General features: G+C 45.8%; 1 protein-coding gene across 6 annotated transcripts; it reads left to right on the forward strand.

Moving 5' to 3' along the window:
• The first annotated feature begins 3994 nt into the window (after positions 1–3994).
• On the forward strand, positions 3995–58971 carry Dnajb6 (DnaJ heat shock protein family (Hsp40) member B6). 6 transcript variants are annotated; one of them, XM_059257791.1, is made up of 10 exons: positions 3995–4126; positions 17858–17948; positions 21339–21448; positions 22796–22858; positions 23698–23808; positions 34601–34732; positions 37196–37337; positions 38294–38364; positions 53617–53907; positions 57613–58971. In XM_059257791.1, the coding sequence occupies exons 2-10, from the start codon at positions 17884–17886 to the stop codon at positions 57693–57695; spliced, it is 1068 nt and encodes a 355-aa protein (XP_059113774.1). In that variant the 5' UTR covers positions 3995–4126; positions 17858–17883; the 3' UTR covers positions 57696–58971. The 6 variants fall into 6 exon arrangements, with proteins under 6 accessions (XP_059113774.1, XP_059113775.1, XP_059113777.1 ...); XM_059257792.1 differs by having other exon boundaries at positions 34604–34732; XM_059257794.1 differs by lacking the exon at positions 53617–53907.
• Positions 58972–70915: the final 11944 nt, after the last annotated feature.

Here is a 70915-nt window from a genome sequence, read left to right on the forward strand (position 1 = left end):
ACCTCTCAGTACTGGGATTGAAGACTTGCATGCCTGGTAATTTGTTTTTTTAATAGCTCATTGGTAAAGCACTGGCTTAGCATTCATAAGTCCCTGCTTTCCATTCCCAGGGAGTATGCACACACACTGAGTTTGAGACTAGTCTTTGTCTGGTTTTTCTGTATGTCAAATGAAATTAAGAAGAGAAATTTGGCAGATTACAGATCACAAACATGTAAGGTTGTAAGTCAGTCTCTCTTTTGACTAATTCAGAAACATGCAACTCTAACACTCCTTTACCATACTCAGCCTGCCTCTCTTCTAAGCATGTTTTCCCTTTCTCCGTGTAGCTCTGGCTGTCCTGGAACTCTCTATAGACCAGGCTGCTCTTGAACTCACAGAGATCTGCCTGCCTCTGCCTCCAGAGTGCTGGGATTAAAGGCCTGCACCTGTGCCACCATGCCTGACAATTTACTCTTTCTCTCAAGTTTCCCTCCCTTCCCTATGACTGCTTGTTGGCCACATGTCTGACCCCTATGCCAGCTTTTAAATGGCAGCATTTTCCCCCTTTTCTCCTCCATTCTCTTCTGCTGAGCAGCAGCTAAGGTTTTACAACTTGCTTGCTCTGGGATTTTTTTCTTTTAAATAAAAAAAAATCTATTTTATGAATGTGTTGCTCATATGTATGTGTATGCACTAAGTGCATGCCTGTTGCCTGTGGGATCCTCTGGAACTAGAGCTATGGGTAGTTATGGATCTCTCATTGTAGATGCTGAGTGGTACTATATCTGATTTAGGATAATGAATGCATTCATTTGCAACTTGGACAAATTGGAAAGACTCACATTTTCTCTTGTCCTTTTCTGTGGCAGTGTTATAATGCTATAGAAAAGATGAACTAGAAGCCAGAAACTAACTATCCACGTGCTGCTGCTCTGTGAGATAATATCATCCAGGGAGGCAAGTTCTTCTGGTCTTTCCCTCCCTCTGGCATGGGTCCTGCGGAAATTGTAATTCCTTGGGTATCTATTGCTCCAAGTCTGACAGCTGAAGAAAAGGGCACATGGGTTTCTCTGAATATTTCCTTCCCTATGAGGGCATCTGCCTAGGCTACTAAACGGCACCCCTCAGACAGCAAGATCTTGAGGAAGAGACACTAGCACCACCACTAGTTCCCGTTGTCTAAAACGAGGACATGGTAGTGGAGAAGGACGTACAAAAACGCTGCTTTTACCCTCCCTCTGAGGGCTGTAGAACTGACTTGTCAAATTCAAAATTACAATGATCTTTTCTTTTCGAGGCATCCCAAGTTTTCCTTGAATTCCTGACTCTTCTGCCTCCCCCTCGGTCATGGGTACGAGTCACCACATTATAATAGTTTACCCCCCATTTCTTTTATTTATTTACTTGTATTTATTTATTTGAGACAGGGTCTCTCCATGTAGCTCTGGAATACACTATGTAGACCAAGCTGGCCTCAAATTCAGAGATCTACCCTCTTCTGCCTCCTGAGTGTTGGGATTAAAGGTGTGGGCTACCATTACTGGCTATACTTATTTTTGAGATGGGGTCTCAACTCTGTAGCCTAGGTTGATCTTTGTGGTAATCCTTCTTGTGGTAATCTTCCTGCTTCAGTCGCCTAATCACCCAGTCTCTAAAGCACAGCATGGTTTAACAATCTTAATTTTATTTATTTATTTAATTTCTGAGACAGAGACTAATTCACACAGCTCAGATCACTGTGAACTCTAGGTAATCTTCCAGAATGCTGGATTATAGGTGTGTGCTGTCACACCCAAGCTCAATCCTAACTAACTTTGTTTTCATTTCTAGGATCAGGCAAGGCTTCCTGTGGTTTGTTTGATGGGCTGATCAAGCCAAGGCCCAGGAAGAAATTAAAAAAAGAAGCCATGGGCCTTTCACAGTTACTTTCCTAGCATAACAGGCTTGGGAGATCCTGAAAAGGAAAAACAACCTACAGGTAACCGTGAGGTTACTCTCTAAATGTAACGATTAAGACAGTGGTAACTTCATTAGCATGTCAATTGAAACTGGGGAATTTTTTCAGGAAGAGCAGTTTCTTAGGGTTACTATTGTTGTGATGAAACGCCATGACAAAGCAACTTGGGGTGTGTGTGGGGGCATTATTTGGCTTACACTTCCACATCACTGTTCAACATAGAGGAAAATCAGGGCTGGAATCTGGAGGCAGGAGCTGATGCAGAGGCCATGGAGGATTGCTGCTTCCTGGCTTGCTCAGGGTCCTTTCTTATGGAACACAGGACCAACGGCCTAGGGGTGTCCCTATCTAGAAAGGGCTGGGTCGTCTCACATCAATCACTAATTAAGAAAATGCCTGGGGCCCGAGAGATGACTCAGTGGTTAAGAACATTGGTGTTCTTCTAGAGGACTTATGTTCGATTCTCAGCACTCACATGGCCGCTTGCAACTGTCTGTAACCTCAGTTCCAGAGCATCTGACACCCTCACATAGACATACTTTCGGGCAAAACACCAATCAATGTTCATAAAATAAAAATAAATAAAAAAAAATGCCCTACAGGTTTACCTACAGCCAAATTATTTTCTCAGCTGAGGCTCCCTCTTTCTGCTGACTCTAGCTTGTGTCAATTTCATATAACACTAGCCAGCACAAACAGGTAACAGTTCAGTTTCTGTTTAACTTTTGATCTCAGTGATTCCATTTCGAATTTTAGCCCAGCCTGTTTCCCCAGCGAAAAAGCTTCATCTATAAAAAACGACCTGTTGTAATTTTTATCTAACAAGTCTATTAAATAGATGGGCAGTAGGCACATTAACAAAATAAAAGTATATACAATATTGTGCTCACGAGGGCACTACTTGAACGATGTTCAGAACTCTTGTTATCTTTAGAAGCTTATATACCTTCCCTGCAGGTGAGATTGGGAGAGGATGTGGGCAACTGGGAGGAATCAGAGCACTGGGCCCTCAGAGTCAGGGCAGACTGAGTGTGATGTTGACCCTAGTCCCGAAGGTCAGCTGTTTAATTTTGGAGGTCCAGTCTTTAGGCAGATGAGCTGGGCTTGGGAAAGCCCCACTGGAACTACTGTTTCTCATTACTTAGTAGAAGAAATTTTGCAAAATGCCTTCTGTCCAGAGTAAACTGGGCCTGGTGGAGATTTGTAATGCAAAACCTGTAACCCCGTTACTTCGGAGTCTCGAGCTGGAAAGTTCAAAGTCAGAGGTGGAAACTCAGTGGCACCCCGTCTAAAAATAAGAGGGCGGGGATAGGGCTCTAGGGTACAATGCTTGTTTAGCATGTGCGGGGTCTTGCAGTCAATGTCTAGCATTGGGGAAAAAAAAATAATTCTCGAAAAACCAAAACCAACCAACCAAAAAGAACAAAGAGAAAAAATTCTGTGTGGTGAGAAGGTGGTTGAAAATCAGACACTGAATTTTACTCGGCATTCCATGCTGGTAATGATGGAGCCTCTCAAGCTCCAAATAAGTGATGACGGTTGGGATCGGGGCACAAAGGAGGATCTCCTAAGTCGGGACTGCTTGTCGACCTGGCCGACCTCGAGTGTGCTAGCCTTTCTTCCAAACCTCGGGACTACAACTCTCCACGTCCATAGGGCGTGTGAGTCACACTAAGCTATCTGATCGCTATCTCCGAACTTTATGGGTCAGTTTCCACCATCAGAGGCTTAAGCGTCCTTCCTCCCTGTCTCTGCTTCCGGGCAACCGCAGGCCCCTAGGTCAGTCAGTCAGGGTCGCCCATAAGTCGCCGCCAGCTTCGGAGGCCTCCAGGCCCAGGACTAGCGCAGGGTGGCACTCCCCGCTCTATTCTGCCGCTTTCGCCTACAGAGACTCCACTGAGTCCCATCGGCTAGGCTGGTGGAATCCTCCCAACGCGAAGCCGGCGCTGCGGAATCCACGCGAACCAGAGCGGGCAACTGCTACTGCGCACGCGTGGCTTCAGGGCCGGGCGGAAGTCGCCGCCGCCGCGCCGCCACCGCATGACGCACTTCCTGTTTGTTGTTGGAGAAAAGGAGAGAAAGGAAAGCGCGAGGAGACGCCGCCACCGCCACCAGCGCAGCTGTCCCAGAGCCGCGAGGAGACCAGCCGCCCGACTTCCCCCCGCCTCGCCGGCCGCCGCGTCCTCGGTGAGGGACTTGCGGACTGGGGCGGAGAGCACGGTTGGCGGTGGCGGGGGAGGAGGGCCGGCGGCTGGGTGCGGATAGGGTGACCTGCTCGGCGCCTGGGACACGGGCGCAGGGAAGCCCGGCCGACAGTGGGGTCGGGACTGCTCGCCAGGGCCGAGCGGGTTCCAGTCCAAGCTGTGGTCTAGAGTCTGGTCCTGAGGCCTAAGTTGTTCCTGGCCCGGCCCGGGTCTAGACTGGGTCCGTGGAAAGCGTCTGCCGTGCCGGCTCAGGCCTAGCCCGGGGCTTAGCTGGGGTCCGCTCCCCTGCCTCCCTGGTCTGCAGTGGCGGTTGGGCCCGGCACGCGCGAGGTCCGCCACAGAGCCACAAGAGTCGGCGAGACCGGTGTCACCCTGTCCTGGCATCCTCAGTGCATTCTGCAAGCAAGGGGTCAGGTGGCATGCGAAGAGCAGGACTCTATGGGAGGCGCGATCACCGGGCCAGGCTGCCTAGGGGGCCGGGTGGGAGGGCCAAGGAGGTTTCCAAGTTTCTCCTGGGACTGTTGGGAAGTTTGCTAGGCAACCTGCCTTGCTCAGTTTACTTCCCAAACCCGTTTGCTGTTTGTTAGCCTTGAAGGGTGCTTTGCTTTGTTTGGGTTTATGTAACTAAAGTTTATGTAACTGAAGTTTACATTAATTCTCTTCGGTCTTAATTCTCTTCGGTCGTGTCGACAAGAGAACTCTAAACTGCAAGCCATAAGATTGTCTTGAAAAAAATTTTCGTGATTTTATTTTACAGAATGGGTTGTTAGAAGTTTTAAAAGCTTGGTTACCGAAGTTGTGTGTGCACTGCGAAAGGGGATGGAGGGGATGGTCCCGCCTTTTCAGGCACGCCCAAGCCGGTGGGGAGTGTAGGCCTAGGGCACCCACTTTGTTTTTATTAATGTCTTTAGTTGAACCATAGATTTGTGGTCAGGTTTTATGGTTAGTAAGTCCACTGTATCCCCGTCTTTGTAGGCCCTATAATCTAGGGAATTGAACTCCGGACTTTCTGCTTGCTAGGCAAGTGATAGCTACATTAAGGCACCTGCTTTAATAGGAAAAGGAGGGAACGGTCCTAAAGAAAATGCATCCTGGATGTTTGAACTTAGTCTGTTGTTGAAGTAAACCTCACACCAGACTTAGAGATATCTGAAAGGAATTGAGCGCATCTGTTACCGGACTCCCTTATTCTCTGGGATGTCACCACCACAGGGAGAATTGCCCTCCGGTGTGTGACTACTACGGCTGTCAGTGATCAGTGCAGACACAGATCACTGAACTGCACGTGGAGCTTTGGAATTGAGGAAAAATACGAGATTTGGGAAGAAATGCTGCCTTCGTGTAGGTATGCGTGATTGGATAGAAAGGAAAACAAAAAGTTTGTAAAGTAAGTTTCGTCTTCCATTCGCTGTTTGGCACAGGCAGACTTCTGAAAATTTGGCTTCTCATGTGTCTGTATTTTGAAGGAGAAGTTGGCCTTGTATTTTGAGACAGGAGTTCTGTGTAGCCTTGGCTGTCCTGGAACTCGGCAGTGTATGAATTCTGAGATTTGCCTGCCTCTGCCTCCCCAGTGCTGGAATTAAAGGTTTGCCCCACCACACCCGACTAAGTTGGCTTTTAAAATACTTTTATTTGTGTGTGCATATGAAAAGTGTGTTCTGGCACACTAATGGGAATCCTCCATCCATGATCTCTTCTTTGCTAGTACTAACTCTCTGCATTTATATAGCTTACAGTACTGGATCTGAATTTGTTTTTTGGACTTTAGGGTCTTACTGTGTAGCCCTGGAACTCAGTGATCAGTATGACTGCCTTTCAAGTGCTGGGCTTAAGCTACCATACCCTTCTCCCCGCTTTATTTTCTTTTGGCTACAGGTTTCACTTTTTAGCTGTAGTTGGCTTAGTACTTGGTATGTAGATGAGGATGGTCTGGCCTTCACAGATCCACCTGTCTGCTTCCAGAGTGCTGGGGACTACAGTAGTGTTTCACCATGCTTGGCCCAGAGTACAACTTTTGGAGTCACTTCTCTCCTTTCATGGGTTCCTGGGGTGGAACTTAAGTTGTCAGACTTGTGAGACTGAATTATTTGGCCAGCAGGCCCAGCTCCATATCCTGAGAAGTTGGCTTTTTTTGGTTGGTTGGTTTGGTGTTTTTTTTGAGAAGGGATTCTTTGTGTAATAGTCCTGGCTGTCCTGGAACTAACTCTGTAGACCAAGGCTAGCCTCAGACTCACAGACATCCCACTTCCTCTGGGAGAAGTTGGCTTTTGAAGTTGGTTTTGTGCAGTGGAAGATGGAATCAGATCACTGAGTTTAGAGTGGAGCATTTTCGTGGCACACACCTTTCATTGAGCACTGGGAGGCAGAGCCAGGTGGAGCTCTGTAAGTTCAAGGCCTGGTTTACAGATGGAGTTTAGGACTTCCAGGGATACACAGAGAAGCTATCTTGGCAAAAAGAAAGAAATAATTGCTTGAGGCAGGGACAGGCCAGTCTCCTGAGTTTGAGGTCAGTCAGGCCTATATAGAGTGAGACCTTGTCTCAAAAAACAAAAACACAAAAAAACCAAACCCAAAACTGCCTTTAATCATAGCACTCGGGAGGCAGAGTAGAGTGGATTTCTGAGTTCCAGGGCTATCCTGGTCTACAGAGTTGAGTTCTAGGCTAGCCAGAGCCACACAGAGAAACCCTATCTCTAAGAATCGAAACAAACAATTTTTTTCTTATTGATTATGTGTGAGATATTTGGGTTAAGGACAAATAGTATACTGGGGTGGTGAATATTCTTTTATACTTTGAAGACTGAATTAGGAATTTCTCTGAATAGTGGCTGCACTATTCAGTCCTAGCTGTCCTGAAAATCGATTTGTGGACCAGTCTGACCTCTAACTCACAGAGATGCCCCTACCTCTGCCTCCCAAGTGCTGGGATTAAAGGTGTGCGCCACCACTGCCCTACTTGTAGCTCCACTTTTTAAGCAGTCCTGTTAGTATTAAGTGGTAGTACAATTTCCCTGTATAAACCAGCAGCATTGTGTCCATAACAACTTGCAGAACCCAGATTAGGGCTAGACTAGTCTAGTCTAGCACATCCTGAGAGTTTTGAAGAAGGCACTTCATTACCACTGTCCAGTAGATACCTGGTATGACAGAAGTGTTTTTTTTTTGTTGTTTTTTTGTTTTTTTGTTTTTTTGTTTTTTTGTTTTTGGAGACAGGGTTTCTCTGTGTAGTTTTGCGCCTTTCCTGGAACTCACTCTGTAGCCCAGGCTGGCCTTGAATTCACAGAGATCCGCCTGGTTCTGCCTCCCGAGTGCTGGGATTAAAGGTGTGCGCCACTACTGCCCGGCTTGACAGGGTGTCTTTTACATTAAAAAAAAAACAAACTTTAAAATTTATTTATTTTTATTTTATGTGCATTGGTGTCTTGCTGTGAGTGTTGGGTCCCTGAAACTGGAGTTACAGACAGTTGAGCTGTCATGTGGGTGCTGAGAATTGAACTCAGGTCCTCTGGAAGAGTAGTCAGTGCTCTTTAACCACTGAGCCATCTCTCCAGCCCATCTTTTACATTGTTTAATGCTTAAGGATGCTCAAACATTCTTAGACCACTTCTGATGCCTTCCCAAAGAGCAGGAAGGCAAGTGACTATAACAGAATCAGCCTTTTTACTTCATTTTATTTAACACCTTTGTTTTAGATAGAGGGTCTCAGGTACTTCAGGCTGGTCTGGAACTCATTCTGTAGCCAAGAATGACCTTGAATTCCTCCGGCCTCCACCTCTCAAAACAGCTGGGATACAGGTATGTATCACTATGTCCAGCTTTGCAGGATTCTTAAAAACTGACTTTGCAATGGTCCTATCCTATGTTAAGCCTGGTTAAATTCACCCAGGACACCATCTGGTGGTGAAGGGCCTGCAATTGCAGATGTTGAGTGTGTAGGAGGGATTAATGGTGAATTAATGTTATACTTCCTTTCTCACATACAGAATTTAAGAGAGAGAGTTTAACCTTGGGAATAAAACCAAGGTCCACGGGCTGTGTACTGTGGGTCTGTGATACCAGTATTCAAGAGGGTGTAAGGCAGGAGAATTTTAGGTAAAGGCCATCTTGGTCTATATAGTGAAATCCTATTTCATTAAGAAGAGAACAAGGAAAAACATGAGGTTAGTGAGGAGGAGGAGGAGCTGGTGCAAAGAATGTGACAGAAATAAATAATATCGTGCTAGTGAGAGGATTCAGCAAGGTAAAGCATACACTGCCTGAGGACTAGAGTTTGATCCCTGGGGCCCACAGAAGGGTGGAAGGAGAGAATTAATTCCTTAAAGTTTTCTTTTGGACGCCATGTGTGCCCCTCCCCCAGTAAGATCCAGTAGGAGGGAGAAATGGGCCATTTTCTTCTGAGGCCACACCATCACACACAGGGTTGTATGCTTTGATTTCTGAGTGCTCCCCAGGCACTGCTTAAAACTGTTCAAATCCCTTAATAAACTGCAACTCTGCTTAAAAAAAAAAGGGGGTGGGGGAGAACTGAACACCTGGAGACTGACTTACTAGGTAAGTCAGCTAGCAGGAATGCTTTCTTTCTTTTTACTCTTTTTTTCTTTTTTCTTTTGGTGTTTTGAAATGGGGTTTCTCTATGTAGCCCTGGCTGTCCTGGAACTCTCTCTGTAGACCAGGCTGGCCTTCAATTCACAGATCCACCTGTCTTTGTCTCCAGAGTGCTGGAATTAAAGCCACTGCCTGGCTAGGACAGACAGGGTCTCTCTAGTCCTGGCTGTCGTGGTTGAACAGAATAGCTTCAAACTCACAGACATCCTCCAGTCTCTGCCTCCCGTGCACCACCATGCCTGGCTTAGGAATTTTGTTGTATTAGATTATGCTATGAATATAAGGTGTTTTGCCAAACTTTAGATAGTTAAGGAAGATCACACTTGACTACTTCCATATTGCTCTCCTACCTGAGAATGCAAAATGCTAAAAATACTTTTATCTCCTAGGGTCACGGTGTTCATCCAAGAGGTTTCAGTTATATCTATTTCTAAAGCTATTTAGCTATAGCCTGGTTTTCTCTTAAAGTGACTTTCTAAATCCAAGTCATAAGGACCCTATGGGCATTCTGAATAAACAAAGACTGTGGCTTCTGACTTCAACACTGCTGAACTGTATTGTATTAAAATACTCGAGTATTTTAGGAATGTTGAGCCTTCAGAAGGGTGGTTTCCTGACGAGGCATGCCATGTTTATCCCCTGTAAAGTTTTTACCTTTTTTTGGGGGGGGGGGAGGGGAATGATACATTGGACATTTAAAATGAGGACCTGAAAAATGTTGCGTGTGGGTGTGTGCCTGTGCTTGTGTAGGCCAGAGGTAGCTGTTGGGTGTCCCCATTGCTTTCAACTTTTTCTTTTTTCTTTCTTTTTTTTTTTTTTTTGATAAAAGTCTCCCATGGAATTGGGCTCACCAGTTGGCTATGCTAGCTGGGCATTGTGCCACACAGATTTGCCTGTGTCTATCTCCAGGTCTGCCATACTGGCTAAATAAATGTGTGTGTGCTAGGGATCTGAACTCGGTTCTAACTGCCTGCTTGGCAGGCACTTTAATGACCTAGCAATCTGCCTCTACCACACCCTACCTCTCAACCCAGGATTTTTTTCCCAGTGGGAAGTTTTGAGACAGGGTCTCACTAAGTTGTTCAGACTGATCTTAAAACAGGCAGTGGGACCGGGACCTGTCCTTAGTGCATGAGCTGGCTGTTTGGAACCTGGGGCTTATACAGGGACACTTCCCTCAGCCTGGGAGGAGGGGACTGGGAAAAATAAAAAATAAAAAACTTGTTCCTAAACCTCTTGAATAGCTGCAATTACACACTTGTCAGGCTGAGAGTTACTGTTTTTGTCAATGTTTCCGTGGCTTGGAAATCCACCCCTGCCTCAGCCTCCTAGGTGCTAGCTTCTTGTAGGCCTGCCTTACCTGGCTTGGGCTTCATATTTGCCCCTGCTATTATTCTGTCAAGCAAATAGTATTGCGTTAAGTTTGTGTGATGCCACAACATAATTTGAACTCTGCTTGTGATTTTTAATTATTATTTTTTCTGAAAATGTAATACTGGCTGGCCTGTAGTTGAATATGTATAGTATACTAGTCTAACTTTGAACACATACTTGCCTGCCAAGTGCCTAGATTAAAGGTGTCTGCCACCATACCTAGTAAAACTTACTAAACATGTTTTTCTCTTTTTTGTTTTTGGAGATTAAAGATGCCTGCCACCATACCTAGTAAAACTTACTAAGCATTTTTTTTTTCTTCTTTTTTGTTTTTGGAGACAGGGTCTCTATGAAGCCCTGGCTGGGCTGGGACTTATTATGTAGACTATGCTAGCCTTAAACTTAAAAACACCTCCTCCTGCTTCCAGAATTCTGGGATTAAAGATGTTTACCACCACACCTGGCCTACTTTGCTCTTTGTTAAAAGATAGGGTGGTGGTGGAGCACCCCTTTAGACACAGCACTTGGGAGGCAGAGGCAGACAGATAGATCTTTGTGAGTTCGAGGCTAGCCTGGTCTACAGAGGGAGTTCCAGGACAGCCAGGACTACACATTGAAACCCTGTCTGGAAAAACCAGAAACAAGAGAAGGAGGAAAAAAAAGATAGCTGAGAGTCTTTAGTGGCTATGGCCTGGAATTACGATCCTCCTTTTCAGTATTGATCTTTGTTGTAGGAAAGGAAGAAGGCTAGTTTTGTTAGTGACCTGGGCGAGACTTTCTTTTCTTTTCTTTTTGGAGACAAGGTTTCTTTGTGTAACAGCCGTAGCTGGCCTGGAACTCACTTTGTAAATCAGTCTGGCCTCTAACTCACAGAGATCTGCCTGTTTCTGCCTCCCAAGTGCTGTAATTAAAGACTTGTGCCACCACCGCCCAGCTGCAAGACTTATTTCTTGACAACCCCCCCCCCCCACGCTCTAGTACCAGCATTTTCTGAGATGCTAGATGGAAAGACCTTTGATATAGGGCCTCCCTCATGTTCAGTAATAAAGTCTGTCCTGTATGGTAAAAGCTTAGTAGGTGGATGGCTAAAATTTGGGACAGAGTTTATGAAACTATGTACCTTTGAGGCCCTTGACTCCTGAAATTATGTGTATCCTACCAGAAAGGGACATGTATTGCTGACACATACCTGTTGGGCATACAGGCTTTATCCTTTAAGAAAATGAGGCAGGGCTGGAGTGATGGCTCAGCGGTTAAGAGCAGTGACTGCTCTTCCAGAGGTCCTGAGTTCAATTCCCAGCATCTAAATGACAGCTCACAACTATCTGTAACTCCAGCTCCAGGGGATCTGGCACCTTTACACCAATGTGAATAAAAAAAGAAACAAAAAACAGGGGTGGGGTGGGGACTGGAGAGATGACTCAGCAGTTAAGAGCATTGACTGCTCTTCCAGAGGACCTGGGTTCAATTCCCAGCAACCACATGGTAGCTCACAACCACCTATAACAGGATCTAATTCCCTCTTCTAGCATGCAGAGCTCTTAATACATAAAATATAAACAAAATATTTTAAAAAACAGGGTAAGAATGGAGTGTGGTGGTACACACACTGTGAAGCCCAGCTCTCAGACAGGCAGGTGTATCTGTCAGTTGATTGTAGAGTGTCTTTTCAGAAGCTCTGCAATACTGTGAGAGTAGAAATTAGTAAGGGGCAGCTTTCCTGGAAATTTTCTCTAAAGGAACCTCATGACTTAGCAAAAATTGCCTTAGATTTGGTTGTTGAATTGGTAGAGTGTTTGCCTACCATGTTTAAGTCATGGTTGCCATCACCAACACTCTTAAATGACTTGAGGGCATTTCTCTGATGATTAAGGATGTTGAGCATGTCTTTAAATGTCTTTCAGCCATTTGTGATTCTTTTGAGAATTCTCTGTTTAGCTCTTTAGCCCATTTTTTAATTGGATTGTTCAGTATTTTGATGTCTAGTTTCTTGAGTTCTTTATATACTTGGAGATCAGTCCTCTGTCAGATGTGGGCTTGGTGAAGGTCTTTTCCCATTCTGTAGGCTGTCTTTTTGTTGTGCCCTACACAAGCTTCTCAGTTTCAAGAGGTCCCAGGGTTATTTTAAACAGTAATATTTTCTCAGTGGTAGTGCTGACTGCTCTCTGGCATATGGGAGGTCCAAGTTGAATGCCACTCCCCCAACACAATGAGAGTTGAGGGGACTTTGACCTTTTTCCTTTTCTCTCCCCCACCCCCCTTTTAATTTTTTGAGACAGGGTTTCTCTTTTTAGCTCTGGATATCCTGGAACTAGCACTCTTGAACTCAAGAGATCCACCTGCCTCTGCCCCCATAGTGCTGGGATTAAAGCAGTTTGCCACCATGCCTGGCTGAGTTTTGACTTTTGATTGTCAGATACCTGACAGTACATTGGGAATGGGCTTCTGGTGGGTGTTCTGGATTCAAATAGGATAAAATTTGTTCCTTGTTAATGTCTAGTGTATATTTGGGTGCTGGATAACATTTTAGTATTTTACTGATTTGTTGTGGCTAGCTAGTCTAAATTCATCCTAAGTGGCTAAGCAGCTTTGAGTTGTTGACATTGTAGAATAATACGTATAATAGTATTGGTCATGAGTGCTTGTTTGAAGTGTGCTTTGGCAGGCTGACATCAGTGTAATATCATCTTGGAGAATTGAACCAGCCTGTGGGTCCTCCTTAGGACAGGTTCCTTGCGCTTTCCCTGGCACTCCAGTGGCAGTCTTTCCTCAGTAGTCCTGCTCTTCATTTCTGTTTGTTTGCACGTGCTCGCCCTTTGTTCATTGTTGCTTGCTTTTCTGATCTTAGTTCAGTTTTTTGCTGCATGCAGTCATCTCAGTAGAAGCACTGTCAACTGAAACCCGCCCCCCCCCCCTACTTAGTGGCCCCTGCTGGGCATTCCTGTATTGAAAGAGTAAAAACCAGAAGACAGAGCCAAAGCTTGGTTTTTAGTAATCGCAGCAGAAAAGGTCAACAGTTAGTTGGAAAAAGGACAAAGGATAGATAAGCAGCTCATAGTAATCAAAGCTGTAGGGTTTTTTCCCCCTTCCAGACTTTATGGACACAAGCTTGCCATACATATAATCATGCATGCAAAGCATGTATGCTTGTCCGGGCTTGTGCATTTTGGGCAGGTGCTTTGCCTCAGAGCCACATCCTCTGTAGATGGTACTAGCATGTAAAGGTGCTTAACTACCAGGGCAGAAGATCCAGCCTTTTCTTTTGTCATTTTGACATAGAGGCCAAAGTAGCACAGGATAAGCTTGAAGTCCTTACCCAGGTTTCTCCTCTGGAGTGGATGAGATTAAAGGCCTGCCTTCATTTTTGGCAGTACTAGAGATCGAACCCAGGCCCTCTGGTATGACAGAATAGCCCTCTACTCACTAAGTGACACATGAAAAAAGATGGAGTAGGGACAGAATTGTTTCTGAAGCTGATAGTAAGGTCAAAATGAAAAGAAGTTCCACCTCTGGCTGTTGAGCTAAAGTAGTGTTTAGGTAGAACCCAGAGCCGTGAATATTTAGCCAAACAACCTTCTAGTCAAGTACTCTGCCACTAGGGCAGTGACACCCCCCTCCCCCAGTTCAGAATCATTTGTTTATATATTCATATTTATATATTTGATAGCCTTGTTCTTCAGATCCCGTTTCTCTCCCTCAGTACTGGTCATGAATTGCTAGGAACTGAACCCAGGGCTTTGTTCAAGCATCTGCCATCCAAACTCCATCTTCATCCCAAAGTCTTGAATATCTGCCATAGTGAATATCTGCCATAGTGAATATCTGCCATAGTGAATATCTGCCATAGTGAATATCTGCCATAGTCAAGCAAGGAGCTAGGATTATAGGTCTGTACCGCTAGTCCCTGCTGTGATGGAGAAGTTCTACAATCTAACCACAAAGACTTTCTTCCTTAGCAGTGCACCTGCCTCAGGCTGCCACCCCACTGTCTCTTGGGGCCACCCTCCCCAACTAGGAAGGTTCGTTCTTGGGGTGCTGCTGTCTTCAGGGGACTTTCAGCAATGTCCTTTTTTGAGTGTGTGTGGGGGAGGAGATGGTCTCACTGTGCACCTCTGGCTGCTGCTAGGATCATGCTTAGCTTCTAGCAGTGTCTTAAATGGTCACAATTTGGATATGTGGGTGCTTTGGTTGGTACCCGAAGAGTAGAGGTCAGATACCCACTAAACCTAAAAGTACGAGGAGCAGACAAGACACCTGATCCACATCCACAGAGAGGCTAAGGACAGGAGGAAAGGGCATGAATATCTTGACTCATTTGTTAGATATTTCTCAGGAGACCCTTGTTTTGGCTTATTTTTGGTGGTTCCAGGCAAATATTCTTCCAGCAAGTTGGATACCTCCAATAGGAATATGACAGGTACCAAGAGAAATTGTTAGATTAGGAAAATGATTAATTTTGAGATAAGATCTCACCATCTAGTGCTGGCTGGCTTAGATCTGCAGCCTCTGCCTCCCCAGTACTGGAGTTAAAGGTGTGTCCCACTATGCCTGCTTTTTAAAAAACTTGGCTGACTTGTAATTCACAAGCGTTTACAGTATGAGTTGGTTGTGCTGTCCTAGTAGAAATATTCGCCAGCAGGAAGAAAAATCTCTGTTTTGGTCATCTCTCCATCACTTTTTTGAGGCAGACTCTCACTATCTAGCCTTGGATAGCTTAGAACTTGTTATGTAGACCAGGCTGACTTAAAAACTCAAGAGATCCTGCCCAATTGTAGTGGTGCACATCTTTAATCTCCGCGCTAGGGAGGCAGGGGCAGGGGTAGGTGGATCTCTGTGAGTTCGAGGCCAGCCTGGTCTACAGTGAGTTTCCAGGACAGCCAGGGCTACACAGAGAAAAAAGCAAAAAACAAAAAACCAAAAACAGAACAGAACAAAACAAATAAACCGAAACCCCCCAAGAGATCCCCAGAGGGAGGTTAAAGGTGTGCACCACCACACACCCCAACTACAGTTTACATTTTTGGTAGGGCAAATGTACCTTTGAGTGTTTGTTTGCTAGTACTGATGTTTGTTTAGAATTGGAAGGTAGTTTTAAAGTTAAGTGTTGGCAGGCAGTGGTGGCAAACACCTTTAGTTCTAGCACACAACAGGCAGAGGCAGACAGAGTTTGAGGCCAGTCTGGTCTGCAGATCGATTTCCAGTACAGCCAGGGCTACACAGAGAAACCGTGACTTGAAAAAACCAAAACCAAAACCAAACCAAAAGATGTTTTTTTCCATTTGTTCGTTTTCTGAGACAGGGTCACCACATGTGTCTCTGGTTGGCCAGAAACCTATCTTTCAGACCATGCCCTAAATCCCTGATCCTCCTACCACACCTGACTTGCTGTAAGTTGGGAGAGCTCTTAAACATTCTTCGGTGGTGTGCTCTGGCTTCTTTTTGTAACTCCTTCCTGCTCTTAACTGACACTAGTCAGTACAATTAGTGATTGTTCTCTTAATTTCACAGTTGACTTAGAGTCCCTTGTGGCTGGTATTGCTTAGTACATTATACTTGGGAGTCTTTGTCTTCATCGAGCAGAGGGTGGTCCAGAGGCTCCAGCAGGAGTAAGGGTTGCAGACCATGCAGAAGAGAGGGGAGCTGGAGATGTTTGGAAGAATGATAGGTATTACTTGTGAATAATTTCTTTGCTTATATGGTGGGTGTAACAACATGGGTGAGTTAATCAAGGTAGTTTGCTAAAGAAAGACCTGCTGTGCGGTGTGGAGAGGCTCAAGAGTTAAGTCTTCTTGCTCTATTTGAGACAACCCGCTCAGCGTCCAAGTGGCTATTTTGCACAGTCATGTGCCTGTTTACTGGGGTTAGGCTTCCATTTGGGACTGGGGGTGTTCTGTAAGGAGAGAAAGATGGTGAGAGGAGACTTTGAACTCCCTTCAGTGAGGAAGTTGGCAGACCTGAGAAGACAGGAAAGAGATTTGGAAGTCAGGAGAGCTCTCAAATTACGAGTGGTACTGGGAGGCTTAGGTTCTGAGTTCCTGAGCTTACAGGGTGATTTCAAATGATAGGTAGAAGTGGAAATAAGTGAATTAAGGCTGTGGAGAAATAGTTAACTGGCATTGACCATTTCAAGGGGTTTGGTGGTTGACAAATTGGCAACTCTAGCCCAGTGTCAGAGTTTTCCAGATTGTTTTAACTCAAGGGGTACTCTTTATTTAAGATGAACAGCATTTGTTGGGCAATGGTGGTGTACAGCTTTAGTCCTAGCACTTAGGCAGAGGCAGGGGGATCTCTGAGATGGAGGCCGACCTCCAAAAGCTACACAGAGAAACCCTGTCTCAGCGTCTCCCTCCCCCCCAAATGCTTCTTCAAATCCTTTGCAGCTACAACTCTGGATCACTTAATGAGGTAGGGAGGAAGAGGTGTTGGTTTTCGTGCTCCTTTTGTTTACTCATGAGCCCTTTTGGTTTCTGGTAGACAGTTGTGCGGTTGGGTTGTGTGGGAGTTGATTGCCACTTCAGCCACCAAGTTTGGTTGGTTTGGCAGGACCAGCTGAACTTACTCTGCTCGGTATCCTTATGTCTGTGTCAGTGTAACTTCTGGTGGGAAGGAAGGAAGCCTTTTATAATTGGATGCTCACTCCTCTGTTTTGTAATTTACTGGATTTAATACCCATCCCCAACCCTACCCTCCACTCTTGCTTTTCTGAGACAAGGTCACTTTGCAGCCCTGGCTATCCTGGAACACACTGTGTAGACTAGACTGGCCTGGAACTCAAAGAAAGATCTGCCTCCCAAGATCTGGGATCAAAAAATCTGCACATTGACACCAGGTCTACTTAATCTTTTGTGAACATTTCCTTGAAAATATTACCACCCACAAGCATTCTTGTTTCTCTTTCTGAGATATTCCACACCTTTCACTTCTTAGGGCATCTGTACTTGTGCATTCCCTCACATGCACACACAAATATTTTTGCAACAGCTTTTAATTTTATATATATATATATATATATATATATATATAATTTTGTTTTGTTTTGTTTTTCGAGACAGGGTTTCTCTGTGTAGCTTTGTGTCTTCCCTGGATCTCGCTCTGTAGACCAGGCTGGCCTTGAAGTCACAAAGATCCACCTACCTCTGCCTCCCGAGTGCTGAGATTAAAGGCGTGTGCCACCACTGCTCGGCTTCTGTATATATTTTTGAGAATGATACCCCCCCCCCCCCAAAAAAAAAAACCCAAAACAAAAAAAAAAAAAAACAAGCTTTCTCTATGTATCCCTGTCCTGGAATTTGCTCTGTAGACCAGGCTGGCATCAAACTGAGCTGTCTTACTGCCTTTGCCTTCCAAGTGCTAGGATTAAAGGTGTGCGTCACTAGCCAGCTGGGAATGATCCTTCCCCCCCCCCCCCCCCTTCTCTGTTTAACAGCCTTGGCTGTGCTGGAACTCACCTTGTAGACTAGACTGGCTTCAGACTCACAGGAGAGTCACCTGCTTCTGCCATCTGAGTGCTGGCTGGGCTTAAAGGTGTGAGCCACCATCGCCCAGCTGGGAATGATTCTTGAACACAGTTTCTGGACAAGGTCCTACCCTACACATACAGGCTATTGACTGGCTACCAGAAGTTCTTTCTGGGCCAGTAGGTGCTGAGAAGGAACCACCTCTCACCTGTTATCACACCTTTCACTGTGATTGGGCAGTGTTATGGACTGAAATCACTTATTTATTTTATTTGCAGGATTTGTTCCAACAATCTGTTAAAACATGGTGGATTACTATGAAGTTCTGGGCGTGCAGAGACATGCCTCACCTGAGGACATTAAAAAGGCGTAAGTGATTTCATTTCTGAAATGATACTCTGTACCATGGTTCATTAGTAATTGTATAATGTAACTTGTGTCACCTATTAAACCTTTGATTTTGTTTTCCTTTTTAAAAATTAGATTTATTTTCTGTGTGAATGTTCTTTTTTTTTAAAATGTGGATGGTTTTTAGGTTGACCTCACATGCGTGCACACACATGTGGATGAGAAAGGAAAACTTGATAACTTAGACTATTAAAATAAGAACATAAGAACATTTGCCTTTGTGTGGTAGAGGCCTTGGGTTCCATCCCCAGTTCCTGGTACTATCTATATTTACTTAGTGATACTTTACTATGTGTGTCCCCCCTTCAAACCCAGGCCTGTTGTTTTTACTGAACTACATATCTGTACCTCTTCATGATTTATTTATTAATTATGTATGCAGTATTCTGTCTGCATGTATACCTGCAGGCCAGAAGAGGGCGCCAGATCTCATTACAGATGGTTGTGAGCCGCCATGTGGTTGCTGGGATTGAACTCAGGACCTCTGGAAGAACAGTCAGGGCTCTTAACCGCTGAGCCATCTCTCCAGCCCATTTTTTTTTCTCTCTTCATGATTTTTAAAAAAGCTGGTATATTACTAGTTGAGTCTTGGTGTTCTAGTTTATTTCTGTTGTTGTGATGAAATGTCCTGAAACAAACAGTAGAAAGGGGTTTGTTTCAGGGTATAAGTCACATAGTACAGCTGTGCGGCAGCGGTGGTGGTGGTGGTGGTGGTGGTGGCGGTGGTGGTGGTGGTGGTGCAGCACACCTTTAATCCCAGTACTTGGGAAGTAGAGACAGGTGGGTCTCTGTAAGTTCGAGGCCAGTCAAGTCAAGAGAGACCCTGTCTTGAAAATAAACACACACACACACACACACACACACACACACACACACACACACAAAACAAGCAAACAAACTAACAAAAAAAACCCAAAAAAAGTCAGAGTACATGATTGTGGGGAAGTCATGGCAGGATCCATAGTTAAGATTAAGATAGATGGATGCGCCGGGCGGTGGTGGCGCACGCCTTTAATCCCAGCACTCGGGAGGCAGAGCCAGGCGGATCTCTGTGAGTTCGAGGCCGGCCTGGGCTACCAAGTGAGTTCCAGGAAAGGCGCAAAGCTACACAGAGAAACCCTGTCTCGAAAAAAACCGGGGGAGGAAAAAAAAAAAAAAAAAAGATAGATGGATGCATAGATGGCTGTGTTCTTGCCTGTACTTAGCTTGATTTCTTTGCAGTTTAGGACTCCTGCCTATGGAATGATGCTGTTCGATGAATGATGCCTTTACTAGTCAAGAGGTCTCTCCTCTCCTGTTCGAATCTAATTTTTATCAATCTTGATGGTATCCATAGCTTTTCTCCGTGGAGACAAGCAAAACCTCTTCCCCAATGTAACACACATCCTGGTTTCCAATGTGAGATCAGCACATCTTTAAAATAGGCAGGCTGATTTAATTCAGTTTTTTTCTACTAACCAATGTCTCTCCGCAGCTGTCCTTTCTCATTAGCATTTTAAAATTTTAAAGTTAATAAAGCACCGTGGAATCTATCTCTGGGAGGTCTTTATTACTCCTTTCTGTTTATTAAGCGTATCTTCTAAGTGCGATTAGATCTTTCTATAACTGCTTATCCTGTAGCATTGTGTGGTATACCTGTAATATGTTTTATGTTGTAATATGCAAAAACCTTTCGTTTTACTAGAGACATGCTGGAGCACTGTCAGTCTTAATTTGTGCAGGTACACCCATCATGGCCATAACTTCTAATAAATGTGCAATTACAGAATCAACCTTTTCAGAACTTAAAGCAGTTGCCCATTGAAATCCTGAATATATATCTATGGTATGGCACACATACTTTAATTTTCCAAACTCTGCAAATGAAACACATCCATTTTCTAAATTTTATTTCTTTGAGTACCCTTTGGATTACTTCCTGCAGGTAATAGAGTTTGGTTTTATGAAGAACAAGTAGGACATTTCCTTTATAATTCCTTTGCTTGTTGCCAAGTAATAGAAAAATCTTTCTTCGAACCTATGGTGTTTTTTATGAGATTCTGAGGCTTTTAGCTCATTTCCTACCAATAGCTGATCAATTCCATCATTACTGTGTGCTAAAGGGCCATGTAGACCTATATCATATCTGTTGTATGTTATATACAATGAATGATTTCTGTTTCTGACTAGTTGTTGTAGTTGAATAAATAACCAAGTTAATTCTGAATCATCTGGAATAAGTTCAGTGGTTTCAATATGTAAAACAGCTCTGCATATTGAAAGTCAGTAACTACGAGGTTCTGGAAAATCTAATAATACTATGAGAATAGCATATAATTCTGACTTTTGAACAGAATCATACATAGGGCTTTGAGTCACTTATTTTTCACTGACTCATAACCTGCCTTTCCTGATTTATTTGCATCAGTATAGAATGTAGGGGCTCCAAAATTGGTGTTTCCCCACACAATGTGAGGGAGGATCCAATTAGTTCTTCTTATAAACTGAAGTCTCTTGCTTGTGGGTTGTTACTAATTTCTCCCAAGAAATTATTGCAAGCGCTTTGCCAGTGTTCATTTTCTGCCTATAATGAAGAAATTTTAGCATTATTAAAAGGTACCACAATTTTTGCTGGGTCTATTCCTGCAAATTGATGTCTCAGTTTTCCTTTCAGAATCAACTCATAAATCTTTTTTATATAAATATTTAGTTATTTACTCTGTGTGGCAGAAATATACATTCTAAAATATTACTTCTCTCTGCATAAGAATTCCTGTGGGAGAATGTGTAGAAGGTAAAATAAACCAGAATACAATCAAGCTCTGGATCCAAAGTGATCCATATGTCCATCCTTTAATTTCTTTTCTACCAGAGCCAATTCTCTGTCAGCCTTAGCTGATAATTTTCTTAGACTATTTAAGTCCTTATCATCTTGCAAGGTTTGAAATAAATTACTTAGTTCTTGAATTGTTAATCCAGTTGTGGGCCATAGACAGTTAATATCTCCCAGCAATTTTTGAAAGTCATTAAGAGTGCTAAGATAGTGTTAATTTCACCTAATGGTGTAAGCCATTTTCTTGCTTAAGGGTAGGTAGTTTGTGGGTTTTTTTTTTTTTCTTCTCTCCCTTCCTCCCTCCATCCCTCCGTCCCTCCCTTTCTTTTTTCTTTTTTCTTTTTTGAGATATGGTCTCACTGTGTGTAGCCTTGGCTAGGTTGGAACTCACTATGTAGATTAGGTTGTTCTCAAGGCACAAACCTTTCTGTGCCTGCTGGGATTAATGGTGTGCACTACCACACCCAGCTCCTTATATCAGTTATTAAAGTTATGTGGACTTCATATGTGCTCAGTATACACTCATTTCATCTTTCAAGGTATCGGAAACAGGCACTGAAATGGCATCCGGACAAAAATCCTGAAAATAAAGAAGAAGCAGAGCGGAAATTCAAACAAGTAGCTGAGGCATATGAGGTGTTATCGGATGGTAAGTCCATCTGAGCTTGTGAAGGGCAGGTCTTTCCAGAGAGAGCAGAAGACAAAGGATTTGTTTGCCCCCCTTCCCAAAAGGGTTCATTTTCTTGTGGACGTTGCTTCTGGTACAGCTAACTACCAGTGCTGAGGAGCTATAGGCTATGGGGAGATTTTCCTGGCTGGAGTTGAGGGAGAGTTGGGTTTAAGAACTTTTGTGTCCACTCCTGATCATCTTGACCTTATCTCCATTGTTCTACTGCAGCAGGACTTTATTAGTGGGATAAGAAAGGGGTTGAACATTCTGCTCCAATTTAGACTTTGATTCCCTACTTTGGATCTAGAGCATAGGGATTAGGTGCCTTTGTGAAGATGGGTTGTATTTTGCAATTAGGTGAAGGATTAGCTGTCAGCTAGGGGCAGGCATCAAGTTTGAGTTTGTGGCAAAGGAAAGATTTGTATCTGTAGGGCTGGAGACAGTGCCAGAGACTGGAAAAGTCATGTCCACATCCTAAGCGCTAGCCTGTTGGGTGACTTGGCATGAGTCAAGGCAGAGGGTTGACTTCAAAAGGTTCTGTACTGATTCACTGACCACAGAAAATAACAAATAGGTTCTTATCATTAAGAATCCGTTTCTAGAATAAACCTGAGGTAAAACTCACTGAGCCAGCTTATTGGCATGCAACTCCTTGCATTGTCTATGCTCTGACGTGTCCCCTTCTCCCCACTTTTAAAGGCAGATCTGGAAACTTTACTTCACAAGTATCTTTTTTTTTTTTAAAAAAAAAAAAACTTATGAAAACACTGATAACTGAAATCCTACAAATGTGACAGTGTCTTCACACTGTTGGTAATTTTGAGCTCTAGTGGCTGCAGCCTGGGCCTCAGCTTGTGTCACTGCTTACAAGGGCTCTTCTTACTCAAAATGGGGTTCTTCGTTATTTTGTTTCCCCAGTTGTAGAAGGTGAGCTTTTTGGGGAGAACAGAATGATGTATGTAAGTGACAGCTGTTCTTTTCTGCCCTAGTCCAGAATGCAGAGGCAGCAGGGACTGTGGGTACCAGCACAGCACCTGTGAGTTCGTGTGCTGTGCACACAGTCTCCTTCCTTCTATGGAGTGTGCTTAGCCGCTTTCCACTCTACCCTTAACGGCCCCTGGACTCTGTAGTAGGTAATCTCCAAGCATTTGTAGCACTTAAAAGTAGATTTTCAACTGGTCTTTTGAGAGAGAGAGTCAACTGCCTCTTTTTTAAAGTCAAGGTCTCCTAACTCTGGACCTAGATTTAAAACTTGGGAAAATACTGATTGAATTTGGAGGATTTGAAAGAACTTGCCCATAATAATTGTTTTTCTCAAATTTAAAGCAAAAAAGCGGGACATCTATGACAAATACGGCAAAGAAGGATTAAATGGTGGTGGAGGAGGAGGTATGTCAATGTATTTTCTCTTTGGAGACACAAGTCTTGACAAGTCATCCATATTTGTTGAGTTCATATGATTTATACCCGATAGTCAATACAGAGTAGCCTAGAAAGTGGTAAATTTAGGTAGATATGGAGGAATGCTTATAATCTTATCACCTTGGAAGGCTGAGTGAGGCAGGATAGTGCCTGTGAATTGAGAGCCTGCCTGGTGGGTGTCAGGTCACTTTGTATGATTATAGTTCTTGTGACAGGTCTTGCCTCCTTAAAAGAATAAAAAAAAAAAAAAAAAAACAAACAAACAAAAAAAAACCAAAAGAGACTTGGGCTCTGAGAGTTGAGGGCCAGCCTGCTTCATTTACATAGACCAGTCAAGTTAGGATGTTTATGTTGAGCTGTATAGTGTGATAGATGACCTTACTGTGTTTTCGGCAGTGAACCTATTCAGGTTTAAACAGCACACACTGCCTTGCCTGTCTTGTGAAAGTGGTGTTCAATAAATGAGCTGCTTCATCGTGGTCCTTAGAATTCTTGCTGTGACCTAATGTGAGCATGTTGTACTTATGGAGAAATTGATGGGATATGTTACCAGCTTCCATAGGCCTTTATTATAACTAGTGACAAAAACAGTGGGCAATGATTTAAATCACATGTTTTGGAGATGGAAATCTGTAGACAGTGCTAGGCAAGTGCAGTTAGCATCAATAAGGCCTCTGGTTTCTAGAATCCCAGATGTGTGGAATATGTTCTGTCTTTTAGACCTTGAAGCATGTAATGTTTTATGAACAAACATTGTTTAGAAACGCCAGAATTCGTAGGCTAAACACTTTACTGTGCTTGTATAGGTGGAAGTCATTTTGACAGTCCGTTTGAGTTTGGCTTCACATTCCGAAATCCAGATGATGTCTTCAGGGAATTTTTTGGTGGAAGGGACCCATTTTCATTTGACCTCTTTGGTAAGTAACTCCTTGGTCCATTCTTTTGTCTGGCCTGGTGAGGGCTTGTGGTGCCCTTTGCATTTAACACTGTGCCATGTTACTAACCTTTTATCTTTACAGACCAGTGGAATCATCAGATATGTTCTGCCAGGCTTTCAGACCTTTTGAATTTGTGACTTCAACAATAAGAGTTTAGTGTATTCTTCCTCTCTTCTGTGTGTATTGTCCTATCCTAGTAAATTTGTCTTTGCCCTCCAGTGAACCATGGTTGGGACAGGATAGGATGTTGGAAATCTGTTCTTAAATGTTTTATCTTTTTAAAGAAGTTTTATTTCTTGCTTTGGTGCTGAGGATTTGAACCCAGGACCTTGGATATACTGTCATTTTTAGCACTGACCTACCACCACTCTACAAGTTAGTTTATGTATTACTTTGTGAGTTTGTGAAATTCACTAAGCATCATAGATAAATAAATCTTAACAGCAACAAAACTTAAACATACAGGTTCCGTAAACACACCCTTTTCTAACTGTAGTCCACTTAAAGTGTTGTGAAGAGAGGGTGTGTCTAGAGCCAGGCAGCAGGAATCAGGAGTGTGACCAGCTGTTGAATGGTGGGAAATAGATTCTCCCATCTCCTGCCTTTGGTTTCATGCCTGACCTGGACTCTTAGGGGCTTGTGCACAGGAGCCTTTCCATACCTTTGTTGGTGTCGGTTACTAGAGATGTTCCATATTGCTGAGACGTATTTGAGTGTTTGACATGGGAGGTCAGGGTCGAACGTGCTGTTGCTGCCTCTTTTTGTCTGGGTGCACTGAAAGGGAAACACATCTTGTGTGGCTGAAGAGACTCCAACACCACCAGCAACTCCCAAAGAGGAAAAAAGAAAGTTGTGTCTACCAGTAATACCAGAGGGAGACAGGTGGGAGCCCAGCATGTCATGATGTTATGGGTGTGAAGAGGAACAAGTCACCCTGGATCTGGTCTGGTAGGTCTTAGACTTTTCATGGTGTGGGTGTGATCCTGTAGTTGATCTGTGTGTGTGTGTGTGTGTGTGTGTGTGTGTGAGAGAGAGAGAGAGAGAGAGACAGAGACAGAGACAGAGACAGAGACTTATCCTTTCTCCTGCCTTCCTGAGGGAAGGAAAACTGAATGTTGTTGCTAGTAAGGGTTGGGATGGACTGTGGTTTGACACTGAAGACCTGCTTGTTTTTTGGTGTGCCCCTCCCCCCATGTTTCTCTGTGTAGCTTTGGAGCCTGTCCTGGATCTCACTCCTCTGTAGACCAGGCTGGCCTCAAACTCACAGAGATCTACCTGCTCTGCCTCCTGAGTATTGGGATTAAAGGCGTGCGCCACCACCGCCCGGCATCCTGCTTGTTTTAATGTTAATGAAAAACATACAGAAAGTTCCCTATAAACAAATTAGTAAGAGCGAGGCCTATGACCCAAAGATTGTGGGACATTTAAAATTACAGATTAAGGAGTAGCTCACTAGCAGTATATAATCCGAATATGGCTCAACAGGTAAAGACACTTGTTAACAAGTCTGAGGACCTGAATTTCGTGCTTGAGCATTTGCACAGGAACCACTAATAAATAAATGTGTGTTTAAAAAAATAATAATTTAAAATCTCTATTTCTAGCCTTTATGTACATACTTCAGGCAAAGCAGTGAGTGATTTATAATAGGCTTAGAAATGAACATTATTGTATCCATTGTTACCTGAATGTTGAGAAGTGCAGATGTGACTCTAAGAAAACTAGAAACAGTAGGTGGGATCGTGCACAGCTGCAGTACCAGCTCTTGTTCAAGGCAGCCCACCCTGTCTTGCAATACTCTTGTCTCAAGAAACAAAACCGAACAATAAAAATCACTGCTGGTATTTTTTTCTTCAAAAATAAGCCTTTAGTAAATTCCACCTTGGTTTGTTGTGGGACAGAGTGGTGTTGGACAGAGTCTGTTCTGATGTCCTTTCCGAGTAGAACAGCTTGTGCGGTAATATGATGAAGTAGGCTAACTCCTTCTCTGAGAAGGTCATGTATCCGAAGTACTGCTATATCTTCCCGACTAAAGAAAAATTGAAGTCTGTTGTGTAGTGCACATCTTGATAATCCAGAACTTGGGAAACTGAGGCAGAAGGATCATGAGTTTGAGGCCATCAAGGCTACATAGTGAGCCTTTTTTTTTTCCCCCTTTAAATACAAATACAGGGTTTTTCTGTAACTGCCCTGGTTGTCCTGGAACTTGCTCTGTAGACCAGGCTAGCCTCCAACTCAGAGAAATGATCCCCTCTGCTTCCCCAGTGCTGGGATTAAAGGTGTGCACCACTACTCCTGGCTACATAGTAAATCTTAACAGCAACAAAACTTAAAACAACTCCAAAATCTCACCTTGGGTGGATGTTGCTCAGTGGTGGATGCTTGCCTAGTGTGTATGAACCCTGGATTGTGTCCCTAACACTGTCACAGAAAAGTGTGTGTGTGTGTGTGTGTGTGTGTGTGTGTGTGTGTGTGTATTCCCTTTTTAGTGAATCACGTGGTCAGTGCTCGTTTTCTTTGAGAAAAAGAATTGGACACTAGCCTTTGGACAATTCTTTGTATGGGAGGTATATATTAGAGCTTTTAATTAGATAAGCTTAAGTTTTTATCAGTAGTGCAAGACTGTACTAGGCTTGTTGAGGTCTGCTCCATCTCAGGTATGGCTCAGGTAGGCATCCCTCCCTGCATTGCCGTGATGAGTGTGGCAGTGATACTTCTTCAATCCATTCTTGTAGGTCTTCTAGGGGACTTCCATTTTCAGGCAGTAAGGATTTTCGCACAGGAAAAGAAGCTACTCCACGGCTACTACGTGTATGAGGTGACCGTGCAGCCTGCTGGTGGTATGTGGAGTGTAGACTGGGTCCTTCGTGCAGGGCTGGGGGACCTAGTGCATGGTCAGCAGCATCCAGAGCCCTTGTAAACCCAGTCACAGTGTCTATTGATTGTAGCCAGTGAATCTTCAGTTTAAACTTCTATACACCAAATTTATTATTTATTTATTTCTATATTTCTTTTTTGGAGGGGGAGGAGTTTGGTTTTTGAGAGTAGCTCAATTTATTATAAATATCCTGGGTGCAGTATAATGTAGTGTGCTTGTTTTAGCTCCTGAGAGACTGAGACAGAAGGTTCCTAAGTTTGAGGCTATTCTGCGTTTTATAGACCTAATCCATATCCCTTTTCTATCTCTTCAAAAGTCATTTTTAAGGTTTTATTTTAAACATAGTCCAGGCTTTCCTTGTTTTTCTGGTCAGCCTTCCAAGTGCTGGGATCACACAATGTCCTTATGTCCTGGTGTAAGGTATTGTTGAGCTACACTGTGCTAAAAAATTTCAGGTCTCTTACCCTGGTGAATGGGATGGGGTCCTCAGATTCAGAGATCTGGAGCAGGGAGATGCTTTGGGATCCTGTAGGAGCAGAAACACCTTTCCCTGTGATTAGCCACTTTTTCAGAAAAATCCCTGTAGGCAGTTTCCACAAGGAGCTCAGCAGTGGAGGGGAATGTATGTGGAATGTTGAGGCCAGCTGGCCTTTACATTTCCCAGAGTATGTATCTCACCCACAAATGAGCTTGCATTGCTGATGGAAAACAGGATATGCATTAATTTGAATTAGGATGATCTCTTCATGTGTTTTACTGACCCAGAACAATATTTTACTGTGTCCTGATCATGTAAACCTGGTAGTGTAAGACCGACAAGTACCCAGCAGTGGGCTTTTCATTCTGTCTAGTTATGGCAGGAAGTAGCTCTTAGAGAACTGTGGGTTTAATGCCACATTTTCGTTTCGTTCTCACTTTGGAATGCCCAAAACAAACCGCCTTTGACACTGTTGGCAGAGGGTCTCTCCTCTCTCCCACGCAGTATGCTCGCTCTTCACAAAGTCTTGTGAACTCTGGGGAAGGAAGTAGGAGGCCACTGGAAAAGGCCCGTGGTGTGGAGAACCTTGGGGGAGGGTGACTGTGTGGAGGGTAATTTTTCTGAGCCGTAATTTTAATGTAGTGAGTCAGTCGTTTTACTCCCCAGGATTCGAGGAAGTGGCCAGTGAGGACTTGGAGCCTAGTGAAGATCTAGACCAGCCCTGTTTTGAGGAGTCAGTAGAAGACGCCCTGAGTGACGAGCACAGTGAGGTTTTGGATGTGATATCCAGTGAGGAGCTGGACCTTAGTGAAGATGAGTCAAGTGAAGGCTGTAGCTGGGGCCAGGGCGGACTTCTCAGTGAGGACCTGGACCTCGTCTCCAGCGAGGAGGAAGCCAGTCTCGGGGATGCGGAGGAGCTCAGCGAGGAGTATGAGGAGCTACTGAGCGAGGAGGAGCACAGTGGGCCGGAACCCGAGGCGCTGCTTGTTCAACAATAAACAAAAAGGAATGGCCTGGGTCTCTTTTATAAGAAAGTTTATTTTATTTAAAATTTATCTAGAATAAAAAGAAATTGCTTCTATCACCGCCATGTTGTATGTGGTCAGATTCCCAGAGTTGACCTGGAGACCAGGGAGGGGAGGGGGCCCCGACGCCCCAGGCCAGCCCTCTTTGTAGGATGGCTGGGCTACAGCCCAGGTAAAACTGGGCTGCTGAAACAAAGCACTCAGTCCTAGTGGATTAAACATCAAACTTCCTCAGTGCTGCAGGTCCAAGGTAAAGGTACGCCAGGGTATGTCCCTGCTAGCTGAAGCAGATGTGCCGTGGGCAGCTCTTCCGTGTCCAGTTTCTCCTGTGACCAGTGCTGACCCCTGGTCCATGAGTTCATTTGATCTCATTACTTCAGGGAGCTCCTAGTAGAAAAGCTCAGATCTGTTGAGATGAGAGAGATTACAGCTCAGGAAGACTCTCAGCAGTTGCTTAGGTTTAAGTCCTAGTCTGTGCGGTTTAGGAGCTAGTAATAAACTTAGAAGTAGAAAATCGTGAAAGCTGGGGATGTTGGAAGAGTTGGAAGTTAGAAACAATGCAGAGATCAGAGCGGAAGTGACAGAACAGATGGCTTAATATTGCACGTGGATTGTGAGTCTGCGTCTCCGGCTCGGTCACAGACGTCCTTACAAAGTGCTAGTTCTCTCCCCAGTGGGATAAGACTTCAAAGTATATAGAAACATGCTAGACCAGTTTCCTTTCAGCTAGTTCGTAAAATGCCTGTCTCTTTCATCAGCTTCCTTGCTTGTTCTTAAAGGAAAATGGACTGTTGAGGTGTAGAGGCTACATTAAATTAGAGACTGATACCTAACCATAAGGAAGGGGAGTGGGGGCTGCTTTGGTGATTTCTTTCTGGAATGAGCTGGGTTATAAAAAGAGTGCTGAGGTAGAGGATGTGCTATTTGAAGTTTTTTTGAGGCTTGTGTTCTTTCCTGTAGGAGCCTGACACCTGGCTATCCCCACAGTATTCTTGAGGTTTTCATGTACTTTTTGAGATTTTTCTGTAGTATTTCCTGTTTAACCCTCCCTCCCCCCAACCAAATGTGAAGGAAACAAGTACCTTGTTTGGTTGCACTTTTTTTTTTTTTTTTTTTTTTTTAAATTAAAGACAGCCCCACCTGGTGGCCTGGAATTTGCTATGTAGACCAGCCTAGCTTCAAACTCATATTGGCCTGCCTTTGCCTCTTCCTCCCAAGTGCTAACTAAGATTAAAGGGGTGGGCACCACACCTAGCTTAGTTCACATACTTTCATGTTGTATTCATGACAGTGCACAGCTCAGAGATGAGTGCAACATCCTCAGTGGGTATCCATGGTGTCCTTGACAGAAGAGTAGTTTAATCCAAGCTTGCTGGTGTGGGTTTAGGGAACAATGGCATTGTCTTCCCCTTTAGTTTACCTTGGGGAAGGTAAGCAGCAGGCTGACATTGTATGAGATTGCAGTTAGCGCCCAGGATAGAACTAAACATCTTAGAATAGAGAGGAACCCCCTCACCCCTAAACAGAGTTACTGTGTGCCCTAGCATGTTTCTTCTAGGAGGGAGTTCTGGGGTAACCCCGTCTCCGAGGCTCCTCATGAACTAGATTAATTATACGCAAAATCACTTAGAGGTTTAATTTAAACATACTCAACATCCTTTACTTAGCGCCAGTCTCCGTTGGGTGCCATGTGGGTTAGTATAGTCCCTGGCTGTGGTTTTTGTTTCTGTTAATTCCAAGTAGTTATTTTCCACTCTTGAAATGTAAAAGATACCACTTGAAAAATTGTAGTTGTACTGAGTAAGTGCTTTAATTTTAGCTCTTAGGCAGTGGGATTAGTGTTTGCCCTGTACATCTCCTTAGGATGACTCATTGTCTTTTTTTCCCCCTCTTTTTAATTTTTTTTTTGTTTTTGTTTTTCGAGACAGGGTTTCTCTGTGTAGCTTTGCGCCTTTCCTGGAACTCACTTTGGAGACCAGGCTGGCCTCGAACTCACAGAGATCCGCCTGCCTCTGCCTCCCAAGTGCTGGGACTAAAGGCGTGTGCCACCACCGCCCGGCTAAATAATTTATTTTTATTTTATGTGCATTTGTGTTCTGCTTGCATGTATGTCTGTGTGAGTGTGTCAGATTCCCTGGAACTGGAGTTACAGACAGTTGTGAGCTGCCACGTGGGTGCTGGGAATTGAACCCGGGCCTCTGGAAGAGCAGCTAGAGCTCTGAACTGCTGAGCCATCTCCGCAACCCTGTATTTTTCTTTTTGTGTTTGCTTGAGAACTGGTTTCACTATGTGGCTCTGGCTAGCTGAGAATTTATAGTAAACAGTCCTTTTGTCTTCTTAGCGCTAGGATTAGGGGCCTGTCCAACTGCTTAGCAGTTTGACTGTGAGGTCCGTTCCAGTGAATTGCTTAGGCTGGCCTTGAAAATCCTAGCTCTCAAGTGCTGGCATTTTAAGCCTGGGTTACTTGTGTAGTATTAGTAGTTTGGTTTTAAAGTTACACACAGAGTTTTTTGGATGTTAGGAATTCCCAAGGTGTATTCTGTGTGTGTGTGTGTGTGTGTGTGTGTGTGTGTGTGTGTGTGTGTGTGTGTGTTTGGTTGGCTTTTTATATTTGGGAGTTGATCTGGGCTATGGGAGTTGATTTGGGAGTGTTAGGGCTATGAAAATTAGTCCATTCTCCCTGCTGTCTGTGGGGTGCTGTGTGGAGTGTGTGGTTTTGCTCGTGGGCTTTCACTGGCTGGAGTTGATAGCAACATCAGATTTGAAGCTAGCAGTCCTGGGAAATTGAAAATGTGAGTGTTTCACCAGTCTTCCTTTAGGCTTTTTGTTACCTTTTATGATTCTCAGTGTGTGTGTGTGTGTATATGTGCATGTATGTGTCTTCACTTAGAGATACTTTTGGTAAGCTAGTTTCTTCAGTGTCAGAAAACAGGACCATACAAAGTTTCTCCTTAAAACATTTTTTAAATTTAGTGTGTATGGTTGTTTTCCTGCATGTATATGGTGCATATTTGGTGCTTGCATAGGCCAGAAGAGGGAGTCTGGTCCCTTGAGGCTGAAGTTGTGAGTGGTTGTGAGCCACCATGTGTCTGGGGGATTTGAACCTCCTGGGTGCTCTGGAAGAACAGTCGCTGCTCTAACCTGATGAACCACCCCAACCCCTCCTTAAAAGTATTGTTATATTAAAGTGTGGGGGTGGGTTGGGTTGGGGGGGCGCTGTTGGAGGTCAGGACATTTTACAGTTTTCTCTATCCATCTTGATAGTTCTGAGGATTGCACTCATGTTGGCAGGCGTCTTTATCCACCAAGGCATCTTAGCAGCCCTTGTTTGTTTCCATTCTTTGAGACAGGTCTTATTTGTAACAGTCCCAGCTGGCTTCAAACTTGTGATCTCATCAGCTTCCTGATTGTTATTAGAGTATAGATAAATGTATTTTTTTAAGGTTTATTTATTATGTATACAGTGTTCTGCCTGTATGCCAGAAGAGGGCACCAGATCTCATTATAGATGGTTGTAAGCCACCATGTGGTTGCTGGGAATTGAACTCAGGACCCCTAGAAGAATAGTCAGTGCTCTTAACCTCTGAGCCATCTCTCCAGCCCCCAGATAAATGTATTTTAACATTGTAAGTGAAACCATACATTATGGTAGTTCATGGGATGGAGCACATAGCCTAGCACATGTTAAGCAAGTGTTCCACCACTGAGCTAGTAGCTACACTGCAGCCCCCAAATAATCCAGAACAATGATTAAGGAGAAATTGCAGGTTACAACCCTTGAGTTTAGTATAGATGGCCCCTATTATATTGTTTTGTACCCTTAAAAACAATTTAACAAAATCTAGACCACTAAATAAAACTTTAGCATTTGCAAAATAAAGACATAGTTGGGGCGGGACATAAGATATCTTAGCTAGTAAAAAAAAATTTGTTGTGCAAATCTGATGCCTTGAGTACATCCATGGACAGTAAAGGTGGAAGAGGAGAGCTGACTCCAGTTGTCCTGTGACTTCGTATGCATGCTCTGTTAGTATCCCCACTCCAAATTGTGTACACAGACATACTTTTCACGTTTTCAGGAAAGACAAAATGCTTGGTTAGTTTAAGATTAGCTGTGGAGAATTTGTTTTTCTTGCTGATGATGTAGTTTGACCCCATTTTCTGAATTACCACATAGTGTGCTTTTGATTGTGGTGACAGTCAGGGTATCAGAGCCTGCTTCAAACTCAGCTATGTTACCAAGGATGGACCCAAGTATCTGGTCCTCCTACCTCTACCAAGGGCTGGCTTCACAGTTGCTGGGGATGGAACCTAAGGCTTTGTACTAAGCTCCAGGCCAGCCATTTGAGATACTTAACAGACAGCTCACATCCTGTGTCCTCTTCTGGCTTCTGGACACTATACCCAAATGAACAAACCCACACAGAGACATACACTTATATAAATTTTTAAAAAATATAAATTTTAAAAAAAAATGTGTTTTCAAAGTAGTTAATAAATGAACTCCACAAAAGATGGCCTCCTCCAGTCCCAGCTCAGACAGCAGTTTACTTCATTTGTTCACCCTGTATTAGTAAACTTCTGTTAGTGAACACACCAAGTTTCTTTCATCCACCCACTGCCAGACCTTGGAAGAAGACAGCCAGGGCCATTGGCCAATTAAGTCCTGTTTTCTTGGACTCAGCTTTAGGCAGTGCTGCCTGGCCGGCCAGTCTTGTTCAGAATAACCTTGACTGCTTGTGCCTCTCTGCTCTGGCCCCTGTGATCCTATCCCGATAGAGCCCTTTTGGGGGAACGCCAGCCGGAGACCCCTCTTGTGGAACCAGGGCTCCCTGGAATGTTGTGTTTGTGTTCATCTGACTGCAGGCAGCCTAGCCATTTCTTGTGCTGGTTTCTCTTGTCTGTTTGTCGTTATGTGTTTGTGACATCCTTCTTCATGCATTTGTGTTTGAAAGTATGTAGTGTATGATTCTTTACAGATTTCCCACTTTCCTAGGGGAAATAAAAACACTAAGGTAAGTTTAAAAGGTAATTCTAAATACTATATTGTTAGCTGCCATAATGAAAAACTGAATTTGCTGCTCACTTTAGATTGCAGTGTTGATATACGTTAGATGTAGAGTATTCTTGCTGAGTCATTGGTCAGCGGTGCACCACTCCCTACCCCTCTCCCCCAGGTTTTTTCTCTGTCTCTGGCTGTCCTGGAACTCCTGTAGACCAGGTTGGCATCGAAGTCAGAGAACCTCTGGCCTCTGTGCTGTGGCCACCCCCAACCCCTGTCCCAAAGAGCTGGTATCAAAGGTGTGTACCACCATGCCTGGCTGTTGAAAAAGCCTTTTCTTTTCAGGAGCATCATCATGTTTTCAGTTAAAGTGATAATCATTTGTCCCAGGCAGAGTACTTCAGATTCCACTGGTCTTATAAAAATTTAAGATTCTTGTATATTCCTGTGAGTGTCCTGCCTGCCTGTGTTGCCTGTGTATCACATGGGTACTGCCCCTGGAGGCTAGGAGAGGGTGTCGGATCCCCTGGAACTGGAGTTGAGATGGTTGTCAGCCTCCCCGTACGTGCTAGGAACTGAACCTGTAAGAACAGCACATGCCTTTAACCTCTGAGTTAACTCTCCAGCTTTATCTTGTAAAAATCTTGGCCATCAAATTGGACAGAAATGAGAAACGCAATTCTTGGAACAGCCTCATCAGCCTCACCAGCAAGTGACAGCTACCTGTTGCTGCTGCCTTAGAACACTTGTAGATCAGGCTTGTCTGAAATTCAGCTAGAATTAAAGGTGTGGGCCACACAGAATTATTTTGGTGAAAGCATCTCCTTCTATCTGGACAAGTATCTAAGGTTGGAGGCTGGAGAGATGGCTCATTCCTTGCAAGAGATTAGATTCCAGAACTCAAGTTGGGCATTTCACAACTGCCTTTAACTCCAGCTCCATGATGACCAGATGCTTCTGGCCTTTATGTATACATGCACCTAACCTTTCAAAGACACATGTGTGCATAAAATAATAGGGGGGGGGGGAACCCAGAGATTTGTCCTAAAATTGAAACCATCTTTTCTAACGAACCTAACTGTGTACTTGAGCAAAAAACTTTGTTGAATGGCACTCTGAAGGCTTGATAAAGAGCCAGGTGTACATGGACGCACCATTCGCATTATGAGTCTGGTCATTTGCTTTGTAGCTTTGGGCTTTATTTGAATGATACCAGTAAGTAAAAGTGTTGGGCATGTGCTCCAGACCTGCTAAGAGCTGTTGCTCTTAATAGTAAGATATTTGTTCCTAATGGACTGATGTGTATCAAGACATTAACCTATTTTTCTTCTCCTATGGAAAAAAATAAACTTGTGTTATTTTTATAACACATTTTCATTTGTTTCTAGAAGACCCATTTGATGACTTCTTTGGGAACCGAAGGGGTCCCCGAGGAAGCAGAAACCGAGGTGCAGGCTCGTTTTTCTCTGCCTTCAGTGGATTTCCTCCTTTTGGAGGTGGATTTCCTGCTTTTGATACAGGTATTAAAGCTCTAAATGGATCAGTCTGAACAAGGCTTTTAGCTAGCACAGTTTGAAGTTTGTAGGGGGCTGGGCAGGTCATCTTTGTTTGCTTAGAAATCTATTTCCTGTCTTGAGTGTGGGTGTGTAGACTGTCAGGCTCTTGCTATAGACAGGTGTGAAGGTAATGCTTGTAATCCTGGAGATTGTAATGACACCCTATCTCAAAATAAGAAAAGCCATGGCCACCATTGTGGGACTGTAGGGCATATAGTTTTCCCCTGCCTTAAGGTGCTCATAAGGTGTGTCCCAAAAAGTCTGCATGTGAGAAAACAAAGGGCATTATTCCCATCTTGAGAAAAATTCTGTTGTGTATGAGTACTTGGACACATGGATACCATTGTGTTTGTTTGGAGGCCAGAGGGAGAGAGCTCTTGGGGTTATTTTTCTCCTTCCACGTGGGTTCCTGGTATAAAACTAAGGTCATCAGGTTTTAATGGCATGCTTTTATCAGCTGATAAATCATGCATCTGGTTGCCCCTTAGAATGGTTCTCAACCCGCTGCTCTCGACCCCTTGAGCGTGTCAAACAACTTTTCATAGGGATCTCCTAAGACCATCAGAAAACAGATACTTACTTACATTACAATTAATAACTAGCAAAATTACAGTTAGGAAATAGCAGTGAAAATAATTTTATGGTTGGGTTCACCACAACATGAGTATCTGTATTAAAGGGTGTCCGCATTATGAAGGTTGAGATCCACTGCTCTAGAGAATCATTAGTAATAATAAGATTTTGTGTAAAGTAAACAAGAATAATGAGATTTAATTTCTTTATTTTGGTGTGAGCTTCAATACTGTCAATTAGACTTCCAGCGCTCATTTCCTGTGGGTATCACCAGTCCTAGGCAGCATTAGAGCTTAAGTAGAGCTTAAATGATTGAGACATGCCTAGGAATGTGAGTTGTTTTAGTTTGAGAAACAGGAAACGTACTGAGGTCTTTAACAAAAACAAACAACCTCACATCAGCAGATAGGTCTGCTCCGTTACCTTAAAAATTAATGGTCTTTACAACCCATAGTGTAATTGTGGTATGATTGAGAGCAGTGTGCACATACTGCAAGAGTACGATTTCTCAAATAATTATACTGTTTCTAAAATTATTTTAAAGTTTTTATTTTATGTATATGGGTGTTTTGTCTGCATGTACTCCTCTTACCATGTGTATACCTGGTGCTCATTGAGGCTAGAAGAGAACTTTGGATCCCTTAGAACTGTAGTCGGAGACAGTTGCAAGCTGCTGGGGCTCAAAGCTGGAAATGCGTCAAGTCCTCTTAACTGCTGAGTGTATTTCCAGGCCCTCTAAAATTATTTAAAAATTTTTATAGTTCAGATTTTTCAAAGAATTAGTTGTTAGTCTAAAACTTTTTCTTTTGAGACATGGTCTCATTAGCCCTGCTGTTCTGGTGATCACTATAAAGCCTTGACCTCTATAGAGCCTTGACCTCAAACCTGTAGTCATCATCCTGCTTCAGCCCCTTAAGTGTTGGGATTACAGGCACGAACCATAATACCTGGCCAAAGAATTGGAGTTTTGGGGTACTGGGGATCCAATCTAGAACCTTGTGCATGCTGACAAGCATTCTGTACCTGAGATAATACCAGCAGCCCTTAGCACAAGGTTTGTGTCCTGTGATCCCATTGCAAGAAAATGAGCTAGTAGGCTCATATTTCTGTTGTGCTCTGTCTGTAACATAGAGATACTTCTTACCCCTGCTCCGTCTACTGTTTGGTACTAAGTAGCTACCCCAGAGTAGGGGCAGTCTGGCAAGTTGGAAATACCAGTGAGCCGAAGCAAAGCACTTTGGGAGGAGAGACCACTGAAAGAAAGTAGCTATAGCTCTGCAGAAGTGATTCTGGAGATGGCCATGCTGTTGACAGACATGTGTCTCCCACCTCAAATCTCAATCTGTAGATAGACTAAGATGGTCTTGTGCTTAGGGGGAAATCACCTGCCTTTTCATCCCACTTGGTTGGATTAATTTGTGCCATCACACTTGGACCTTGGCATATTGCTCTTTGAAGCAGCTTTTGGGTGGTGGGGGTGAGTTTAAGCCAGGTTGTGGCAGCACACTCAGGAGGGTGGCACACTCAAGAGGCAGTTCAAGGTTAGCCTGGTCTACAGAGTGAATTCCAGGACAGCCAGGGCAACACAGAGAAACCCTTTTCTTGAAAGGTTTCAATTCCTTATATTTGTGTATGCGTGGGCACTTGCTGGGGAGCAAATGGCATGCATGGAGAGTGCAATCAGTTCTCTTACTATGTGGGTCGGGGGCAAACCAGGCTTGACAACTGGTGCCTTAACCCACTGAGTTATCTCACTAACCCTCTTGGAAGCTTACTAAGTTTTGAACTTAGTAATTTTTTGCATGAATACTTGAAGTATGCAGCCTTTAACTGTATTTTCTGTTTTTTCTATAGGATTCACTCCATTCGGCTCACTAGGGCATGGGGGCATCACTTCCTTCTCTTCAGCATCATTTGGCGGTAGCGGAATGGGCAACTTCAAATCAATATCAACTTCTACTAAGATAGTTAATGGCAAAAAAATTACTACAAAGAGGTATTTATCAATGAATTTATTTGTTTACATTTGAGGTAGTGAACTCACCTAGACCAGGCTGGCCTCAGATTCACAGAGAGCCACTTACCCCGCCCCTAGTGCATTAAATGCTCAGCCAAGATCTTGACTTTCTTGATTCTTCTGCCTTTCATGATAGCAGTACTGTGGTTAGTGGTTTTCACACCACTGTTGTGCTATGGCTTGAAATGCAGGATCTTGCCCACAGTAGGCAAGCATCCTTACAAACTGAGCTTTACCTCCAGCCCTTATTATTTTTCCACTTAAAAGTTTTTGAGACTTGGTAGACCTGGATGACCTTGAACCCTCTAATCCTGCTCCTGTCTTTCTAGTGATGAGTTATAGTCATGCACATCACATGTAGCTTAGTGTTTGTTCTTAGTCATGGGAGTCTGATGGCACAGTGTTTCATGTGCTTGCTTTGCACATCCCTCCGAGCTGAATTTCTAAATCAGCTAAAGTTTTAAAGCCTTTTGCTTTCAGTGTTTGCTTAACGTTTACTTTGAGGCATGCCAGTGTGTGGTCCTATGAGATGAGCTTTCCTGGTACTGTCAGTGTTGCAAAGGGAAAGTGGCTGAGTAGGAGAACCCTATGGTTGAGTTGGGCTGGAACCTAGGGTCCAGGTGCTCTGCCCCTTAGCCACACCTCAGCTCCAGCCTTATTCTTTGTGTTAGTAACATCTTGTGTATTGTTAGCAGACAGAGTCACAGTGTTTATAGAGTCCAAACTTAGTTTTGACAGGACAGGAATCTTAAAAAAGAATTCTTAAGCTGAATTTTTAGCTTAATTTTCATGGGCCTGTTCTATAAATACTCATATTTAAGAATATTATAAAAACTTTTTTTGTGCTTCTAAGGACGAGCCTAGGGCCATAAATGTGCTAGGCAAACTCTACAGTCCAGTTGAACACCGGTTTCTAAATGAATCATTTCTTACAGAATTGTGGAGAATGGTCAGGAAAGAGTAGAAGTTGAGGAAGACGGACAGTTAAAGTCCTTGACGATAAATGGTAAGGAGCACCTGCTACGCTTGGATAACAAGTAATTCAACGCACGCATTTAACAGAAATGGTAAACCATAACAAGCACCATTTGAGGAATAACGAACTTTTTTTTTGAAGATTTCAAACGAACTCGACTTTCTGTATAACTGTACCTAATCTAAAGTATTTATAAAACAGCTCATCGGAGCCCCTATTTGTCATAGACTTTTGAGTTTGTTGTTGGGACCACAAAATAGGACCATTTTTTTGTCTTTAAAATTGTTGTAATCTCTGTATGCACTTTGCTTTAAACAAAAGAAAACAAAACGTAGTCTGAGGTGAGCCCTGTGACTCTTGAGTAGTGCTAGGACAAGACTGTTGTTTAACACCAGCATGGATCTGCTTCCTTCCCATTGTGTTGACATGTGAGTGAGTAGTGTCAGCCTGCTGTGAAGTTAACATTGCCAGATGAACCTTCCACAGAAATATTTCAATTTTATTTTCAGTATTTAGTAATGAAAGCTATTACTGCATCAATGGTAATACATTTCTGGTTTAGTGTAAATTAAGGATGTTTTCTAGTTGTGCATGGATGCTGGCAAATTCGTCAGTTCTGACAATTGTTTAAATATGTAATGTTAAGCTTAGGTTTAAAAAAAGCTGGTAATTTGGGTCTATGTCATTTGCTTAAAAAAAAAAAAGAAAATAAATGCGAATGTGTTTGGTGCATTCTTTCATGAGTGGGGTCTGCAGCCTTCTTGTGTCTGTGTGATTTTGTGCCTGGGCTTCTAGTGTCACTGCTGTGCTTCCTTCCATCATTATGGTGGATTCTGAGTGGAAGTCACATAGAGATCTGTCTTCAGTGTGTATGTACAGAGAGTATATGAAGACCTGTAAACAATGACCAACAATGTGTGTGTGTGTGTGGGGGGGCGCTCAGATTATATGAAGACCTGTATAAATAATGAGCAACAACTTAGTGATTTGTTTGGGATTGAATCCAGGGCTTGATGCATGCTAGACAGGTAGTTACCACTGATACCCTCTCATCCTTGTATTTTTGAAATCTCTTCTAAACAGCTCAGTCTAGTCTTGAACTCTAGATTTCTCTGCCTTCACTCCAAGGGATTATAGGCATGCTCCATCATGCTTTGCTGTTACAAATGTTAGTATAACAGTTTGTGAGGAAAAAAGGAACCAGTCCAGAAGTTTTCATTGAAAACTCTGTTGTAGTTTTCTAAGATAGTTTACAGACTATCATTTCAGGGCAGTGTGCATGGAACATCATGGTCTGCTTAAAGAGCCAACAACAATGAATTTCTCTGGTTTTTCAGTCTGTAAAAATAACCTTTGGTTACAACAATTCTAGCTAAATGTGATATTAAACTAAACTTGCATTTAAGCCCCCACTCTATCATTTAAGAAGTAAGAAATGTAGATTCTGATTGTTGTAAAAATTTCTCCTGGGACTGTAAGGACTCTGATACTGCCTGGAATAAGGAATAGCCATTTTACAAACTTAAGAAAACCTTTAAAGTGCATAGCTAAAGTGAATGATCTAAAGATGATGGCAGAGGATTAAGCATTTGAACATGTCTTAGGAGTGAGCTGGTTGTGACTCCCACGCCTTTGGATAAGGTGGGTATGCAAACACACTGCAAATCTGAAGACATGGGTGCCTGTTGCTTTTTGCTTCTCAAATAGTGTGTGACCAGAAAGCCCTACTTCATTAACGACATCAAGTAGGTACCTGGAAACAGGATGAGACAGAAGCTGTGGTGTTGCTAAGGACATGGGAGTGGAAAGGAGCGAGGCAGTACTTGGCCTCAGTTTTGTATTTGCGCATGTGTGAGAACACTGATGTTGGAACTTGAAGCTTTGGAGGTCATGCAGCTGTGCTAGAGGCCAAAGACCAGGGGTGGAGGAGGAGGGCGTGTCTGTTGCTGGCTGTGCGGACACACAACCCACTTGGTAAAACTGGTTCCCAGAGAGCGGAATCAATCCCCAGGGTGGATGCCACTTGATGCCACTTTGGGAAGGTTTGAATTGCTGTGTGGTGGTGGTGGTATTTAGCAGTGACTTGATAAATGAAAAGGTCCCTTTGCCACTTTGAAAAGGAAGGTCTTGGGGTCTCTCTCTCTCTCTCTCCCTCCCTCCCTCCCTCCCTCCCCCTCTCTCCCCCCTCTCTCTCCCTCCCTCTCTCTCTCGCTCTCCCCCCTCTCTCTCCCCCTTTCTCCCCCCTCTCTCTCCCTCCCTCTCTCCCCCCTCCCCCCTCCCCCCTCCCCTCTCTCCCCTCTCCCCCCCTCCCCCTCACTCTCTCTTCTCCCCCTTCCTTTCCCTCTCACTCTCCCCCTCCCCCCTCTCTCCCCCCCCTCTCTCCTCCTCTCCCCCCTCTCCCCCTCTCCCCCTCTCTCCCCTCCCCCCTCCCCCTCTCCCCCTTCCCCCTCCCCTCGCCTCTCTCTCCCCTCGCCTCTCTCTCTCCTCTCTCCTCTCTCCTCTCTCCTCTCTCCTCTCTCTTCTCTCTTCTCTCTCTCGACAGGGTTTCTCTGTGTAGTTTTGCGCCTTTCCTGGAACTCGCTTTAGAGACCAGGCTGGTCTCAAACTCACAGAGATCCACCTGCCTCTGCCTCCAGAGTGCTGAGATTAAAGGTGTGCGCCACCACCGCCTTAAAGGTCTCTCTTGAGTGGTTAGTCTTAGAGAATCTATCTGAAAGCTTGTGAGGGTATGCTCAGTTTCTGTTCAGGACTATTCTCAGAAGCTGGCTACCATGTGCAGAGTCCTTGATTAGGAGGTGCCTGTGTCTGTAAGTTTCTCTTTTTCCCCACTCATTCTCTTCTGTGTCAATGAAGTGAAGGCTCATTCCCCACGCCTTTTTTTTTTTTTTTTTTTTTAAACACAAGTTCTAGGATTGGTTCTGGAGCTGAGTCACTGTTAGGATATGCAATGAACATATGTTCGTTGAGTGGCTTGCCTTGTCGAGGTTAAGGGCAGTTTTAAATAGCAATGTGTAGTCAATCTGGCCATACAGCAACTTTCTCAGCCTGTGTGTCTACACGGTTAAAAGTGGGGGGTACTTGTAGGTGCTCAGGTTTGAGGGACAGTGGGATGAGCTGCTTGGCACAACTCTAGTGTTTATTCATCATGTATGTGTGTGACCTCTTAAGGAATATCATCTCTTTCAGAATTCTTTTTTTGGGGCATGTTGATGGTAGAGAGAGAGTCTCATTCTCCTGCCCTGACCCCCCCAAGTTCTGGGATGATCTACAGGCATGTACTGTTAGCCTCCCCTTGTTGTGGGTCTCACTATGTATGTAGACCATGGACAGCCTGGTCTACCTAGATAGTACAGCCTATATAGTTCTGAACTCAGAGATATACCTGTCTGACTCTTTTTGGTTTTTCGAGACAGGGTTTCTCTGTGTAGCTTTGCGCCTTTCCTGGAACTCACTTGGTAGCCCAGGCTGGCCTCGAACTCACAGAGATCCGCCTGTTTCTGCCTCCCGAGTGCTAGGATTAAAGGCGTGCGCCACCACCGCCCGGCTACCTGTCTGACTCTTAAGTGCTGGGATTAAAAGTGTGCACCATCACTCCCAGCCCTTTGAGATAGTTTCTTTGTGTAGTTCTGGCTTTCCTGGAACTAGCTTTGTAGACCAGGCTGTCCTCAGACTCAGAGGTGCGCCTGTCCTCTGCCTCCCAAGTGCTGGGGTTAAAGGTAGGCACCACCACCGCCTGGCTCCCAGCCTTTTTTTTTTTTTTTTTTTTAAACTTCATCGTGGATAGAAACCAGAGATTTGTGCATGGTGTACCCTAGCTGCATTCCCCAGCCCTCTTCCAGAATATTTTCTCAGATTCTTCTGTTACACTTTTTGTGTTTGTAGTTTGGTTTTTCTGCCTTGTTGGGAGTTGGGGGAGATAAGGTCTCACTGTTGCTTAGGCTGAACTGGAAGTTCATTGTCTAGCCTACTTCAGCTTTCCAAGTGCTATGATTATAGGCACAAACTACTACACCTGACTTGCTGCTGCTTGGTTGACTTCATTTGAATTACTTGCATGGACCCTGGGGATGATAGGGCACAGTCCATAGATTGCTCACCCTAGCATATACCAACACAGATTAAATCATAACCTCAACCTCAGCTTGTAGGTGGTTTGAAGATACTGATGGGTATGAGACCCTGTTTAGGGTTGCGAAGAAGTGCTAGGGAGTGTTGAAATACATTTCTCAAAGCTTTCCTTTTTTTAAAAAAAAATCATTTTACATTTGTGTTTGGGTGTGCCTGTTTTCCTGTGTGCAGTGTACACATGTAAAAAGCATTTTGTGCGTGAGTGTTGTATGCATGTGTCTACTTGTGCACCATGTGTATGCAGTGCCTGAGGAGGCCAAAAGCAGCCATTAGATCCCCTGGAATTGGAGTTACAGACAGTTGTGAGTGGCTATATGGTACTGAGAATTGAATTCTGGTTCTGGAAGAGTGGCCAATGCTCTTAACTGCTGAGATATTTCTCCATCTCCCATTCTTGATTAAAAAGTTTTATATATATATATATATAAAATTGTAAAACTAATGTCATTCATTTGGTGTACACTTTTAGGTGACAGTGGGTTTAAAATAAAAAAAAACTGGGTATTTTGCAAATATGTATGTCTGTGCACATGTATGTTTGTACTGTGCATGTCTAGTGCTTTTGGAAGCCAGAAGAGGGTGTTCCCCTGAACTGGAGTTACAGGTAGTTTTAAACTGCCATGTGGATGCTGGGAATAGAATCAGATCTAGAAGAGCAAATACTCCTAACTGCTGATCCTTCTCTACATCCCAGGACTTGGTTTTATGCGTCTGTGTGAGTGTGCACACGTGAGTGGAGTTATTCATAGAGGCCAAAAGAAGGCACCTGATTCCTTGGAGCTGGAATACTAAACAGTGTTGACAAGGTTGCCATGGGTGCTGGGAACCAAATTCAGGTCTTCTAGAAAAATGCAAAATGCTGAGCCATCTCTCCAGCCCACTGACAACATTATGTTCTGTTATAGGCTGGTTTTAGAAAGCATAGTATACAAAAAGTGTCTCTGGGAATTTTTGAAATAATAGGACAATTTTTCCCTTTTTGCCCTCTGGTAGCCAGAATCTAGAATGAACTGACGGGCAGGAGGTGCATCTTTTTTTTTTTTTGACAGTCTTACTATGCAGTCTGTATTGATAGTACATCAAGGAATGGAAACACAGGCTTCCTCTATTGACCAAGAATGAACCCAGATTTGAATCCTCCACTTCTCTCTCTTTTCTTTCTGTGGTCACTGGCTTGTCTGTAGTCAGCATGTGTGTCTGTATTTGTCCTGTCTCCCTACCCTAAAAGGGCTGTGCTTTCTATTTATTGAACACAGGAAAAACGGCATTCTTTAGAGACTTCAACAGTTTCACAAGGGAAGAAGTTATATTACTGCTCCTAATGACTCAGAACCAAACTCTAGAAGAGCAGATTCATATTCATACCTTCCTCTCCTCCCCCACCCCCCAGGGTTTCTCTGTATAAGAACCACCTGCCTCGCCGGGCGGTGGTGGCGCACGCCTTTAATCCCAGCACTCGGGAGGCAGAGCCAGTCGGATCTCTGTGAGTTCGAGGCCAGCCTGGTCTCCAAAGCGAGTTCCAGGAAAGGTGCAAAGCTACACAGAGAAACCCTGTCTCGAAAAACCAAAAAAAAAAAAAAAAAAAAAAAAGAACCACCTGCCTCTGCCTTCCAAGGCATGTGTCATGACCACCCAACATTATTATTTTGTTTTTTAGGGGCAGATTTTGAGCGCTGACCCATTTCTCCAGCTCCAAAATGTTTTAAACTGAAGAACTAAGTGGCATCTGGTTTATGTCCAGCACCTGAGTCCTGTTTGTTCCCTTTTCACTGAGCATGTGGCAGAGGGCAGTGGAGTCTGCCTGGGCTGCTTGGGTGCAGGAAGCTGCTTCGCGTGTGTTCCCCGTAAATTCTGGCTCTGGTCCTAGAGGGTGCTCCAAGAGGCATTCAGGAGTGGCCACAGCTGTGGGGTGTGGGGAGTTGCTAAGCAGCACTGTCTTGTAACTGACAACATTTGGCCTCAGTCATGGGAACAGTTGGTGTTTTTAAGATTCCCATTGAGTCCAGCCCTGCCTGCCTAAGGACTGACTTGGTTATGAACACCCTTACCCAGGGTATTTGGTGGGTATGAGCAACACAGTTTAGGGGCACAGCATCCTATGGGACAGGTAACTTTTCCATGTAGAGGATACCAACTCCACTGGGACTGCTGGAAACCATTTGGCCCTTTGTCTTTGTTCACTGTGACTCAGGAGCTTCAGGATGCTTGTGACACACACAGCTCCCAACAGCAGTTGGACACCCCTTGTCATCAGCTACGGTGCTTTTCATACTTCTTAACCATACAGTTAGGGGCTCTGTCCTCACTTGGTAGCATGGGCTAGCCTCATACGTGTGGAACTCTTGCCTTAGTATCCTAAATACTGGGATTTCAGTGTATGCCACCACACTCAGCTCAGCAGTTATTTTTATATTCTGTCTGTGTATCTCTTGACTCCAAAGATCATATTTAGTAAGTAAGTCTTTAAGGATTCTTCATAAGTCTGAGAATATGATTCAGTGGTATGGTACTTGTCTAGCCTGTGTTAGAAATAAATTATGTCCTGTTTGAAATGAATGCTTTGGAGATTCGTTGCCTCCTAGGTCCCCTGAAAATACTGTTTTTGCCTGCTTTGTATTTCCTAACTTTTCTCCATGGCATTCCCCAAGCTGACCCTGCTGACCCTTTGCATGCAGTTTCCCCCTCCCTCCCTCCCACCCTCACTTATCCCAGGCTGCCCGGTCCTCGCCCGCTCTCTTGCTTTTCTCCTTTTTTGGCTGCTGCGTACCTACTTTTCTGTTCACATGTGTGTCCTCTCGAAGGTGATCCCCATTCTGTTTGTTTGAGACTGAAAGCACATCGCTCTTGTTCCCCTTATTTGAAGCTGTTTACAAGAACAGGGCCGTGTCCCAGTGCCTGACCCATGTCAGTCACCAACTATGGGACTTCATCTGATGAAATCTCAGGTTACCGGTGGCATTAATGACTGGAGTGAAGTAGACCTCTCTCCCTTGTACTGAGAGAGGGCTGTGGGAAGTCTGGAGTGCACTCACATTCAGTGTGGCATCTGAAGTCATGCCACACTCATGTGACAGCTGCCGAGTATTTATTTCTGTCACAGCTTCTGGGTGACCTCAGTGTCTTGACTCAGGACACTGGCAGATCATGGGTTTGTTTTAAAATTTCATTTGATTTGTTCAAAAGCAGGATGTTTTCTGGTGTGTTCCCCAAGTGGAAAAGAAGCATGAACTCTCCTAACCAACTTGAGCATTTTAGATATTTCCATAAATTTAACCTGGGATATGGCTCAGTGGTTGACTTGCAGTAGTCCTTGGCTTGGATCCCTCCTGAGCACCAAAATAACCCCATTAAAAAAATGAATGCACGCCGAGTGGTAGTGGCACATGCCTTTAATCCCACTTGGGAGGCAGAGGCAGGTGGATTCCTGTGGGTTTGAGGCCAGCCTGGTCTTCGGAGTGAGATTCAGGACAGACAGGCTCCAAAGCTACAGAAAATCCCTGTCTCAAAAAAAGAACGTAAGGGGACTGTAGAGATGGCTCAGAGGTTAAGAAGAGCACTGGCCTAAAGGAGCCAGGTTCAGTTCCCCCCCATCTGGTACCCTCATACAGATCTACATGGAAACAAAACACCAATGCACATAAATAATTAAAAAAAAAAAAGAATATAAGCTGGGCAGTAGTGGTGCATGCCTTTAATCCAGCACTCTGGAGGCAGAAGCAGGTGGATCTTTGTGAGTTCGAGGCCAGCCAGGGCTATACAGAAAAACCCTTTAAACAACAAAAGAATGTGTCAATGGCTGATGTGGTGGTACAACCTTTAATCATAGCAGAGGAACGTGGATCTAAGTTCAAAGCTAGCCTGGTTTACACAGAGTTCCAGACCCTCCCCTCCCCTCTAAATTTAAAAAGAAAAAAAAAAAAGCCCCAAGAATTGGCTAGCAGAAGTTGTGCCAAAATTTTAAGATGAATTATTATTTTTTATTGTATGCGGGTGTTTTGACTGCATTTATTTCTATGCATCATATGCATGCTTGGTGTCCATAAAAGCCAGAAGATAGCAGACTAAACGGGTCTTCCTGAAGAGCAAATGGTGCTCCTAACCTCTGAGCAAATCTAGTCACTTTTTCTGCCAATTTTTCTGTGACTAACGTGGATCACACTCAGGCTGCAGATTGCTAAACCAAAACTGTTCCAGTGGTGAATGGCCAAAGAGGAGATGGTACAGTAATATGGCTAGTGTGGGAAGCTTGACAGACGTCATAGATTTGATGCCAGGTATGGGAAGAGGTCCAGTGGCAATTAGCACTTGTTAGACTGTGCCCAGGAAGAAACTGGTAGCTCTGGGTGAGATGGTGAGCTGAGCCCTTAGTTTTTTGTCCCTGGGTGCCCAAGAGTTACTACAGAGTGCTGTGATGGGAGCGGTGCCCAGGTCTGTAGTAGACCATGCCTCTAGCATCCGTGCTGTGACCCTTCCCTTCCTGGTCACATACTATGCAGAAGGCTGTGTGCCGAGTCTCAGATGGTTTTCCTGGTTTTGAAAGATTGCCAGGAGGACCTGGCATTTGTTTTAGTTGCAGAAAATGTGTACTTTGTACCTTCCAGAAAAGCCTTTGTACATCTTTTATTAAATTACACTTGCTTGTATATACATTCTATCACACACATGGAGGACGGGACAGAGGACATCATGCAGGAGTTGGTGGCTTCCAAGAAACTCAGGTCATTAGGCTTTGTGGCAGGCACCCTTGCTCTGAGCTTTCTTCCTGGCTCTGCCTTTGTGTGTGAGATGAGTGTAATATAGCAAGCTCTGGGATCCTCACTGACCCACATGTTTCCTGGACATGTTAAAGCTAGCAGTGAGGAGTACTCTGAGACATGCTGGTTGTGGGCCTGACTTACCTTCCTTGTATGGCAGTTGACTCAGTGCTGGTTCCTACCTAAGTGATATCAAGGGCACTTCCCACTGGAACTTTTATCTTTTGCAAGTCAGGTTCTCAAGTGACTATTAGGAACTTCTAATCAAAATAGTCTTTCGTTGGTTCCTTGGATTGGGCCTCCCATGCCTACAGGCCTTCTGAAGTCCTTTACCCACTTTGCTTCCAGGCACATAGCCTGAAAGGTTGGTCCATTGACATGTGTCTATCTGTTGCTAGGATATCTGGGATGGAGCTGGGGTGCAAAGTGTTGGTTTATCCCAGGATGGAGGAGGAAGGCTTCAAACCATGTAGGTTTGGACAGATTGCCTGGGGCCCAGCCACCTTGCAGCTGTATGATCCTATGGATTCTTAGGAACCTGAAAGGTATGACAAAATACCTTGCTTATCTTGAGGTGAGGGGGAACTGCTATTTGTGGAGTTGGAATCATGTCCTTCCCTAGGGTTCTGATGGGTCCTGTGAAGGCACTGTGGATTGTTGCATAAGTGAACTCCCTTGGACCCATGTTTTCCTGTCAGTGTAGGTTTTACTTGATATTCGGACTCGGCCATCCTGGGGTTATTACCCTCATTTCAGTGTGGTCTGTTCCATTGGGAAGTTAAACTTTTGTATAATCCATATCTGATAAGGGAACAGAGCAGAGCTGTCAGTTGAGGACTGCTCCTGGGTCTTTAAATGGGAATGCTGTCTAATCTCAGACACTCTGCAGGCTCTGCCTGCTTCGATGTTAGAGCCACAGCATACTGCGCATACCAGGCTCCTCCCTAGCACATGGGTCCCTGGAAGAGCTCAACACAGCAAGCCATAGTGTAGGCTGGGACCCACCTTCCTCATTCCTAAGAAGCAAGCGTTGAGGACATCTGCTTTTAGAGTTTATTATAGTGGGTCTCAGCCTTCCTGATGCTGTGTGCGACCCTTTGATACAGTTCCTCATGTTGTTATTTCATCGCTACTTCACAACCATAATTTTGCTCTGTTATGAATTGTAACTATCTGGTATGCAGGATACCTGATATGTAACCTCTGTGGAAGAGTCATTTGATCGCCAAGGGATCGTGACCCACCTGTTGAGAATTGCTGGTTTATGGTGCTGTTTCTTTGATGGGACTTTGTTTACTCTTATGGACATTATGAAGTTCACCCTTGTTTACAGGATTTCATTCTTTTAATTTTTTGGGTCCTGGGTATGGAATCCATGATGTCATATTGCTAAATCAGTACTCTTCCCCAGAGCTACTGCTGCCAGTCCTTGCTCTACATTTCAAGATTTGGTCTTCCTCCCAGCCACTGGTACAGCCTAGGGTGTGTTCTGAGGGCCCTGTGGATGAGCTCTGAGCCTACCCTCGGTACTGTGGTCCAGCTCTACCCGGTCTCCAGGCCTGATTGGGTGTTGAGGGATAAATCGAGGGGGTGGCAGTGCCACATGTGATTTTATTTTCAGAAGGAAGCCCATCAACAGCATGGCCAGGGCACACAGCCACCCACTGACCCTGCCTCTGCAGTGGACCATTCTGTCTCTGCAGGCTGCATGTGAGGGTGCTGAGTAGGACAGAGAGTGGAGTCCTTTCTGTGATAGATAGGTGCTGTTCAGGATAAAGCTTTACTTCTGGTTCTGTGACATCTCCCTGGCCACTCTGTGATGAGGCAGCAGTGGGTGGTGGGCATGTGTGTGGTACCTGCCCAGCTCTGCTAGAGTCTGCCATGAAGGCTGTGGTTGGAAAGAATCAACCGAGTTAATTGGGTGTGCTTTGTGCCAGGATATGAAGATGGCGAGATGGTTCTCTCACACAGCTGTCTGTCAGGCATCTCCACATTAAGGGATAAGGATGAATGGTGTTTGAGCCTAGGTGCTTGCCATCATTTTGAAGGTGGTGGGGTAATGGTTTTCTGCACCTTTGTGGGTTCCCACCATAACAGGACAGAGAAGTCATCAAAACTGTAATACAACATCCCTTGTGAAAAGCAGTTTAGTTCCCATGGGCTGTTGTCATACTGGCCATGTTTCTGGGCTCATAGAGCACTTGTCCAACACTTGTGCTTGTAGGCAGCCATGAAGACAAAAGACCAGAGGGTTCAAGAGAGGAGGTTCTGAAGCAAGACAGGAACACGTCATGGGGCAGAGTGTGAAAATCACAGCACAGTACTTGAGAGAAGTTGGTGCGCTGTTACTGCCTTTGCTGTTACGACTCTGCTGTTGGAGCTTGCCCGCACAGAGCAGCCAGTCCACAGGGCCATCTGTGTTGGGGCTGAGGTCATCGGCTCTGCCCAGCTTCTTCCACATAGGAGTCAGGCTTGGTAATGTCCCAGACACCAGTGGTCATGCTGTGTCTGCTCTGGTCCAGACTGCCTTAGAGGCAGCAGTTGCTAAGTGACTAAGCTTCAGGGTTCGTCACAGCAGCAGGCTGCAAGGAGTGCTTGGACAAATACATGGCGAATGAGCCCTCCTAGGAAGTACCTAGTGGGAATGTTGGAGGAGAGAATGACCTATGTCTAGTTATTTCCCACCTTTGTATCCATCTCAGGCACTTCAGTTTGTGGGACCCCGTGGCCCATAGTCCCATGCCTTCCCGTGCTGGGCCAGGGGATTTCCTAATGGGGACTTTTAAGAAAGCTCTGAGAGCTGGAGGGCATTCTAAGCAGGAAGGTGGCGATCATGAGAGGGATTGAGGGTGGCTTCCCTCGGCCACCAAGTATTGCCTTTCCAGCACTGGGCCCTCAAGCATAGACAGAGAAACCACATGTGCTTGAATCCTGAGCTACAGCTAGTCGCCTGTCGTAAGAATGAGGCCTGTGTTCCAGAAGGGTTGTGAGGCACAATGTGTAGTGTTTTTGTTCAGCTTTCTGCTAGTTGTCTTTTTTTTTTTTTTTTTTTTTTTTTTAAAGCTTAGTTCTTTTTAAAAGTATTTCACGTTTATTTCTTTGTGTGTGTGCGCGTGCATATGTGTGCACACCATTGTGCAAGTGGAGATCAGAGGACAACTTGAGAATTGGTTCTCTCCAACATGAGCGTCCTGGGGATAAAGTCCAGGTTCTCAGCCTCGACTTGGCAGCAAAGCGCCTTTACCCTCTGAGCCGTTTTGCCCTTTGCAGGGCCTGAGACAACGAACAGGCAGTTTTCTCTGCATGGTTAGTTTCACTCAGCAGTAAGCACAGAGCTCTTTGAAGGGGCTCTGAAAGCAGGTATGCTGTGTATCCCCAGGCTGGGGAAGGTAGGGTTGGAAGTGCAGCGAGCCTGCAGTGAGCCGGAAGCACGCCACCCTCCCGGCAATTGGCTTCCCGCTGTAGATGTCCCAGCCAAGCTCTCAAAGCCAGAGTGCGGGGAGCTTGCCCAACACGGTGGTGGGCTTGTAAGACTGCCCCACTGAGGGCCACTGCCTGTAAAAGTCTGCTGGGGGAACTTGGCTTATTTTGTTGGGGGTTGTACCTTGTGGGGTGTGTCCAGGTGGAGCTTGCAGATCCAGCAGGACTGTTGGGAAGGGTGCTTCTGAAGCAGAATGTGGGGAGCATCCTGTCTCCTCTTGTAGCTGCATGGGAGCCTGGTAAGACCTGGCTCTGGGCGGACCCGAGGACACCCATCTTGGCACTGAGGTAAGTGTGAAGAGCAAGAGGCTGCTGTCCCGAGGCTCTGCCCGATGCCCTCCCCCGCAAAAGAAAGGTTTGTAGGGGGTGGTTATCACATGAAAAAGTGGTTTTCTTCACGAGTTACAGGCAACATGTTCGCCCTTCTTTCTCCTTCCTGTCATTCTTTCTTCCCTCTCCCTGTTAGTAAATATGGGGTGTCGCTATGTGTACCTCAAACTATGTATTCTAGATTGGCCCCTGGTGTGCTGTCATTCCGCCTCAGCTTCCCCTGTTGGGGTTATGGGCATGCACAACTATGCCTGTCTCTTGTCCTCCCTCCCTCCCTCCCTCCCACCCTCTCCTCCTTCCCTCCCCTCCCACCCTCTGTCTCTCTGTCTCTGTCTCTCTCTCTTTCCCCCTCCCCCCTCCCTCCCTCCCTCCCTTCACTTGTTTTTTGAAACAAGGTTTCTTTCTGTAGCCTAGGCTGGTCTCGAACTCACAGAGATCCACCTGTTTTTGCCTCCCAAGTGCTGGGATTAAAGGCCTGTGCCACCACTGCCTGGCTCTTGTTTAGTTTTTAAACATTGCATGGAATGACTTCACAGGTATTCTCTGCTCAGGAGAGAATAGTTTGGCCTGGAGTCTCTCTGGGCTTCCTTCATGTGCTTTTCTGGGCCCTAAGGCAGTGTTGAGTGCTCAGTCTCTCGATAGTGCTGAGGTGACTGGCCAGCTGTGGGGCACCCCAGGGATAATTGGCAATACCCCTAAAGGGACTGGTCAGCATTCACATTGTCCTCCTGCAAGCCATCATTTATGTCAATCAAATTCTGAACCCTGTCACCATGTACCTGCCACTATGGGCCGAGTGGTCAGGAAATGTGTTGTTTGCTGACCATCATGTGTTGGGTGTTCATTTCAGAGACCCCATGGTGTGCTAGCCTCTGTTGCTCCCCAAATTGTGCCTTTTCCTCAGCACAGTCTTTGAAAACAGTACGTCTTCATGATGCCTTAACATGGGGTGCATGGTAATTTTCCTTCCAGATGATCCCCAGATCTCAGGTTTTGGTCTCATTCAGACATGTTTCCTATCTGTAGATGAGTCGTCTATGGACTCACAAGCTTGCCCACGCCACATTTTGCCCTCAGCTGAGTGCAGAAAGTGTATGGCTCACCAGGATTTCCAAGCTCTGGGACAGGACATCCCCAGGACATGTAGAGTGGGTGTGAATGATGGGGTCAAGACTGGCACCTCTGGACAGGCTATTGTTGCTGGCTTACCTTTGTGCATGGTTGATTAAATGGATGCAAAATGGGTGTGTAAGGCCTCTTCACTGGATGCCGGTCACTTGTTGAAGCTTGTTAGCTCAGTGCTCTCAACTTTTCTTCTTTCTGGCTTTTTGAGATGGGGTTTGTAGACCAGGCTGGCCTTGAACTCACTGAGATCTACCTGCCTCTGCCTCCCAAGTGCTAGGATTATAGGCATGTAGCACCACCAGGCATGCATTTGGGGGTTTAGTGAACCTTGTGACTGTAGTCCCAGGTGTGATACTTGACCCAATTTTAAGATTCCTCAGAAATGTATTCCATTCTGTGCAGGGCTGCCATCTCCACACAGTGGGAAGATGGGCAGGTTCTCTGTTACCTATCAGGCATGGCTTCTCCACAGATCTGGTTCCAGCAGAGCCTGGGTTCATGGGAGGTGTCGAAATGAGAACTGGTCTAAAATACTTTGCAGTTTTCTCTGAGCAAGTGCCTCCCAGTGTTGAGAGTGGATGTGCCTGTCCCAGGTTCCTACCAAATGAAGGAGGCTCCTGCAGGTCTCCTGCCAGTTGACACCCAGACTGGAGGGATAGTAGCAGGGCAGCTGCTCCTCACCAGGAGGTGAGCAAAGGTTCACCTCCTGGAGAACTGAGTGTTGGAAACCCACTGCCTTCAGCTTTATGGCGGTACAAATGAAAACGGTGCTGTTATTCAAAGTCTCAGGGAATGGAAGTCAGTCCTTTAACTGTTGCTTTCTTGTTTCATTTTCAGCACCATCTAGTGTGTAAAACCATCAGGACCCTTTTCTGTTTCTCCAGAGATAACAGTCTTCTGAGTGATGATGGGCGAGTGTTGAGGGGGGTGATGAGCTGTGCTACAGACCTGACTGGGAGCTTTCCGGGAGATTGCCTGGGGCCTGGCTCTACCCCGCAGGCCTGGTGGGCAGAGTGAGTGCCCTTGGCTTCTGCAGTCCCTCTAAGCCACTTCATGCTTGTGCAGAGGCAATGCCTCCTTGGTGCTGGCCTATGGACATGCCTGGGCTGGGTCTGGTGCCTTTTTGCAGGGCTGCATTATTGGGTTGGCAAGAACCATCTTAAGCAGGATCTGCCAGGCCTTGTGCCTTGATTGTAGGCTCAGAATCTGGATGATGGCATTGCAGCAGAGACAGTTAGTTTCTCTGGGATTGCTTTATAGACCCCTCTGGGAAGAGGAGGTTATAAGTGTTATAAGTGTTCAGGCCCAGCAGTGCAGTGGAGGGCTTGGACAGTAAGTACCTCCTTTTATAGAAATAGGGTGGCTCTAGAGATGGAGCCATCTTTTGGGAAAGAAGGCGGGTGAAGCCTTCTCCTCCCAAGGGAGGGTTGCAGCTCACAGCTCTCCTGGTGTGCTGTGCTTTCAGGTGTGCCTGACGAGAACGCCCTTGCAGAAGAATGCCAGCGGAGAGGCCAACACACACCAATTCTGGCCTCTGGGCCGGCCCCAGCATCAGTTCGGGCCCCCTCCCCAGCCCGGCCCCCGGCCCCAGCTCCAGCTCCAGCCCAGACTCCGGCCCCTTCTATCAGCACCCGCCCACAGAAGCCACCCAAGCCTGCCCCGACGGTCAAACTTGGGTCTAAAAGCAACCGGGAAGATGAAGAGCAGGACAGGCAGCGGGTTTCTGGCAACTTGGATGCCCCCATGACCTCAGCAGGTGTGCAGAAGGGAGCTGGTGTGGAGCACCCCCAAAGTGGTTTGCCCCCAGACCCAGGACAGCGAGAACAGAAGTCAGTCCTGTGTTGCTGCATTCTGACCTGAGCAGGCATGGGGAGCTGGGGGAAGGTGCCAGGCCTCCCAAGTCTGGGCAGAGGAGACCCTGCACCCAGCTCACCTTCCACAGTTACTCTATGTACAGCCTAGCTGCGTGGTTCAAAGCCCCTTGATTAAAACGGGGGTCCCAGTATTCTGATGTGTATGGAGTATGTTGTCTGTGTCAAGTTGACTGCTGAGGAAATGGCTAGGTGCTGCTTCTGTCCCTAACGGCTCCTTCTTACAGTTTTGGTACTAGATCTTGAGGTCTGTCACTTGACCTTACTTGCCCCAAGGCCACTCACACACTTAGAGTAGCTTCACTTTCCAGACAAAAGACACAGGTTCCCCGGAGAGTTCTCTCAGGTGAGCTACAGGTGAAGTTGGAGGCCTGGCTCCTTCCTCCCCCAGTGCTCAGGATGGGGTCGTCCACTGTCCAACTCTACCCTCAGCCAGCAGCTTGTACATCTTCAGGAGTATTTCCTATAGAACGTTCTGGGTGCTCAGCATGTACACATAGAATTTTCCCAGTCAGGCCCAAGCCCTATATCAGTGTAGTTTTATTGCCCAGAAGTGAAACAAGTTTGTGCCCATGGTCAAACAGGCCAAACTATGGAGGAGATGTGGCTTGGTGGTCTGTGTCTGATTGTATTGCAAAGTGCTCGAAATAGGACACAGAGGGCAAAGGTCAATTCCATTGCTTCCCAGACTTTGTATTAAAGTCAAGTCTCCAAGCCCCTTCTGGTTCTCCTCATAGGAGAATGAAGCAGAGAACTCTCCAGGGTTCTATGAGCAAAAGAACACGAAGTCCTCCATGGGTGAGGCATCGCTGGAACTGGGCAGCCAGCGTATAGCATATACCTTGCTATGAGGAGATGCCAGCAAAAACAGATGGGTGACTGGGACACGAGCTTTGGGCAGCTGAGTGGCAGATGGGTAGGTTTGCCTGACTGCACTAGAAAGCTTTCATGTGCCTCAGTGACTGTGGATACCTCCCACGATGTCGTGTTCACTCCCAGTGCTCCCAGGAGGACTGGGAGAGGTGGTGAGAGTTAGCGAACAGCAGCCTTGTAGATTTTGGCACCTCCCCATCCCCTTCCTGTTCAGTTGTGAAGACATCGTAAGGCTGGCCTGTCAGGTGCTGTGCCATTAATCTCCTGGTTTTTAGAAGGCGTACAGGGACAGGCCTGCCTGCCTGCAGAACTTGTTTACAGGTGCGCAGGCCTCCCACAGCAGGATCTGGACAGGAAGTGTGACTGCAGCAGATGGCCATTCTCTTGGCCCTGGGCCACGCCTGTTAAGCAAAAGGTGATCAGCCAAGGCCGAAGAATCTAGAGACAGTAGAGTTGAGCAGTAAGAACAGCAAATCACTCTCCCCTTGTTGCTTTGTCAGTGCTGATCCAGACCTTTTCTGTGTGTGTGTTGAGGGGAGGGAGGTGTACTAGTGAGCTTGTGGATTCCTGTAGAAATTCTTGGCCTGAGAGGCTGGAAAAGCTGTGAATGAGGTGGTCTCCCTGTATGTTTCCAAGTCTGGAGTCAGGAGCATCTGCCCATATGGCTCTGAGTGTAGCCAGTGCTTCCTCTGCTCTGTTGCTTTGCTCCCCATGCTTTTAAAGAACCATGCTTTCATACAGAAAAGGTTGTGAGCAACCCTTCACTTAACCTTCTATAGAAAAGGTTGTGAGCAACCCTTCACTTAACCTTCTATAGAAAAGGTTGTGAGCAACCCTTCACTTAACCTTCTATAGAAAAGGTTGTGAGCAACCCTTCACTTAACCTTCTATAGAAAAGGTTGTGAGCAACCCTTCACTTAACCTTCTATAGACAAGCTTGTGAGCAACCCTTCACGTAACTTCTATAGACAAGCTTGTGAGCAACCCTTCACTTACCTTCTCACTCAGAAATGGTGACTCATTTTGAAGTGGGGTTCTCCAAATTGCCACCCGAGCTATATGAGAGCTTGGCTTAACAACAAAGTGAAAACAAAACCCGTTGGGAGGGAGGGACATTAGAAACTTAGCTACGACACAACAGTGGTTTCTGGTTTCTACAGCGACAAAGCTGTCATCTCTGGGCAGCATAGCTTGCTCTGTACTGCAAGCCACTGTCCTCCAGGCAGCACAGAAGCCTTTGCAAAGTCTGATGCTCTGCTGTTGGGATCAGGGGGACCAAGAACAGACCTTTCCTTTTAAAATTCTGAGAGCCTTGTTGAAGATCTAAGATGGTCTGGGCCAGGCTTCCTGCACTTGACCCAGTGCAGCCTTCAGTGGTTTTGCTGTTATTATTGGTTTTGATTGGATTTATAAGTCTTGGGGCAAATTTTCCTAAAACAACAACAACAACAACAACAACAACAACAACAACAACCACAAAGAGAAACTTTGTGCAGACCGGAATCCCAGTTGCAGCCAGAGAGTTGCCAGGCAGCTAGATGCAGCCTGGCCAGTTGGCACTGGGAAGGGGCGTTTCCTAGATGAAGACAATGTTCACTAAGGCGTCTTCATAGAGAAAGACTTATTGTGCAGTTCAAGCCACCTGGGGCTTCATGGATTGGATGTGTGTATCTGTGTGTGTGTCTTTAAAGTTTGTTCTGCTGCACTTCTTGGAGAAGGGATTAGTGGCATTTTTCATTTGTGTAGTCCACACACAACACGGGTCTGCGAACTGTGAAGAACAACACATGGCTATTAAAAACAGAAATCATTCAACATTAGGAAAATCATGAATGAAGGAATAAACCTTTCTTTCCTTCTTCTTCCTGCTGAACTTGACCCTGCCCAGGACCTCTTGACAGAACAGCACGGCTTGCACTTTGCAGAGATAGAACCTACATCTAACCCTGCTGCTGGCCTGCCTCTTGTGCGCCCTGCCCCTCAAACTAATTCATGTGTTAAGATTTTGGTGGATCTTCATGGGAATGTTGAGGTATCAGTTGGCATGTTCTAGAAGCTGGGGTTCTGAGTTCTCTTTTGGGGCTCCTGTTCAACATGAGGCCCATATCCTGCCTACTTCATTGTGACCAGGATCTGAGAACTTCTGCAGGCCTAAAGGCAGAGCCTTTGTTTCTGGCTCATTGGCAGCATCCAAAGGTTAAGCCTCCGTCCATCTACTGTGGACTTGGTTGGTAAGGTTGTACTTATTTTATTAGCTTTAATGACAGGAAAATGAGAGAGGCTTTGTTTTCAAGGAAGAAAAATGATCTGCTAGGGAGAGTGGGCTGTCCATTGCAGAAGGGAACTGTGGAGATTCTCTGATTGACCTGGCTGTGTAGGTGACAGGGTTGTACATTCTGCAGGTAGGGCCTTGGCAGGGTCTCAGGACTGAGATGGAGCCTGTGCCACAGAGCTGGTTCTGTGGCTGGGCTGCTGGGTAAATGCAGGATGCTTGCTGTGAATAGCACACTTCCTGTGTGGTGGTGCTGTTCTGTGAGTAACACGGAAGGTCTTCAGCATGCTATCCAAACAGGATTTGGTGTTTTCATTTTTGATGTGGACACCATGAATGGCTGTTCTGTTGCTCTCTTTGTACATGGGGAAGTGTCTAGTGAGTGACCCGCCTCGTGGGGAAGCAGTTGTTGGTGTGCAGTGTTTCACAAGCCATGTTTCCTTAGGGCTCAAGGAAGGTGGCAAGAGGAAGAAGCAGAAGCAGAAAGAGGACTCGAAGAAGAAGAAGTCGACCAAAGGGAACCACTAGGCTGGACTTGGCGGCAGCCGCAGCAGCCGCTCTCGTGTGTGGTGCACACGCACACGGCAGCGGCATCCTTTCGGTGCCGCCCAGGGCCACTTCGCTTAGCAGGATTATGGACGTGTGCCCACGGATCGGTAGGATCAGGGGTGTTGGAGATGGAGGTGACAATCCCGGGTGGCCTGTATAGTATAAGCTTGTGACACAGCCTCAGCCTTGTAACTTTGCTTTTACCCAACACTAAATCTGTAGCCTTTTCCTCTTGTTGTAAGGATCTGCCTTGTTCTTTTTAGCAGTCCAAGCCCTGCTCCGAGCACTGAAGTATTTGTAGCTGTAGGAGTCCAGTAGGGTTCAGTAGGGAGCTGGGTATGTATGTGTTCATGACAGACTGTCTCCTGGTGGTGGTACAGTGTGCAGTTTTAGTACAGCGGAACTTACAGGTAATGTAAGCTGCGCCTTGAGCCATGGGTGTTAGGGTTCTTTGGATTCAGTACTCTGGCAACAAGAGGCCATCATGAGCCACTTCAGATGTAGAGTCTTTCCTTATATTTATTGTTCAATTCTTAATCTTCTCCAGATGTCAGAATTGACACCAAATATAGTTTAGTTTTTGGGAAATCTCATCTTTTCTTCTTGGAGAAATATTTGTCATTCAGTCAAAAGGTTTTGCCTATCAATACCATTTCTAGCTTTCGTAGGTCAATGCCACTGGCTACTTACACAAACACAGGGCACACACAGGTATATGCAGAATAATCAGCTATCAAGCAAGAAGATTGACCTTAGTTCTTTCTATTGCAAATATTGGCCCTTTCCTTCACAAGCACCATCCTGTCAAATCCATGCCATGCTGCCACCTAACTTGCCCTTTGCACTGAGCACCAAGTAGTTCTGATGCCGCCTCACTTCTGGGCTGCACGTGCCTCTTGGGGATGTGTTCCTTCCTCTTGGCCACGGGGATGTTACTCGAACTTTGTCTCCTTGGAAGGGAGGGCATTATAAAAAGTGTTGGTGGGCTTGAGATGCCAGCAGTTGGGTCCAGCATTGTAGAAAGGGGGAGTTTTGTGAGTTATGGGCACTACCATAGCTAGGAGTCTGGGACAGGGTCACCTTAGGTTTGAGGGCATGACCATGAAGTGTTTGCTGTGTTTGCTTGGTTTTGATGGGAGGTGGTGTGGGCAGTTACCATGGAGTGTGGATTGGTATTAATGTGTGTTGTGGAAATATCCACAAGGCGTAATGTATTTTAGTGCTACCGACGTAAATAAAATGTAAACGTCACTGAGTCCAGCTCTCTTGTGGTTATTCCTTGCCTGTAAGTTAAACTGTTACTATGAAGAATAAAAGCAGGTCTTGTATTTTTTTAATACAGTTTTATATATTTATTTATTTGGTTTGTGTGTATGTGCAAGGGTGTGCTATAGTGCACGTGTGTAAGTCAGAGGACAGCTTGTGGGAGCTCTGGGGGCCTGGTGTAGGTGCTCAGACTCGGTGGCACACACTTGTGGGAGCTCTGGGGGCCTGGTGTAGGCGCTCAGACTTGGTGGCGCACACTTGTACCCACTGAACTGTCTCACCAGCTCCTCCATTTTTGATTATGAAGATGAAGTGACATTTTTGGGGCAAGTGTTGGTGTCCCATACAAAGGACAGTTGTAGCCCAGTGAGCATGGCTTTATGGAGCAGCAGCCTGCTTGAGCATGCTGGGAGCCTTGGGGAGGTCCCTTCTCATCCTGGCTCCATGACTGTGACAATATACGGCTCAAGTCTCCAGTACTGAAGAGGAAGGTGCTGGGATGCGTGTACCAGATACCACTTCAGACGAGGCTCCCCGGCCACTCAGCCTGCATCCTAGCTGTTGATGTCATGGTTGTAGAGGTTTTAGGGACAGAGTTACTACTACTTCTGCTATAACCACTCCCTCAAGGCAAGTCACAGGTGGCATGCAGTGTTCATGTATGCATTGAGTCTTCACATGTCTTCAGGTAGCCTGGCTTTCCTGGTGAACTCAAGTCCAAGGACAGCTCTTTCCTATGCTGCTGCAATGTGACAGCCAAAAGGGAGGAGCCATCTGTAGGGCCTGCTGGGTGCCAGGCCTGTGCTTAGGTAAGGAGACAGAAAAGCCAGGGCTCCTGGCCCATACCTGGGCTGGGGCATTACACAGTCAGCCCTAGGTGTTCAGTAGTTTGCAGTGTGCTGGTCGGTCCAGGCTGATCACTGCCCCTTAGTGTGTGAGTGCAGGATCCTCCCAAGGGGCAGTGAGTGCAGAACAGCATTGCTACTTGGCAAACTCCTGTGCATCTCAAGTGACACTGTGTGTGAGCCTTGCCTCCAGTCATCTTTGTCATTTTTTTTTTTAATTTATTTATTCATTATGTATGTATACAGAAGAGGGCGCCAGATCTCATTACAGATGGCTGTGAGCCACCATGTGGTTGCTGGGAATTGAACTCAGGACCTCTGGAAGTGCAGTCAGTGCTCTTAACCTCTGAGCTATCTCTCCAGCCCCTCTTTGTGATCTTTTATGTGTTGGCTAGAAGGTGGAACTCTGGCGGCGGAGATGCCCTGTGGGGCTGGGGAGAGGGGACCTGGAGAGATCAGGACCATGCACAGGGTCTGCCTGGTACTTCCTGGACCTTTCCACCTTTGGTAACGGGCTTCAAAGCACACCTGCGTGAGTGAGTGTAAGCACAGTGAAGGCCCAAGGTCTGCACCACAGTGTCTCACAGCTGTAGGGCAGATAGGGAAACCCAGGAAGTGATGCTGTATTCTGGAAAGGCTCTCTAGTTATTACCCAGTGTTTGAGCACAGTGGCATTGAACATCACAGTTGTAGTCTCACGTGTTAACGAAGGCCTTTAACTCTATAGTACTCAGGAGGCAGAGGCAGGTTGAAATCTGTGAGTCTGAGACCAACCTATGCTATGTAGATCCAGGCCAATTAAGAGCTACTCATCAAGACACAACCTCCCTGCCCCAGCTCCACCTCACTGCCCCCAAAAGGAAAAGTTGTAATATATGGATTTAACAAGGTTTTACTTTGCAGATCATTTGGGAGGGGACCTACTTTATCCCATTGGCTTCCATATTCAGTCCCTGCCTGCACCCCTACTCAAGGGTCTACACTGTTGTGCATCCTACCTGGCTATTGGGGTTGTCTGGTATCCTTGGATCTAGGTCTGGAGCAGCTCCTACCACTGGCGAAGATTTTCCCTTTCCTGTATTCTGCCCTAGAGATGATGCTGAATGTCCTGTGTGAATGTTCTCATGACCATTCCATCCAAAGGTGACGCTGGGTCTGCGACTAGCCGCTGCCCCTGAGATGTCCCTGTCAACCGACTCACCCAGAATGGTGCCACCCTATCTGAGAGCCATGGTGGGGCAGGCGGGGCTGAGAGCCAGCCCAGGGTTGGTCACTGTTGCCTGTGTCAAATAGGTAGCAGGCTCCCTGTGGGCAAGCAGACGCGTCCGCAGAGGCCCTAGATTGAGAAGGGCCCGGGGCTGTGACAGTGGCTTCCCTATGCTGCCTTGGAAAGTGCCTGTGGAGCTTTCTCTAGGCGGGTGTGTGGCCTCACCTTCCTTGGGAGTACCCGACAATCTTCCATGCAATCTTGCCCGGAGCCAGCGTCCATCTCAGTGAAGAGCGCTTCTCCATCACTATGCTGCCAGTCAAAGATTAGTAGCTCTAGCTAACACAGTCAGTGGCCTGCCAGCTGAGCTGAGTACCAGCTTGGAAGAGCAAAGCCCTCCACTCCAGCACCCTGGCCGCCCTTAAAGGTAAAGTAAGATCAGGACACTTCTCACCCACAGGTGGAGAACAGATGGCAGGCTGAGGGAAGTGGTCTGCCTCTGGGCTCTGGGCGGACATTGCTGAGGGCCGGTTAGGAGAAGCTGGGGCTTGGGAAGGTTCTAGGGCCCGTGGCTTCTGTGTCCAGGTGGACTGAGGTGCTTTGGGAAGGGCAGGAGTGAGGGTGAGAAGAAACCACATCTCCAGTTGTGAGGGAAGGACACTCCTCCAGAGGAATCTGAGGATCTGACATGTACCGCTACTTTAAAACAGGTTGAAGCCAGTTCCTGGGCCTGCTGTGACCCCGTGGTGGGTAGGATCTGTGTGGGCTAGCTCTGCTGTCCACAGTCTCGGTCCATCTCCATGTTCTGTAAGTCGAGTAAGAAGCAAACGAGACAAGAGGTCTGACTGTCTGCCCCTTCCTCGGTGTCTTTCTCACGGCTGGGGGTCATGATGGACACTCAGGGCTTCACGTCTGCAAACTACAAGCAAAGAGCCCACAGTCAGATAACCTTGTCTAGAAGTGGCTTTCCTAGAGTGCTGGGGGCCATCCAAGGTGGAGGCCCCTTATCACCTGGTTAAAAATGTTAGCTTGTACCGCTTTCCCCCCTCTTTTTTTAAACTTAGTTTTTATTTTATTTTCATATATAATTATATATATGTATATAATTTTATATATATATATATATAAATATAAAATTATATATATATTTGCCGGGCTTGGTGGCACATGCCTTTAATCCCAGAGGCAGGATTTCTCTGTGTAGCCCTGGCGGTCCTGGAACTCACTCTGTAGACAAGGCTGGCCTTCAATGTGGAGATCTGCCTGCCTCTGCCTCCCGAGTGCTGAAGATGTGCCCCATCACTGCCTGGCTAAAATAAGTTTGTTTTTTTTTTTTTAAATATACAATATGATTCTGAGGTGGTTAAGAACACTGACTGTTCTTCCAGAGGACTCAGGTTCAGTTCCCAGCACACACATGGCTGCTCAGAACTGTCTAACTCCAGTGTGAAGGGATCCAGTGTCATTGTCGGCCTCCATTGGCACTTTGACAAACATGCATGCAGGCAAATCACACACATAAAATATAAAGAATATAAAGAATATAAAATATAAAGAAATGTTAAAAGGGGCAACCTTCTTAATAAAACGTACATAACATGTAACGTGCCGATTTAAGTGCACAGTGGTCTGTAGCCATTCTCTGCACTCCTCTCCAGAACGGTCTCTTTCTAAGCTGAAGCTCTGACCCGATGACGTACCGACTAGTTCCTGGAACCAGTCATTCACAACCCCCCTTCACTTTGTTTGAGACAGGGTCTCTCTGTAGAGCCCTGGCTGTCCATGAACTCACTATGTAGATCATCATGCCAGGCATTGTTCTCTTTCTCTGTCTCTCTTTCTCTTGAGTGTGTGTGTGTGTGTGCGCGCGCGCGCATGCGTGTTTGTGCTCTAGAGAGTTGATTGCCTATTGCTTGACAGACCCAGTGGGGGGCTGGATGCATGCGCTGACTGCTTTACCAGGGCCATCTGTACCAGGCTCTTCCTTTCAGGTCGACTTTGCTGTTTGCCTGGTGTTGGGGATGGCATTCAGGACCTCATGCACACTAGGCACACCTCTGTCAGAGAGCTGCACCCCACTACCACAGCCCTGGGTCCTGAAGGAAGAGGAGGGGCAAGGAGTGCCTGTAATGGTCATGGAGACCCAGCCGACCATGTCTGCAGGTGCCAAAGACAAAACTCTAGTGTGGGGCTGGGCGGTGGTGGCGCACACCTTTAATCCCAGCACTCGGGAGGCAGAGCCAGGCGGATCTCTGTGAGTTCGAAGCCAGCCTGGGCTACAGAGTGAGTTCCAGGACAGGCACCAAAACTACACAGAGAAAACCCTGTCTCGAAATACCAAACAAAACAAAACAAAACAAAACAAAAAAAACCACGGAAACCCAAAGACAAAACAAACCCAACAAAAACAAAACACAACAGCAACAAAAACAAACAAAAACCCCCAAAACTCTAGTGCAGAAGTGGCAGAGGCCCCTGTTCCACACTGAGTGCCTATCTGGTGCACTGAGGAAGAGGTTAAGCCACACAGGCAGATGGAAGAGTGGTTTCTGCAGCATAAGCTTGGAAGGAGGCCGAGAAGACCATAGCAAGGGCCGCATTTCCCACTGTCCCGTGTGTACAGCTCCTGTAGTTAGAGGACAGGCTGGACACAAAGGTGGGTTGAGGGGGCAGCCTATTTCCATGCATATTGTAGGGATACCACGTGCACACCTTAGATGCTCAGCCACTCCCAGGACTCTGGCATCTCCTGGGTGGGGGCATTAAGTGGTGGATTGGGTGGTGTCTGCAGGGTGCCAACAGGATGAGACTGCTGTCCAGCTGCTGGACTTGTTTTCTCTACCTGCTAGGTCAGGGCTGCCCCTGCCCAGACTGTAGACCGTGGATCTTTCTTGGAAAGCAGAGAGCATATTGTGTGGCCATTGTAGTGGGTTCAGATCAGAAATTTACTTATGGTGCAGGAGGATGAGTCCAGGGCCAGGGCTGTGCTGTGGGATGGTCTGTTTGTCAAGTATGTTGCTGATTGGTCAGTAAATAAATCACTGATTGGCCAGTGGCTAGGCAGGAAGTATAGGTGGGACAAGGAGGAGAATAAAGCTGGGAAGTGGAAGGCTGAGTCAGACACTGCCAGCCGCCACGATGACAAACAGCATATGAAGATGCCGGTAAGCCACGAGCCACGTGGCAAGGTATAGATTAATGGAAATGGATTAATTTAAGCTGTAAGAACAGTTAGCAAGAAGCCTGCCACGGCCATACAGTTTGTAACCAATATAAGTCTCTGTGTTTACTTGGTCGGGTCTGAGCGGCTGTGGGACTGGCAGGTGAGAGAGATTTGTCCTGACTGTGGACCAAGAAGGAAAACTTTAGCAACAGGGCTGGTTCCTCCTAGCCTTCTCTCCTTGGAGATAGAATCTTTTCCCAATGTCCCTCTGCTTTGTCTGTCCTGACCTTAAATACCGTTTTTTTTTTTTTCTGATAGTCACATTCTGGAGATGAGGCTTCAACTAGCAGACTCTGGGACACAACAGTCCAACCCAGAACAGAGTGTCAGCCTGAACTACCCGCTCTTCCTGTCAGCTGGCTCAGTACCATGCTCACTACACATTCTGCTTGTCTGGAGCCACACTCAGGCTTCCCCTGGCTCTTGCAGGTTCCTCGACTGGTGAGGGGCCTCCAGATGGACAGCCATGCTTCTGGGCCTTGGAGTGGCCAGTGTGTCCATCTTCACGCTCACCCTTTGTCATGGGCCTTTGCTCTCCCCACAATGTGTATTTGTAGCAGATAAGCAGAATTTGGTTTGTATGACATAAGAAATGTCTTTCTGGTGGATTAGTCTTTGTGCGGTGACACGGGTGGCATTGGTGACATGGGACAATGAGTCTGATACCAAGAAAGTGGCTTTGATTTATGGCATCGGCGCTCAGCTGTGTAGGTTTGGGCAGATGGGCTAAAATGCCATCCTGGCTTTTCAACTGGTTTGAGCTGGCTCCATGAGGCCAGCTTGCCCATGAGTACCCCAGGATGGGCAGGTCCAGGGAGGGCACCATGCGCAAGGCCTTTAGCTCGTGGGTGTGTGTTGTAGAGCTCTTTAGCTTCTGCCCTGGTTGTTGACTGGGTATTAAGGCTGGGGCTGTGTAGCCATTGTCTAGGGAGCCTCTTGTTTAGGGACACTGGAGGCAACTGTTACATACGCTCCAAGATGACAGATCTCTGGGTCCATGGACAGGTGTGGGGGGCTAGTTTCATCCCCAGTATATCCCAGCCCTGTACTGTTTGTGGCACCATTCATACTGGGTGGGCAGCAGGCAGCCTGGACCATAACTTAGCTAGTTCTCCCAGCCCAGACACAGTCTGTAATTGCCTTAACTAGGGTCTTTCCATAGAGTCCAGTCACAGCTATGTTCCCAGAACCTGCAGGTGCCCTGTTGAGGGCTGCGGATCCTCGAATGACCTCTTTGGGGATGGCTAGAGCCCGTGACTTCCTTCCAGGAGAAGATACTGTGTGGGGGTCTGCAGCAGGCTGGATCACCAGGCCACAGAGCCTGGGTCCTCCCTATCAGCCCCCTGACTAAGGAAGGCATGGCTGCCTCTGGAGCATGGGCCTCCCTGAGAGGTTTCCTTCTCTGTCCTGCATCCCTGAGCCTTTAGGTTCCCTGAAGCTGGGAGCTGGACCAGGGCAGCCTGCTCCAGCATCCTGTTTGCTGCCATCCGCTTCCCACCTGACGGTCAGGCCCCACAGACTTGGGAAGTAGGATGGAGCCAGGAGAACAAGACCATTATTTAGGGAAGGAACTCACCAGATAAGGGCAGGCAGGACCTGGACATAATGCCATTGTTGTGTCATGGAGCCTTGCAGCCTGACACTCAGAGAGTGTCGTGTGTTCATGAGTACTGTCGCTTATGATGGCTGCTCTCCATCTCTGCCCCTCCCTGAGATGTTCTGGTTTCTGCAGATTCAAAATGGCTCTTGAGAGACTTCACACCCTAGGGCCCCTGGATGTGACCCTATGGGGAGCTCAGTCTTTGCAGACAGTTAAAGGTCTAGACAAGCCTTGGTTTGCTTTGGGGTGGACACTGGGGCCAGTGCTAGGTTGCTAGGTGTAGGAGACAGGTGGGGTGGGGTTTGAGACAGACCTGTGTCTGTACAGCTTTGTGAAGAGAGCAGCAGAATGTGAGTGTGTGGCAGGAACCAGGTCACCTGAAACCTGAGACCTGCCACTAGAGTGAAAACTCGGAGAGAATAGGTGTAACCTCCAAGTGTGGGGCCAGTTGTCACTGCAGCCTAAGACACAAGGCACGCACTGCGTGCCCTGGGCATGCTGCTGTCCGCTGGAAACTGGGCTGAGCGCGTGTCTTCTGTGTCCTCGTTCCTAAGGTCACTACATAAAAACATTGGTTATTTAATATTGTGCGTGATGTGTTTATGGGGCACACCCATGCCACAGTGCACATGTGAAGTCAGAGTGACTACCTTCACGGGAGTTCTGGGGATCACTCAGGTCCTCAGGCTGTGTGGAAAGGGGCTTTAACTGCTGAGCCATCTCACCGTCTCTAGCCCTGGATGGATCCTTCTTCAGATGGGCTTTTGTGTTCCGCGGGCTGGCCTCAAACTTGCTTTATTTTTTAAAAGTGTGTGTGTGTGTGTGTGTGTGTGTGTGTGTGTGTGTATGTGTGTGTGCGCGCGCGCATGCACAGATGGCCACAGAGGTCAGAAGGGGGGGCATCAGATCTAGAGCAAGTGATGGAGTGCTTACTAACATGTGTGCTGAGGGCTGAACCCTGATAGGACAGTAGCTCTTAACCTCCAAACCTGATATATCCAGGCACAAATAAAATATTTGGTGAGAAAGTCTCAAAGGTCTCACCAAGAATCTAAGTACTTTTCAGTATTAAAAAAACCCTCTGCCCAGTTGTTGCAGGATGCAACATTTTAAGTGGTCACAAGAGGGCGCCTCAACAAAAGAAAACAGGACCACATGGATCAGCGCCTGTTTGTGAAGGTGCACACCAGCATGATCACATGTATGTGTGTGCACACACTAATACCTGTACTAAAAAAGCATGCTCATGTACAGAAATGCATGCATGAACATACAGTTCACATATATTCTCACACAAACATGCAAGCATACACACATACTCACACAGGGGCACTTGATTCTGCACACAAGGCACATGTGAACACATGCACTCACATATACACTCACACAAAGGCACACACACACTTGTATGCTCACATATATGAACATTTGTGTGCATGCAAGTGAACTCTTGCACACATGTGTATAGAAGTAAAGGAGTGCCAAAGACAGTGGTAAATGTAGTCCTTCTGTTCTCCCACACTCGCGACAAGTAGTGATTTGTGTTTTCTGATTAATAGAGAAAAATAAAACCCATTGTTAGTATTTCCAGTCCTTTCTCCGTACAATAATCCTGTCATCTGCTGAGCTTGATACCGCCCCAAGTACACTGACAAGAGACTAACCGTGTCCACAGAGCTGCTGGGTCGGCCCCTGCCTGCAGGGACAGAGTGTGGCATCCGTCTTCCACGTCACAAAACCCATTTCAGCGTTGTTTAGGAAGCACACAGTGGGACTCCCTGCTGGCTCAGAATTGTGCTCGCCTGAACATCCTATTCTCCAGGGCGCAGATAAGGAATGGGGCTGACAAGGTAGATGGGGGTCTCTGTCTTCCTGGTTTTCCATCTCTCCCTCCTGGACTGTCCAGTGTGAGCCAAGTGTGTGCCACCTTGTATCCCTGACTTGCTATGAATTGTGTGGAAATTAAGCTGTAGAATAAAAAGAGAGAACCCCCAAATATCCCAGCCCGAGTCATATCCGTAAGAAAAGTCATTGCCCCTCTCGTGATGGCCCCTGCTCCCTATCTAAGACACAAGAGTAGGGGACATGAAGTGGCCGAGTCCCAGAGTCAGCAGCGACACAGGAAGTCAGAGCAGCCTGCGTAGACTGGCTGTAGAAACTTTGTTTTTGCATCAGAATCTCTATGTGGCTCAGACTGGCCTTGAACTCTCTGGTCTTAGCTTTCCCAGGGCTGGGGTTACGTGTGTGTATACCACAAGTAGCTCCAGGCTTTAATTTTAAATTAAATTATATGTTAAATTTCATTTATTTAGGCTTTTTTGTTGTTTTTTGTTTTTTGACATGGTTTCTCTGTGTAGTCCTGACTGCTTGGAACTCACTGTGTAGACCAGGCTGACCTAGAACTCAGGGATCTGTCTCTGCCTCTCAAGTGCTGGGATTAAAGGTATGAGCCACCATACCCAGCAAAATTTTATTTATTTATTTATTTATTTATTTTTTGGATACAGGGTTTCACTATTGAGGGGGACCTGCTCCCTCTTATTCCCCCAGGGTATTCTTGAGCAGGGGAGAAATGAGAAATATGTAGATAGAAGTCTAGAGGAGAGAGACAGACAGAAAACACAGGATATCCATGGGAGGGCCTGGATGGGTCCAAACCCACCAGCCCCTTCTGTCTCTTCTAAAGAGCTATTTAAAGGAATGCCCAGGGGTGGAACAAAAGACCTCCCCTCAGCACAGCCAAATGTAGACCATTCTAGACACCTGGTGACCAAGCACGTGGTCAAGCCATCCCCTAAAGCAGCCCTACTGTGTAAAGCAAGCTCAGATCTCAATAGGAAACCTTTGTGGGCTCCCACACACTATGTGGCCCTGGCTGGACTGAAACTCTATGTAGACTAGGCTAACCTCAGACTTCGAAATCCACCTGCCTCTGCCTCCAGAGTATTAGAATTAAAGGTATGTACCACACCTAGACCCAGGTTTTGATTAAAAAAAAAAAAAAAAAAACCCTGGAACATTTTAGGTGTGTGTGTGTGTGTGTGTGTGTGTGTGTGTGTGTGTGTTACAGGTGGGCGCTATGCACGGTGGGCATGTAGAGATCAGAGGACAGCTGAATTATCTCTTCCACCAAGTAGGTCCCAGGGAATGAACTCAGGTTGTCAAGCTTGGCAGCTACAACCACTGAGCCATCTTTCCTGTCCTCTGGCTTCAGTTCTGAGGAAGGTCAATTGACTTATGATTGACATGAGACTGGTGAGCCAAGGCTCACGGGAAGCACATAGTGGGCTCTCCAGCACCTTTCTAACTCCAGAAGCCCTTGGGAGAAGAGACTCCACTTAGGCACACCCCAGCTGCCTTCTAGGCATAGGCTCAACACACAGCAGCTGGTGTGGGACCAGGAAGGGTACAGCTAGAAGGGCATTTACTCTCTCCTCCTTTTGTGCTCTTAGACCCTGCTCCTCAGTTTTTAGCTGTATTGAGAGACACTTAGCTGTAAGTGCTGTACACCATGGAGAACAGAAATCCAAGACAGACTTGAGGCTGAGATGATGTCACACTGAGCTAGGCAGCTGTTGTATTTCTCTGTATCTCTGTTAAACAAGGTTGGGTATCCATCCAGATGCTAACATCGGGGCAGGCTGAGCCCAGTATAAGGGGACTCTCCTGCGGGTGCCTCACCTCTGGCAGCCTCTGCTGTCTCTCTTCGTTACTGGTTCTGTGCATTACATCCAGTTTAGTCAGAGATGAACTCGATTAGGTTGCAGCTCAAATGTTAGATCATTAAACAAAACTGTAAAAAATAAATTGTCATAAAGATAGGACCACTTGGGGCACTGGAGAGATGGCTCAGCAGTTAAGAGCACTGGCTGCACTTCCAGAGGACCTGGGTTCGATTCCCAGCACCCACATGGCAGCTCACAACTGTTATTCCAGGATCTGACACACTCACACAGACATACATGCAGGCAAAACACCAAAGCACATAAAATAAAAATAAATTTAAAAAATGACCACTTGGATGAAACAGTAATTGCTTTGAAACAGATACTTTTGTTACCACTTTCAAGGACTCGTATTAAACAAAAAGTTTCAAATTTGGTATGAATAGCAGTAGAGATTATAGCTGTCACAAGAAATCATGGAGCCAGGGCGGCAGTGGCACACACCTTTGATCCCAGCACTTGGGAGGCAGAGCCAGGTGGATCTCTGTGAGTTCAAGGCCAGCCTGGTTTACGGAGCGAGATCCAGGACAGGCACCAAACTACACAGAAAAACCCTGGCTTGAAAAACAAAAAACAAAACAAAACAACAACAATAAAAGATTGATGGTTGCTAAGAAAAAGTTCCAAATACAGTAGATCAGTGGTTCTCAACCTTCCTATTGCTTTAACCTTTTAATACATTGCTTCGTGTGGTGACCCCCGACCATAAAATTATTTCATTGCTACCTCATAACTAATTTTGCTACTGTTATGAATTGTAATGTAAATATCTGATATGCAACCCCTGTGAAAGGATTGTTCCATGCTGAGAGGTCATGACCCACAGGTTGAGAATCACTGCAATAGATGGAGAAAACTAACTTAGGAATTTAGAGCATTTGACTTTGAAAAATCTTACGGTATTCAGTTCTTTCCTTAGTGGCAGACAGATCTGCTGTTTCTAGAAGGAGCTGCCTGCTTAGTTTTTCCAAAGTCTCCATTTGAGCTGGGCATAGTGACACATGCTTTTAATCCCAGGGCTGGGTGGAGGCAGGTGGTCTCTGTCAAATTTGTCAAGGCTAACCTTTTCTACATAGTTAGTTTCAGGCCAGCCAGGGCTGTATGGTGAGGTCTTCTGTGTCTAAAAAAAAAAAGAAAGAAAGAAAAACAGAGGGTGGAGGAGGAGGAAGAGAAGAAGAGGCAACCTTTACTTCCTATTGAGTATGTACTTCCTGTTTCGTTTTAATCAAACTTTCACTTCCTGGTCTGAAGAGTCACAGGCTTTAGTGTCTGTCTCCATACCCCAGTCTGTCATGCACACCTGCCCCTTCTGGAACAATGGTTCCCCGTTCTC

Source organism: Peromyscus eremicus, chromosome 3 (assembly GCF_949786415.1).
Source record: "Peromyscus eremicus chromosome 3, PerEre_H2_v1, whole genome shotgun sequence".
Lineage (NCBI taxonomy): Eukaryota > Metazoa > Chordata > Mammalia > Rodentia > Cricetidae > Peromyscus > Peromyscus eremicus.

Coding starts and splice junctions, on each gene's coding strand:
- Dnajb6 (XM_059257789.1), top strand. CDS start 17,884: ATGGTGGATTACTATGAAGTTCTGGGCGTGCAGAGACATGCCTCACCT. Junction 22,859..23,697: donor AAATGGTGGTGGAGGAGGAG/GTATGTCAATGT, acceptor GTGCTTGTATAG/GTGGAAGTCATTTTGACAGT. Junction 38,365..53,616: donor AAAGTCCTTGACGATAAATG/GTAAGGAGCACC, acceptor CTGTGCTTTCAG/GTGTGCCTGACGAGAACGCC.